This window comes from Neopsephotus bourkii, unplaced genomic scaffold (genome assembly GCF_033783945.1).
Source record: "Neopsephotus bourkii isolate Nb327-2 ecotype Australia unplaced genomic scaffold, CSIRO-AGI_Nbou_v1 NB_580, whole genome shotgun sequence".
Lineage (NCBI taxonomy): Eukaryota > Metazoa > Chordata > Aves > Psittaciformes > Psittacidae > Neopsephotus > Neopsephotus bourkii.
In genome coordinates this window covers 2,389,899-2,447,162 of record NW_026901081.1, presented here as the reverse complement: position 1 = coordinate 2,447,162, position 57,264 = coordinate 2,389,899, and the positions used below count along the sequence as shown (strand labels likewise).

The window sequence follows — 57,264 nt, the reverse complement described above, 5'->3', positions numbered from 1 at the left end:
AAGCTCTCTGCATTGTGGTGATTCTGTGGCATGGGATGCAAAGGGGTGATAGCCAAAGGAGGCCACCCTTCCCCTCCATGCCTGTTCCTACGGAATACGAGTTTAACCTTGCATGAAGCCTTCATGCAGATCACTTTGCTTCGGTCTCGAAGTCCATAGAGAGAAGAACGCGAATGGAGCCCAGTGAACCAGGCAACGGCAAACGGCTCCGCAGAGCCACCTTGCGCCCATCAAAAGCATTCAGGGAGAACACAAGCGCTTTAAAGGCTGGCTAAAATATACACAATTTATTTATAGGAGGTTTACAGCTGTACAACGTTGGCTTCCCGGCTGGACCACGCTCTGACCCTGCGCAGCGCGACACCCCGGTGCCTTTGGGGATGAAGACAAGTCACAGCCTGTTTCAACATGCAGACACCCCAAAGAGATGGATTCCACGGAGTGTAAGGGCAGGCTGCTTGCAACCATTGAAATGATTGACAAAAGACATGGGAAAGAAATCATGGCTATGTCCCGCAGCACCTGGGAGGGACTGGGAAGTGCTTCCTGGACCTGCCCTCCTCTCAGACATAAAGTACATCTCGTTGCTTCATTCAAAGGGAGAAGGCATCAATGTTAGGAATGGCATTTCAATAACTGCCCTCCCTCATCTGCGCTACAAACAAGGAAAGGAAGAAAGCAGCAAAGGCAGTTTTCGTTATTCCATTGGAATGTAAGGGGGTGAAGGCTCCTGCTCTAACTGTCCAAAAGTTTGTGGGGAAAAACAAGTATTACTGATATTAAGACATTTTGGTCCTGATATAGTGTGATTGCTGTTATACATTAGAAGAAGCTGCTAAAAAGCTGCCTTTCCTCTCTTTATGGCTTGATTCTCTGGAGGAAGGAAGGAGGCTGCTCATGGGTACCAAGGCACCACTACTCCTCAGCAAGCTCCAGTGCCGTTCCTTGGGGATAGTGGTGTGGTTTGGCACATGTCAGGGCACCCCTTGCCAAATGGGTCTCCTTCACTGAAGCTATCAGTAGCCTGATTTCCTGAGGAAACAAGGCTAATGCAGGCAGGCTGGTTATCCCCCATCTGCTGCTGATGGCACAAAGCTCCTGTGACGGTGCTGTGATGCTCTCCTTTACCTATTCTCCCTGCCAGAAGAGGTATCTATCCCTGAAGGGTGCCTACAAGGATGCTGGAGAGGGACTCTTCATCAGGGACTGCAGTGATAGGACAAGGGGTGATGGGTTCAGACTGAAACAGGGGAAGTTCAGGTTGGAGATAAGGAAGAAGTTCCTTACTGTGAGGGTGCTGAGGTGCTGGCACAGGGTGCCCAGGGAAGCTGTGGCTGCCCCATCCCTGGCAGTGTTCAAGGCCAGGTTGGACACAGGGGCTTGGAGCAAGCTGCTCCAGTGGAAGTGGTCCCTGTCCATGGCAGGGGTTGGAACTGGATGAGCTTTAAGGTCCCTTCAACCCAAACCAGTCTGGGATTCTGTGATTCTATGAATTAGAATTCAAGGATTTGCTTTGACTTTTGGGTCAAAGTATTCCTTACTAAACTAGGACCATTTGAGCCGATTCTGCAAGATGCTGAACTAAACTAAGTCCCAGCACCAGGAGCTGAAGGATGCTCAGTGCAAGCCTGTAATAACTGAGAGGTGGAAAGAACATCCTTCGGGTCACTGCTTGCCTTTAAGTCCTGGAAAACAAGACCTAAATAGGCAATTTGGTCAAAACCCCAATTATTTACGATAGGAGGCAAACTCTGAAGATGAAGAAAGGGCCTTCAAAGCTCAATGAAGCTCTACCAGCTTGCAGCACAAACATGGGCATTTAGCAGGACAAGCAGAAACCCTACTTGCTATGGCAAAAGAGGGCTTTGCTGCTCACTCACCCTTTTCTTACCAAGATTACACCATATGCATTCCACTTGCATGCAGTGAGTGCTTGATAGAAAATCTGAAATCCCTTAATTTGCCCCATTTTAAAGGCACATAAAGAAAACAAACCCAGCCTGAACAGCATGAGAAGGAACTGCTTTGAAACCTGCCAAGGCTTTGCTGTTGGGCTTATCTGGGATGCTCTATAAGGAGCCGGATTCTGCCACCCAGTGGAAGCAAGATCAACTTCATGGCAGACCACGGCCCTCAGGATGCGTTTGCGTTGTGCTTGTGAGACCGGCTCCAGCACTGTGTAACTCATCCTCCAGGCCAGGAGACTGGAAACGAAAGGTGAGAGATGGCCACTGGTATGAATGAAACATTCCCAGCATTTTCAGGCTGCACTGGGAGCAGCGCTCCTTTAGCACAAGCTAAAATCCCACTGTTTTACAGAGGAATTTGGGAAAGCCAGGCACTGAGAAATGATGCAGCGGTGAAGATGGAGCCCACTGAGTGAAGCTCCCCATCCCTTGGACCTGATGCTTTGGCCTTCAGAGGACTTGATCTCCCCTTATCTAAACACTGAATGGCCCCAGCACACAACCCACCCCAGCTCTTGGGATGGGGACTGCATGAAGACACGGAGACAGCAGGCACCATGGCAGTTCGAGAGGCACACACAGGAGCTGAGACCAGAACGATTCCAGTTGTCCCATTGTGGTTGTTGGCATCTTTGTATCCTTCAGAGTTGCACGGGGTTGAACAATTGGCAAGACTCAAGAGGAGATAGTTTGTCCCTAAGGTGATGGAGCCTTTACTCTTCTTACCCATGTGGATTTGGGATATGGGACTGCCTTGGTACATTCTCCTTCCAGCTGCACTAAGCAAACCCATACCCAGAGAACATCCAAAAGGTCCCAATCTCTTTTTCCACTTCTCCTTCACTGTGGTGCCTCCAAAGACCAGCAATTAAACGGCAGTTTCAGAGGAGATGACAACTCTTAAAGCAAGCAGATACATCCAAGGTGCACTGAAGCAAGTTGTGGGACCCACGGTACACGGTGGCACGCGTGTGCAGCCTGTGTAAACGAACAGGGCGTTGTGCTCTGGCCATCAGGACACACAGCGATCCCATGGGACACACAGAGGCGATGGGGGCTGCAAGAGAGGATGCCAGCAGAAGGATCATTGTGGTTCCCCAAGAAGGCACCATTTGTCAACATTGAAAACACAAGATTGGCTCCTTTGAGTGGAATGCATGCATGGTTCATATACACTTTGCAGATGGTAGGTAGGCTCTGTGTGTGTATATATATATGTATGTGTGCATGTTATATACACATATGTGGCACCAGAAGAAGAGTCCTTGAGTACTCAGACGTTGGTGAGGATGTTACTGCTGAGCAGCCTCACAGCGATGGTTCCAGGGAGATCATTTGATCTCCTGTTCCCCTTGTCCTGGAGGTGCAGTGTGTGCACTGACTGCCGGTCACTGGGGTCCCCCGTGAGCACCACTTGGCCCAAGAACTCGTCACTTATTAAGTTGTGGTTCCAGATCTGGGGAAACAAAGCAGAAATGAGGGCAGGTTTTCAAGGGGTGAAGCCAAGCTTCATGCACTGGAGAGGAGAAGGGTTTATTGGGGACCTGCTTTGAGCTGGAAGCATGGAGGTGGTCAAGGTTTGGGGTTCCCTCTGTAAGTGAGAGGGGTGAAGGATGTGCATTTACCCAATGCACGTGGTGGTGGGAGGTTGAGCTGCATGAAGTGATGATGCTCAGCCTTGGGGAACAAACCCACTGTGGACAGTATGAGAAGAGGGCAGGTAGAGGGGTTCAGAAAGAGGATCTCCATCCTTGGCTCACTGTTACCTGAACAATGATGGGTTGTCCCGGCTTCTTGCGGTAGAAGAGCCCTTTCACGTCAAACTCTGGAGACACCGTGTTCTTCTTCACCGGAGAGCGAACTTTCTGCCCTTCACACTTTATGATCACGTAAGGGTCAGCTCCTGGGGAGAGAAAAGGGAATTTCTGCTTTGTTATAGCTCCTGTAATTCCTCAGAGCCCTTTTCCAGGGTTGTTATACAGCACTTTTCCTCCATAACCCAACAGAGGAGATGGGTATCTGATAAAGAGCTCATCACACCCCAGATGATGTCCATGAAGCTCAGCTGCTGGGCTCAAGCTTACTTCTGTTAGGCAACACAGGACAACAAGTGGTGATGGACTGCTATGAAATAGCCTCTTCCTTGACCCCATATTCTACATAAACACTCTTTCAACACTCCAAACCCTCCTGACCTATGGGATAAATACTGCATGGAAGACATCACCCTGCTCAACACTCTTTCAGCATTTGCCCTGCTGAAGGCAGGCAGAAAGCAAGCCATGGAGAAGAGAAACAGGCTCATAGAGGTTGTGAAAGGGAACATCAGGAAGGCAAGAGCCTTCAAGCTGCAAGAACCCACCTGCAGCACATATACTCCCAAGCCAGCCTAACCTTGGTTTTACTTTGAGGTGATGACTTAGCTACCCCAATAGGACCGTGCTTTTCACTCCGATGCATAAATCATGGGACCATCTTACTCCTAGACTTAGTGAAACTCAAATGCTGCAGGAGCTGTCAGAATGGGTCACTTGGGGGTGCTGGTTGATGAGAGAATGAACATGAGCCGGCTTCAGTGTGCGCTCACAGCTCAGAAAGCAACCGTATCCTGGGCTGCATCAAAAGGAGCGTGACCAGCAGGTCCAAGGAGGTGATCCTGCCCCTCTGCTCTGCTCTCGTGAGACCTCACCTGGAGCACTGTGTGCAGTTCTGATGTCCTCAACATAAAAAGGACATGGAGCTGTTGGAACAAGTCCAGAGGAGGCCACGAGGATGCTCAGGGGCTGGAGCAGCTCCTGTATGGAGCCAGGCTGAGAAAGTTGGGGCTGTTGAGCCTGGAGAAGAGAAGCTGCGTGGAGATCTCAGAGCAGCTTCCAGTGTCTGAAGGGGGCCTATAGGGATGCTGGGGAAGGACTCTTCATTAGGGACTGCAGTGATAGGACAAGGGGTAATGGGTTAAAACTGAAACAGGGGAAGTTTAGATTGGATATAAGGAGGAAATTCTTTCCTGTGAGGGTGCTGAGGCACTGGAATGGGTTGCCCAGGGAGGTTGTGAATGCTCCATCCCTGGCCGTGTTCAAGGTCAGGTTGGACAGAGCCTTGGGTGCCATGGTTTAGTGTGAGGTGTCCCTGCCCATGGCAGAGGGTTGGAACTGGGTGATCTTAAGGTCCTTTCCAACCCAAACCATTCTGTGATTCTCTGATTCTATGTGATGAGAGATGCCACAACGCTGAATCAAAACTGCCAAGATGTGCTCATTTATGAGCAAAATGAGATTATTTGGGCACTGGGAAGGTTTGGTGAGCAACCAGCCAATGGGGAGCCTTAGGATGGAAATGTATTTAAAGAGGTGAAGGTGGTGTTAAGAGTGTTTGCTGTGGGCAAGAATTTGGGGGTTGGAACTGGATGATCTTAAGGTCCTTTCCAACCCAAACTATTCCATGATTCTAATTCAGGGAGAGGATCAAAAGGTCAGAAAGTATCATTGGTGGTAGAGAAATAAATGGGGAGGAGAAAGATTGGGCATTGAGGGGCAACCACGGGACATAGAGTGGGAAACGGATGAGGAAGTGCAAAAGGAATGCTATTGCAATATCCTAGATGGGAAAATACAGTCATAGGGAACAAACAGGCCACAGAGATGGAGAGTAAAGTTGCCAAGTTCACAGATTACCAGACCACAGCTGGATGGTACCTGAGCTTCCAGGAAAGGGAAAGAGCCCCTCACTAGTGAACATTTTCCCCTTAAGAAATGGGCTTGGAATTCCAATAGAGAATGAGCTATTGCTATGGGAATTTAACTCCCAGCATGAGCTATAATGGAAAGCCAAACCAGGTGGATAAGTTCCTCTCCAAGGGAAATGAGGAGGAACAAACCACCCCCTTTGGAGCACCAGGGATTTAAGAACCACATCTCTGATTGCCAGACCACCTCCTTGCTTCCTGTTTGCAAGGACCTGGCTCCCTGGTGAGACACAGCCTTTGTTCCAAACTGGCCTTGTCTTTTGGGATATCCCAGTGAACGCTCATATTCCATCAGCCGGATCCAAATTCCTAACTGGAAATCACTGCTTCCAAGCTAGAGTGGAACGCCTGGGCTGGGAGACTCAAGAGATGCCATTGCACTGGAAAGCACAATGCAGGTTGTTGTTGGTAGGAGATGAACAGCTGGAAAACAGCTGGAAAAAAGCCATTCCCAAGGGCTTCTTGCTGAAAAATACTGTTTTATGGCTCCAGAATCCATCTTTGTCTGCAGGGAAGATATATCTGGTTTCTGTGAACAGTTCAGAGACCTTTAGTTACAGGCTTCCCTTCATTGCTAAGCTACACTGGGATGTTGTGAGTAACCCCAGGGAAAACAACCTCCCCAGGGTCAAATTCCCTTCCTAAGTAGCTGACAGGATAGAAGGGATCCTTTTGTGGCATGTGTTAAATAAGCAAATAGGGCTAATCCTTGCTCTAGGCAAGGATACTGGTCTTTACTTTCAGGGCTCTATTGATGCACAGCCCTTACAACAATGTTTAGATGAAAAAAAGATAACTTTTTAGCTTAGATCTTTTAAATCTTAAGGTTTTGAGTTTTATACTTTAAATTTGGCTTGGAAGTGCCTGGTTAAACCTTGCTGCATCCAACATATGTCCCTGACTTAGGAAATGGAGGAGAAAGGCTTGGATCTGGTCTGTTCCCTTGGTGAAAAGACATCTCTCATCACAACCACTACACCCTTCATCCCTATTTCAACGATCTTCCAGTCCAAGTCTTCACTACCCCTGGGTTTCTTGGTCCCAAGGATGCACTGAGCATGGGGCTCTTGACATGAGTTTCTATGTGGCTGCAGGACATGGTGATACACGATACTGCTGCTGCCTTTCATGCAACAGAAGTGTTGGATGTCAAAACTGCATCTGAGCATCAGAATGAACCTTTAGAGGACCAAGGAGGCAAAATACAGTGCACTGTGTTAGTGGCAATTCATACAATCATAGAATGGTTTGGGTTGGAAAGGACCTTAAGATCATCCAGTTCCAACGCCCTGCCATGGGCAGGGACACCTCACACTAAACCATGGCACCCAAACTAAACCAATTCAGGTCATCTCAGAGGGCTCCTAGGAGCCATGCATGGAGTGGGACTTACTGGAAACAGGAAAAAGTTCTCCATCCATAATATCCCCAAAAGAGCTAAATTTGACCTGCCCTCTACTAATAGACATTTATCCAGCCTCTGGTGATGAATGCTACCCCAACACATCAGCCTGTCCCATTGCTCCTCTGTCCTTCCTACTAAAATGCCTTTAAATATGATTCCTGACTTTTAAAGCTACTTATACTCTGGAAGAAAGCCTGGATTCCTACAGGACCATTGCTACGGGCATTGGAGACGTTTTGGAAGGATCTTCCAAGGATCTTACGTAGCAGCTTAAATATAACAGTTCCCAGATCATGTCCACATTGATTCTCCATTGACTTTCTCCTTGGTGTCTGAATCAGGCCTGGACAGAACAAATCTCAGCAACCTCTCACCTCATGAAACCACCTCCTCCTCTTCCCATTGGAACCACCACCTCCCAGCTCTAGCAGGACTAGACAGGGAAAGACCAGTACCTCCTTGGGAGTCCTGATTCTTGAGCCCGGCTGCAGCAAGGACATGGATCTGGGATACCACTTGTGGGTAACCGCACATCCCACTCCAGCAGGTATGTGGTGGCTCATCCAGCGTCAGCTCTCTGCAAGGAAAGATATGTGCCCTTTGAGAGGTGCCCAGTCTTACCCCATGGGCACACCAGAGTTTGCTCTAGCAGGATGGGAGAACTATGTGCTGTCTCTTCAGTCGGGGTTTGGGATGCTCTCCCATGTCAGTTTGGGATGCTCTCCCATGTCAGTTTGGGATGCTCTCCCATGTCATGTTTAGAGTGGGACCTTCTCTTCCTGTCTCTTGAAAGGAAACCAAACACCATCTCCAGGCAAGGCTATGACCAATTCCAACCAGGAAAACCACATCTCCCAACAGTCAGCTCCTCCCCATCACCTCTCTTTGCTCCTTACCTGCAGTCTGAAGGCACATCTGTGAATACCCTGAGAAGGAACTCGCCTACATGACCGGGATCAAAAGTGGTGGGGATGATGACATAGCGACCTTCCTTCAGGTCTGTCCTCAGGAAGACGCTGCGGGAGTTGATGTAAATGGAGCTGGCCACCTTCTGCTGCAGGGTGTGCATCCGGTAGTTCCTGTTCAGCTCCACCTGGGAAGACACCAGAAGGACAGCACAATGTATGACAGTGGATTTGGATCCACCCTGGGACTGACCCCACAGTGCTGGGAGAGGCAGAGTTGAGGCAACCAACAAAATGGTCCCAACTGGGCTGGATGGAAAACCAGTACGGATGTGGTTCTCCCAACTCAGTTGGCTCAGGAACTTCTTGTCTCTTGTATCCCAGCTTGACACTGGGAGCCCATCAAGCAACACATAAGTGTAACGGATTTCAGCATCTGGAGATAACAGAGCATTGCTTTTAGCAAGGAGCACTTGTCCATGCTGTCGCTGTTCACCCCTGAACTCTCTAGAGGGGAGCACACTGTGCTGAAGCACCCCACAGGCACCCAGATAAAGCTTAAATGAACAATACAAATGGTCATACAGTACAGAGGTACCACTCCACCACTAACAAATGCACCAGGGTATTCAGGCCAAGATGCAGGAACCATGGTCTACCTTATGGATATCAAAACCTATGGCCAAGTTCTCTCCTTTGCCCTCTTTGCGACTGGTCCTTTTTGGTTTCTGCTGGATGGAGATCAGCACTTCATCTTCTGCTTTCTTCACATCAAATACATACTAGGAACAAAAGAAGGAAGGTAAGGGAGGACTTCTACTAAGACAGGATCACTGGGTATGGGTGGGTGACACAGAGTAGATTTAACCACAGCTTCTCCTCACCCACCTCATTGCTTCAGTACCAGCACTGACAGCCTATACCCATTGCTCTTGGGAACTGGAATCATCTTGCCAAGACCTTTTTGGCTCATCTTAGAAAAAGACTGGAAAATGCAGTCTCTCAATGGCTCATCAGTCCAAGGAGTCTAGATGTAGTCCCATACAAGAGACTTTCACCCCTTGCAGTCTGCCACAAGTCCTCCTATGAGGCATGGAAGGAGGAATTTATGCTCACAGACACCTAAGATGAAGACTAACACAGAGCTGGAAGCAGGAAACAACTGTCCCACATCCTTGATGACAACTCCTGCAATGGACCAGACCATCCTTCATCCTTCATTGTTAGATGAAGGACTTACAAGAACTTGACTCATGCTGCTGAGAATCCCAGTTCAGAGCAGTAGAGGATGGAAGAGCTTGTTCCAGGAGATAAACTTCAGAGCAGGACCTTTTTGAAGGGCAAGCTAGAAAGAAATGACCCTATAGACTACACCTGCCCTGGTGAATATAATAGTGCCAAGGTTTGGGCAAAAGAACTGGAATTTGATCATTCAGGCATCCAAACTGTTGAAAATAGCTCTGTTTGACTGGCACCAGCTAACACTGCTACCCTGTGCCACAGCTTGCTGTTTGCTTGTGCCAAGATGCTCTACCCCAGGCACTTGGATGCAGTCTCCCTCATAAGAGGGACAAGGTCAACAGAGTTGGCCTGGAAGCAGGTCATGCTGTGCCAGGGGTCTCAGCCAGAGAATGGTCATGAGCACATTTAATCTACCAGAGGTCTGGTAGCTGTTTTGCCCTTCTAGGTCCCTGTAGGAGATTTAAGCCCTTGGAAACAAGTGTAAAGGCTCCAGAAGTTCCTCTGCTCCCTGACTTACCTGAGGGTTCTGCAAAAAGGTGTCTTTGTGGTTGATGCAGCCTCCACAGCGGTTCTTCAAGGGGTCACTGTTCCTGGTCCATGCCCCGTGTAGCACTGCCTCCTCCCAGGTCTTGTGGATGCTCAGGTAGGACGTGTTGATGAGACGGCACTTGATGATGTCCGTGAAGTACTTGCAGAAATCCTCAAAGGTCATCCTAAGTCAGGAAAGGGCAGAGCTGGGTTATGCTGCTCCATCCCCCTCAATGGTACACTGAAGGATCGTAGAATCATGGAATCAGTTGGGTTGGAAAAGACCTTTAAGATCATCAAGTCCAACCATTACCCCAGCACTGCCAAGGTCACCACTAACCCATGACACTGAGGGCCTTCTCTACACAGTGTATGAACACTTGCAGGGGTGATGATTCCTCCACTGCCCTGAGTAGCCTGCTTCTATACTTGATCACCCTATCATAGACACCCTATCATAGATAGAAACCATGTTTGAGTAGCCTCTGGTGGCTGCTGAATAATGGAAGAGATGGAGATACCTTTCTCCATGTATGCAGTAAATACTTGTTCAGTTTAAACAGTAGTTATGTGTTTTGGAGTGGGAGAAGCAGAGGAGTGGCCCTTCCTACACACATGGGTACCTGTTATATTGAAACGTATCTGGTGAGGATATTAAGTTAATCCATAACAGGTTGCAAGCACCCTGGTGAAATAGCTTGGACCCAGTGTGATAGAGAGCAGCCTGCAATCCTAGGGTCATGGCCATTCAAAGCTAACACCCATGGGCTCAAAGAGGAGGCATCACTAACCATCCTAGAGCTTGGAAGGCTGTTTGTTCTACATAGCTCTATGTATGGAAATGACTCAATGCTTCCCTGGGAGGACTTTGTAGGTATGGCCCATGGCGACAACCCCAGGAGGGACTCACCAGAACTCTCCATCGTCTTCCACCGTCATCCCCATCTTCTCTCTTTCGCTTTTACTCACTTTCTGCCACTCCTCAGAGCTGTGGGAAGAGTTCAGGGTCATTACTGCGAGGGCAAGGGCACACACAGGAATTCAAGGGCCTACTTGGCCTCAGCAGATCTGTCGAGGGCACAAGGTCTATATAAACCAGTTCCCACATGCTCTGTCATCTTTCAAACATGGAGGGAGTGCAGCACAGCTTGGAGATTCCTAACCAGTGGACCTGAATCCAGCTTGGCAAGACTTTGTTGGGCCAGTACAATCACAACCCTATCAATGAAGATAATGACCTGAACTTTAGCCAAAGGCTCTGGTTACACCAGCCCTTGGTTCTTCATCCCATCTACAGACACCACAGCAGTCAGTGGTGGCAGAGATTGATTCTGTTGGGTGCTATTTTTGCTGGAGCAAGACAGGGAGCAGAAAGGTGAGCTATAATCATCCTTCACTAGTGCAAATGTAGAGTACATGATTGCAGTTTCACCACAACACCCACCAGAGCACTAATGAGAAGGTCTGTCAAGCTCAACCACCCTTCTGCTGACCTCCAAGACCCCAAGGCAAAGAATGAATCTACCCTAGTGAAATTATAGGTTTAGGACATGGGTTGAAGCAGTATCCCATACGATGTTATCCTATAGGCGTGGATGTAGTCAAACTGTCTCATGGCACAGCCTTGCTCCCATCCAGCTCCCATCCATCCACTTTTCCCCCCGAACAGAGGTGCTGCTGGTCCCCAGCCTAACTCACGTGTCACTCCAAGGGCCATTCCATTCCCGCTCGCCCCACGGGTTGCGCATGCGGATCATGTCCAGCTTCTCTGACTTGAAGAAGGACAGGAGGCCATGGCCCAGGCGCACCTTCCGCACGTCCGTCACCGCGTACGCGTGGCCCTTCACCAGTCCACAGGCCAGGCGGGCCTCCATGTCTGCTGCTGAGGTGGCCTGGGCAGGGAGATACAGACACTGTACCAGGGGGATGTGAATGCATGGGGCTTGGAGCAAGCTGCTCTAGTGGGAGGTGTCCCTGCCTGTGGCAGGGGTTGGAACTGGGTGAGCTTTAAGGCCCCTTCCAACCCAAACCAGTCTGGGATTCTATAATTTCAGGTGCTAAATCCTTCATGGTTTCCATCTGCTGCATGAGGCCTCTGGGCTCCCATAGTGTCAACCAATAGATTTCATTCTACTGGTTATAATGGGAGGTTTGGCACCCAGTGTTTGTGAAGATGTCCACATGAAGACACCAAAACACCTTCCTCTGGGAGCAAATCCCCTCCTAACGTTTGAAGAGTGATGGAATGAATCTAGGCCTTTCAACACATGAATGAGGGCTGGCATCTAGGCTTGACTCCTTTTGCCATCCATAAGAAGTAGGGACCCTTGGCCATAATTTACTGATCTAATTTAGAAGCCTCCCACAGCATAAGAGCACTCAAATGCTATTCCCATGAGACCCTGACAATACAAATAACTTTGCTTACTTTGATGGAGCAGCTGATGAGGCCTCCCCGGTTGTGCACCTTCAACACGCGCTCAAAGAGGAGGTTTCGCTTGGCTTCATCAGCAATGTAGTCCCCTTCGGTCAGGTCAATAGGTTCAGACACCCCACCAGTGAAGTCCACCAGGGCATCAGCTGTGTTGCCTCCATCCAGGGCTTCGTAACAGCCTGACAACCTGAAAGAGAGTGACAGGGAATGCATGACAACACTGGATTGACATTTGAAGGGGTTTGGGACAGTTCTTGGGGCAGGCTGGAGAAGAGAGATCTGTAATAAAACTTCCAGTGGGTGAAGATAGCAAAGTAGGGTAAAAAAGTAAGACCCATGCTGCATGCAGCACTCTTGCTGTCATGGGACAAAGTAATAGGAACTTGAAATCTCTAGGATAGGTATTACTTAAACCAATGTGGAGTTGGATGATCTTTTTCTACAAGAAGGGTTTTTCCCTCACAATCTTTGTCTGTCTGAGATATGTCCTACTTCCCTCCAGGAAACCTGTTGTTTCTATTGGTGCAAACCAACTGGTGAATGAACAGAGATGAAAACGAGGGTACCCAGGTCCCAGTTTGTCCTGCAACCACCCAGATACCTACTTGGCATAAGCTTTCTCCACCAAGGCACACCAGAACTCGTTCTTGGAGTTGGAGTGGCAGTAGATGAGCTGGTTGTGGAGTGTGGGCAGGCGGTCATCGATCACCACGTCCAGCCACTGACCGAAACGCCAGAACTGGAAGTGGAAGATCCCCACATAGTTCTCAGGTTTCTCAGCATTCCATTCCTGCTCCTTCCAGTCTGGGATGACCTGCAAGAGAGGAGGGATGTGCACCTTGGTGGGTTTGACTCTCATCCTGGAACTAACACAAGCAATATAGAATCGTAGAATAGTTTGGGTTGGAAAGGACCTTAAGATCATCAACTTGCAACCCCCCTGCCATGGGCAGGGACACCTCACACTAAACCATGGCACCCAAGGCTCTGTCCAACCTGGCCTTGAACACTGCCAGGGATGGAGCATTCACAGCTTCCCTCGGCAACCCATTCCAGTGCCTCAGCACCCTCACAGGAAAGAACTTCTTCCTTATATCCAATCTAAACTTCCCCTGTTTCAGTTTGAACCCATCACCCCTTGTCCTACCACTACAGTCCCTGATGAAGGGTCCCTCTCCAGCATCCTTGTAGGCCCCAGTAACAAAGACAAGGAAGAGTATAAGTTGGATGGACTTGCTTACATCTTGTTGGGGACAGGTTTTGGACCTGGTTCCTCCAATGCAGGCTAGATTAACATGTATTGGAATAGCTTAGACTTCATCTCACTTTGGAAGATGGGGGTAAAGATCCTTGCTCCTCTTTCTTACACCTCTACCTTTGGATGTCTGCTGCCATCTACAGCTGCAGACAGGCTATTGGAGCAGAGGGTCCTTGGTCTGACCAGGGATGGTTGTTTTGATGACCACATTTTTGTTAACTATATTGTCAGTAGGGTACCATTAAGTGAAGGCACCTTCTTTGATGCTGTTGCTTGATTCTGGTGTGACTTGCCAGGCCCAAGAGTAAGTGTTGTGTTCATGTACCTGTTGGCAATGAACAGAGACCAGAGACACTGCATACATATACTCTGCTAAAGCGGGAAAAGCAAGATTCTCATCCCCACAACGTCTCCATTCTCCCCTATCAAGGGCTACCATATTCATCCAAGCAAGGACAAGGAAAAGAGAGCCTGGAGGGAAAGAAACCTTAGAGCAGCGGAGGGGCTGAAGGAGTGCAGGTTTGGTGCCATTGCCATCTGCACTGCCAGTGGGACAGGCATGAGCAAGGGATAACAAAGCCCACAGTCTTCCCTGCCTGTAGGCACCACGAGCTTTGCTTTGGATGGAAAATCCACCCAAAAGATGGGACAGAAAAAAGCACAGCCGTGCACAGATGCTCCATATGGAAGGATCAATATTTTACCTAGAACCAGGACATAGAAGCACACAGCCAGGAACTGTCCCACCACAGTTTAGCTCCTGTTGAGGGTGAAGGCAACGTGGCTTCACTTCATGGCTAGGGTGGGCTGTGAGGCTGTGTGCTGATAAGTATAGAGTCATAGCATAGTTAGGGTTGGAAGGGACCTTAAAATCATCCAGTTCCAACCCCCCTGCCATGGGCAGGGACACCTCGCTCTAAACCATATTACCCAAGGCCTCGTCCAACCTGGCCTTGAACACTGCCAGGGATGGAGCATTCACAACCTCCCTGGGCAACCTATTCCAGTGCCTCAGCACCCTCACAGGAAAGAATTTCCTCCTTATATCCAATCTAAACTTCCCCTGTTTAAGTTTTAACCCATTACCCCTTGTCCTACCACTACAGTCCCTAATGAAGAGTCCATCCCCAGCATCCCTATGTGTCCCAATAGCTGACAAGTACTGACCAACTCGGCTGCATTAATGTGACCGACTGTCCACACCTCTGCTTTTTACCTGCTCCCAGAGCATCATCACCTGAGCAAGGAACAATCCCAACGTTCCTAAAAGGAAAATTGTGTTCCAATACACCAAATAATCACTGTCCTGTGGAGACAGCTGTGGGTATTGGGGTGAGACAGGAGAGGACACAGCTACACTGCATGGTAAAAGGCTCTTCAGAAAGCCCTGTGCCATGGTGAGACCCCTTTCATTGTGCCTTGGCCCTTGTCTAGCTGCCAGAGCCTTTGGCTTTTATCTTCTGGCTGCTGTCACAAAGCCTGCAGATGTATTTCCCTCTGGAGAGTCCACTGACTCCTTAACTACCAGCAACGATCCAGCCTGAAGCTTTTAATGCTCCTATGCTGCAATATTAATGACGCCCTCACTCACTGGCACTCCGGAGCTGTCTGGATCAATGGAAGAAGAGCAGACAGAGCCACGGAAAAGAGCTGCTTTTGGAGGGTTTGGTGTTTTCCAGGAGTGCTAACAACCATGTCCCAGACTCCCACTGGGAGAGTGCCAGGCATGGTCAGACAAGCTTCCATCAGTCCCCATCGATTCCCTCCTGACTGGAGCTCATCCTAATGAATTGTCCTAGAGGACCATTGTGCTAATCAATTTGCTATTAATGTGGGCTTAGAAATGATGATGGCATTGATTAGAGGCAGCAGGGCCAGCTTCCAGTTGGCTGGGTCTGAGGCTTGCCACTGCTGTCAGTGGTGGCAGGAGATAGCTGTCCCCATCACCATCCTCTCGAAGGCAGCAAAAGCGGTTGGACCACTAGACCAGGACCCAAGACTGGATGTACTTCCACACCAACCCAAGGGGAATGAGAGGAGCCTGATCTCTAGAGCCCAGTCTGTCCTCAGCATCCCAAAAGGCAACGTGTGAGCTCAAACACCAGGTTTCTCCCCCAGAGCACAGCATCCCACCCAGGCCAAGGATCCCTCCTGTTGCTTACCCTCTGGCCAAGGCATCTGTGACTCCCTTGGCTGTAGGGGAGAGGTGGCAGCGCTGGATGTGGTGCCTTTTGGGACACCACACTTGAAGGCATAGAGCAGAACCCCTGCCTGTGACCTAGCACTGCATGTTACCTGGAGGATTAACATGGGGCACATTCACAAACCCCAGCAGTAGCTGGACCCCTCATGGAGATCATCACGCAACTGAGGTCCACAGCTCCCACCCACTCTCAGGAAACCTCCTCAGGCATCTCCATCCCTCCCCACTGGATGCTGGAGAGCATGCCATGGACCACCCATCCCAGGATCCCACTGAGTCCCAGACTCAACTTGCCTGGGTGACACTGAGGCAGTGGATGTACTGGTCCCCATCATTCTCATTCACCCAACTGTGCTTTTTGCTTAGGGGTTCCCAAAATCTAAAGCTGTGACACCTTTCAGAGGGACAAATTTACAGTGAAAGGGGTCAGAAATAGGTAAGTTGGGAGCCCAGAACCACCTATGATCCTGGGGAAATGTGCCTGCTTAGAAGGAGGAATTGGTAGATGCTGATTTCTCCAAGCAGGGGCTCTTCTGCTGGGAACTTGCCAGCTCAGGAAGAGGACGAAAAGACCCTACTGTGCCCATCTGCTGAACCATGGATGAAATCCCACTGGGAGATGGGACACAGTGGTGTATCTGAAAGCCTTTATGGGATGCTGAAACTGCGTAGGGAGAGTTCCAGTGGCTAGTATAAGAGGCTCATCTTCCCTGCAGCAGAGGGGTGATCATACTGCCCCACTCACCTCCCAGCTCTCATGGAAAGGAGGACCCATCTGAGGATCATTTCCCTTCAAACCCCTCCCAAACCACACAATGCTCCATTAAGCCTCTCACACCAAGAAAAACAGAAGGTAAATGTTCATTTTACTGTTTACAGGAGATGAAAAGGTGCTCAGGAATACCAACAGTGAGTTTGAAATTGGTGGTTGGTGATCTATTGTGTGCAGGATTAGGATAAGAAGACATGCACAGCCTCAGTCCTTAAGGGGAACACTGTCGATTAGGCTTTTATTTACTATGGTACATCAATACCCAGCGAGGGATCTGCAGCAAGAACTCTACCCCAGCCACCAGCAGCTTAGCAATGGCATAGCGAAAGACCTGTAATGCAAAAGCCCCTTGGGATGTTGGAAGTGACTCCTGCTATTGGGTCTAATGTGGTTTGTAGGCTGAGATATACAAGCAAGGTCTCCTATGGGAAAGTCTGCCAGGATCCGAGAAGTGGGTTTGGCCTATAGTGGGTCCAAGCTATGGCCAAGCAGAATCCCAAACTGGTTTGGGTTGGAAGGGACCTTAAAGCTCATCCAGCTCCAACCCCTGCCACGGGCAGGGACCCCTTCCACTGGAGCAGCTTGCTCCAAGCCCCTGTGTCCAACCTGGCCTTGAACATTGCCAGGGATGGGATACATCCATTTTTCTCTCTCCTCACTGAGTTCAGCATTGCTTGGGGTCTAAATGAAGACATTGATTTCTCCAGCAATGTCCATGGCTGTGTGATTCGGTGGTTGCTGAGCTTTGGTTGTGGGTAAGGCCCAAAGCTCCCACCATCTCAGCTAATAACTGATCTTCCTCCTTTCCTTCTCCTCTCTGCCTGGATTAGCTCATGCTCATCATTTTACACCTTATTGCTGTGATGGAGCCTGCATCTCTGGAGGCTTTGAAGAGGTTGGACTCTGTTGGGGATGGTCCACTTAAGTCAGGCCATGGGTACAAAGTCCCATCACTGCCCTCTCTCTACACACCTGAGGACCATCTCAGGCCATACCTTGAGGAGCATTTACCCACACTGGAGTGCAGTCCTAGCAAAGAACCAATTATAGGAACACTTGACTCTTTCAAAGGACATTTCTATCTGTGCATCTCAAGAAGCTTCACCAAAACACCTTCTGCTTATTGCTGGAGGAAAAGGGAATGTCCAAAGCAGTTTATTCACAGTCATGGAACAAGCCAGACACCCTCCTGCTCCTAAACTTGCATCTCCCTTCTCCGCCCCCATGGCCACCCAGACACCATTCCCTGCCTCAGCAGCTGTAGTGGGTAGGAGACAGCAGCAGCAGGCTGCTGCTGTGTGGTTTGCAATGTGCCCTGCAGCCTCCTGGCTCTTTAGATGCTTCAGAATAAACCTGTTCATGGGTGCTTTAAGGCCACAGCAATGCACAGATTGCTTTTGCTGCAGGGCAGTCATTGCGGGCTCAGACCTACAGCCTGCTCTGAGCTGCTGCACACACAGGAATCCCTGCTCCAACCCATCTGAGGACCAACGGTGCCCAGGCAGCCCAAGGTGAGCAGGGTGCTGCAGTACATCTCCCCACAGTGACCCCCAGCCAGAGATGGTGCTGGCTGTCAGAGGAAGGGTGCTCCAGCCCCCCTGCACCGGTTTGCCATCTGTAGAACACAGCGTGTCCAAATGTACTGCAGCTTCACGGCGAGCTGGTCCTCCACGGGACTGGTCTTCAGAGACACCAAGCAGCCTCAGTCGCAGCATTCAGCATCCTAAGCACTGCATCTCAAACAAGCCTTTCCTTTGTAATAGGTAGGATGGAAACTGGAAGCCAGGGCTCTCTCCAGGCTCTCTCCTGTTCCTGGGATGGCAATTTCATGTTTTTCCATCAGGCTTTTGCTGTGCAGTCACCACAGTTGGAGGGTTTAGAGCAGCCTCGTATTTCCAAGCCAGCAAGACCCTGCACCAGTCAGACCTGAAGAATCCATGCTGAATTTACACACACACGGCAAATACAGCAGCAAACTCATGGCCCCTTCCTCCCCATCATCTAAAGGACAGCACGTATGGGAATGTTTCACAGGGCTGAGGGGCTCCAGAAGTGCTGTCCTTCGCTTTTCAGTGATGCCATCCCTCATAGAGAACCACATAAAAATGAACTAAAACCCAAACTAAAAGGAATACAAAGACAAAAGCACAGCTGGAGGAGGAAGGGCAGAGCAGGAGGGGATCAGGCTTTAAAAACAATGGAGCCCTTCAGCTGAGCTGGTTCGAGGCCGTCGGTGAAAGCGAGGAGGAAATACATCACCTTACGGATGCGGGCTAACTCCGCTATCCGCTCCCCAAACTCCTGGGCATCTGCTTCATTGCATTGCACATCCTCAGCCCCTGGCTTCTTCCAGAAGATACCCACCGGCTCCAGCAGCTGCCTGTTCATAAGGTGGGTGAGATCAGGAGTCCAGTGCTGGGAAGTGCCGGTCACAGTGACCTTCCCAGGTCTTTCCAGATGGATATCCCAGCGGAGGAAGTGCAGGTTGTGCTGCCGGGTGAAATCCACTCTGTAGATGTGCTCGTTGGGATGCAGCAGCTTCTCACCATCCTGGGGCCTCCCATTCTTCTGCTGCAGGCTCTGGAATCGCAGCCGCATGCACCGGGTGAGCTGGTCATCACGGATGAAGGGCAGCTCGAGCATCCCTGCCTGCACTGCCATCACCTCGGCTGCTCCGCTGCTATGTTTGGCTCTCCAATAGGACACACAGAGGGAAAAAGCTGCCAAGCCACCTCTTCATGGTCCACTGGTGCTAAGCAACCCGGGCCAGTGACGCAGAACACCCTCCAGGGCTTCCTCTGGGTGTCTCTTTGCAGATTAGGAACTGATGGTGCTACCGTGCATGATAATCTATAGGGAAGGGATGTCTGATGTCAGCCTCCCTGGCAACCTGCCTGACAACCACAGCTCGTTATCCCAAAAATGAAGGCATGCAGCCAGGGATGATGATCTTTAAGGTCTTTTCCAACCTGGTTGATTCTATGTGACCCAACAGGTCTGGGCAGCAGGGCTTTCTCTGAAAGAAGGATAATTGAGGTTGGAAGGAGACTATGGAAGGGTCTGGTCCAATCTGCAGCTCAAAGCAGGACTTACTTCAAGGCTAAATAGGGTTGCTTCGGGCTTTGTGCACTCTACCTTTGAGTATCTCCATGGACGGAGATCCCACAGACTCTCTGGGCCCTTGTTTCACTGTCTGACCATGCTCAGTGCTGAAGATAAGCTACTGCTTGTGCTGTTATCTTCTGTCCCATGAATGTGCAGCCCCAGCAACAGTCTGGCTCCATCCTATCCCATACCCTTCCGTTAGGTATTTGCAGACTGGTTGGATGGGGCATTGAGCAAGCTGCTCTAGTGGAAGGTGTCCCTGCCCGTGGCAGGGGGATGGAACTGGATGAGCTTTAAGATCCCTTCCAACCCAAACCATTCTGTGATTATTTCTGGTGCCTCAGACCTTCAGCAAGGACCAGGCTCTAATCCCAGCAGATCTGGTGTCTCCCTGGACCAAAGGGTTAACTTGTGCACTTGACATCTTCCATTTTGCTTTAAAAGTCGCTGCTGCAGTTCACAGCCACGTTTTCTCCTTCCAATTCATCCTAAGCCCTCAAAGCACCATGCAAAGTGTTAGCAAAGGGCCTAATTCATAGGTCTCCAACACCACAGCAAACTGAACATCACTGGGAGGGAAGGCCTGGGGAGAACTGCAGCTTTGGGCAGGAAACAAGGCTTTCAGTAAGCAAGAGGAGGCAGGCAAAGAAGAGCCTCTGAGGGTTAAGGGATGGAAACTGAGAAGGCACAAACACCCACAGCCAAAATACCAAGGGAGGAAAAGCAATGCTGGGGGCAAACTGAAATAACAAGGCGTCCCAAGGGACCCAGCTTCTGTTTGCTTGGTGTTTCCCAAGGCAGGGCTGGAAGTGAATGGTGAGGAGGGAAGAAAATGTGCCTGCTCCCCCTTGGGAGATGCCGATGTGGAGGAAGAAGCTAAACAACCCCTTGTACCACAACAGTCACCACTGCCACGATGGGAGGACACGTTACTGCTTATCCAGAACCCAACAACAGCTATCCTGTTCCCATATGAAGAAAAACCTCGAGTTAAATAAAGAATGGGGATGCTCCAACAAACACAAACTCATGAACTTCATGTTCAGCATCCTAAAACCACACACAACAGAGACTGCAGGTACCGCAGCACATAGAGCAGATGCAAAGGTGTAGGGTGGAGGGCTCCTTTTAGGTCCATTGCCACTGCACCAGGAGGCTGTGTGTGAAGCAGTGATGCTGTCTGCACACACTGATGGGCTTTGGTATGGAAAGGTGCTTGCAACTTGCTGGGCTCTTGTCCTATAAGGAGGCATGCCTGCACCATGGTCTGAGGCCCTCCTGGTTTTGCTTTCATAGGACTGAGTTCTATAGCAGTGGACACTGTATTCAGGCACAGACAGTCCAAGGTCATGGCACTGAGCACCTCCTTCCCTGTACATTCCCTGCTCCCTGGGTCTGCAGCCCCTTGCTCTAGTGCAGCTCTTTGGTGGCTTTCTGGCCCCTAACACAATCCCTTTGGACACCACACTGAAGGATCACTGCTACAAGGTGCAACCCGACCATGGGGCACGCCAGGGATGGATGCTTTAGGGAAGCAGTGCCTTGGGAAAGATGCTAAGATCCTCAAATCACTCTGCCTGCTCCAGTGCAAGGTATTTCATTGCCAAGGTGGGCACACACTGAGAAGCCAAAGAAAGGTAACCCCATGGGAATTAAGGAAACAGGGCCAAATGCTGCAGTGGAGCATCCCGAGTTGTGCTCTTCTTGTCTTTTAGGTGATTTTGGAGTGGCAAGGATCAGATTTGGGATCTGGAGGAGAAGATGGGACTTGATCTACCTGGTTAAAGAGAAAGCGTCCAAGGGTTTGTCTTGAGTGTGAGGTGACTGCAGTGATGATGACTAGTTCCCCTTGATGGATAGACCTTTATGGGAGGTTTGTGCACATGAACCATTCTGGGGACCTCATGCATCCCTGAAGAACCAGCTAAACACAATGCAAATCCAAGGTGTTAAAGACAGGCATTCCCCTGCCATGGGGAATCTCTTACCTTCTGCCACAGAGACTCCCGGGATGCCAGGGAGGAGCAGGCAGCCACGAACCAGCAGTTCCCAACCTGGCCTTGGTGTAAGTCATGGGAGCTGATCCCATCCACAAAGAGGTGTGGATCATTGCAGATTTCCTGTGGGACAGAACAGAAACAGGCACAGAGTAAGGGAGGAGGCAGGGAAACCAGGATCCAGGCTTCTTGGCAAAGGAAGATCTATTCCTCTCTTCCTCAGGCTCCATTTAAACCTGCAGCTTTCTGCTGGCCTCTCTCATCACGCTTGGTGGCAGGAGGACCTTGTCCTGCCTTCTGCTCTCACCAGGACATGGGCAGCATCACTGCTGGAGTGACACCAGACCTATTCCCTGCTCTGTTCCAGCATCAGCACAGCTTTGCTATAACTATCCCTGGTGAAATGGTACATCTCCAAACCATTCCAGCCCCTCTTCTAAATCCACTCTGTTATTTATTATAAGCCCCTCAGCTCTTCTATCCCATGACTGTTTTACACGCTTTTCCCTCTCTTATTTTACTCTGGAGAGCTTCACTCAAACCCACCATCTCCCCTATTGGAACTTGTGGATCCATCTGAAACTAAAACCATGCAGAAGGGCAGAGCCAGGCATTCAGATGAGGAATCACAGTGCCTAAATCAGTGCACCCAGGAAAGCTCAACACACATTGAGGGCTCAGGCTTGGTTGCAAGAAGACAAGTATCCTCACCCACGACCTTCCATGTCTTAGCACAGCAGATGGGGAGAATCTGGTGAGCTAAAAGCTTTGTAGCTGGGCCAGGATGGTTAAATGCTCATTGTGACCCCAAAAGCAGGATGGTGGATAACGCATGGGCACCATGAACGGGAAGTTTGGGGAGGAGGTAGCTAAGAGCTGGGTTCATCCCTCCAACCATTAAGGCACCAACCACATCCCTGTTACTCCACTCAGCTCCTGCTAGGCTGCCCTCTCTTCCCACTCCCACTTAGAGCTTGGCCAAGAAAGCATTAAGATAACAGAGGGTATTGAGCAAGCTTCATGTGAAACACTGCTTCTTTCAACCTTTTCTGCTCATCAGCCCAGGTTGGAAGGTCCTGTACAGCTGGAAGCTGGGAGCAGATGGGCCCAAGAGCTGCAGGAATTGTTTCCCCTTTGTTATCCCATTTAATTGGATGGGGGGGAAAGGGAAAGGAGGTTTCCCTTCTGCTGCCAGGTTTTCAGGCTGCTTGCACATAGAATAACATGTTCCCCCAGACTGCGCACATGGGGATTTGTATTGCCACTGCCCATCACGGGGAGGATCAGGAACTGCTGCTTCATAAGCACCTCCTGCTATTCCCACCTAACCCAGCCAGCAGCATAAATAACCAGAGCCCCATCCGGACACAGACAGGGAAGGGATGAAACCCAAGGGAGAGGAGTAACCCCCTCGCAGCTGCAGGAGGTTGGGATCAGCACTAGAGGGAGGTAAGCTGACAGCCACCAAAGGCGAGAGCTGCCTGCGCTTCCCAGCATCCGAGTGCACACAGGGATGGGAGAGCAGCAGTGGGGTTTAGCTCCTGCTTCACATCACCGAGGAAGCTCTCAGCAGCAGGGGATGCATCCCTCCTGTGTGTTGGTGATGGGGATGTCTGCAAGATCAGTGCTCAGTGATCCTGGCAGAGGCACTGGGTTTGCCCCATCTAAGGACCATGGCTGCCCCTTTTTACCTTTAGCTGAATCTGCAGTGTAGGAAAAGGATGTTGCTTGGTATTAGATCAACAGGGGAGAACATGAAAGCATGAAAAACACATCCTGCTTGTCAGAAATCAGCACAGGGTAAAGCATGTCAGACGTTCAGGGCCCTTCTCCCAGAGCAGAGCTGCAGTTAGCTGTGATTTCCCCATCACCAGGACAGACTTTGCAAACTAAAATCCTCTGATTGCTCATTTAATAGAGGAAGCCCTTTGTAATCATCAAAAGAGCAGCCTGCATTGACAGACATGGGGTAGAACCATTAGAACCTACTCTAGCACCCATGGCAGCAACGAAGGTGCTATGGCTGGAAACACTCATCGGGGCAGGCTCCCTCTGCAAATCACAGCTCTCAGTTCCCTCAGCTCCTCTTCTCAGTACCCCAAATGGGTCCCTAAGGGCATATTGCTCTTGAAGGATTCACTCAGGCAGCTCTTCAGATGCTGCAGTAGGTGCTTCCCATTCAGGTACACACTTGGATGTGGCATTTTAAAGTGCTTTTGGTCCAGTACAGCCCCTACAGAGCAAGGGACCAAGGCACTGCTTCAGTAAGGCTGCAGTGCCCACAGGACTGCACGCAGTACATTGAGCCTTGATTCAGCACCTTCAGAGAAGCTGTGGCTGCCCCATCCCTGGCAGTGCTCAAGGCCAGGTTGGACACAGGGGCTTGGAGCAAGCTGCTCCAGTGGAAGGGGTCCCTGCCCATGGCAAGGGTTGGAGCTGGATGAGCTTTAAGGTCCCTTCAACCCAAACCATTCTGGGATTCTAATAACAGCACTGAACTAAGTTTTCCTTTTCCTCTGGACAGAGATGTCTCACAAAGATAAAGAGCTTGCTCTGCAGCCAGACTGAATTAGTTTTGTATGTGCAAGGGAAGGGTGAAGCAGAGATGCTCTGATCACAGAAGGTCACCACCTTGGCTCCCTCCCCGCCCTCCTGTGCAGCAGACAGAAACCAGGTGAGCAATGAAGTTTACCCATGCAGGTGCTTCTCCAACAAGCAAACACCACGTCACCCTCCCAGCACCATGACCACGAGAGGAAAGGGCAGCGTGAGCACAAACACACACCCCAAAAGGGGGCCTTTGGGGTTCAGCTATCAGCCACCACAGAACCAGTTCAAACTGCCCCTGGCACCTGAGGCTTCAGCAAGCAGTGAGTCCATAGAATCCCAGAGTGGTTTGGGTTGAAGGGACCTTAAAGCTCATCCAGTTCCAACCCCCTGAACAGCAAAGAATAGTAGGGGAAAGCCAAAAGCCATCGCACCACCTTGGCTATGGGAGCCATCCATGCCTCTTTACCCTCAAGCAGAACCTCTCTTGGAGGACCCCAAGGATCCTGAGCACCATCAGAGATGATTTTCTCTCCCTGAAATGGCTGCTGAGCAACAGGCAGCAAAATAGAGCTTAGAGGAAGCCTGTGTGGATGGTCCTATCAAACAATACAGACTGATAACACAGGGAGAGACAACCCCATGATTCATGTATTCCTTCCCACATCCTTCCTCCTGCAAGGGATGTGGGACAGAGGTGGAAATCAGAGCCAGGGCTGGGAGAGCACTGTGAGATGCCTGTTGATGAGAGGCTGATACAGAGGTACCAGGTCTGGCTCATGGGAGCCCAGAACAGGCCAGTTTGGCTTTGGGTTATTGAAGTCCATTAAAGGGAAGAAAAAGACTCAGTGCAATTATCTTGCACTTGGTGTGCTTTTGCTTCCCACCAAATAGCCTGTGGGTTCCTCCCCTTTGCTACTCTCTGCCCTCAACACACACAAATGCATTTAAACCTGAAAACATCACCCTCATCTCCTGATTGTCCAAGTCCACCTGGGGTAGTAATGAGCAAATCGCCCTTTAATTGCCTTTATAAGTGGGGGCTTGCTCATCATAAAGGTTTCTCAGTGCAGAACTGAGCTTTAGAGCCACCAGGGATCTGGATCGTGTCAAGCAGCTGCAGGGAGGGAAAGAGCTAAGAGGGGAAAATAACCATGTGAGAGACAACATCTGCTGCATGCCAGGACCGCTTTCTGCTAACAAGACTAACAAGGAGCAGACGGGTGTAATTGCACTGCAGAGCCTGATGATTCAGGAGCAGCGATTTCACTCAGCCTTGCAGCATCAGCAATACAATCTATTGGTGTGGCTGTGCTTCCCCCAGCCTGGGCAATGGGCAGCTGGAAGGATGCTGGGTTTTAAATGTCATTCACACGAGCCAGAGAGCAGGAGGTATCCAAGCACAGTGAGCAAGGGTGATGGTGCTGACACGAAGGTCTTTTTTTTTACTGCTGGGATGGACTCTTCATTAGGGACTGTAGTGATAGGACAAGGGGTAATGGGTTAAAACTGAAACAGGGGAAGTTTAGATTGGATATAAGGAGGAAGTTCTTTACTGTGAGGGTGCTGAGGCACTGGAATGGGTTGCCCAAGGAGGTTGTGAATGCTCCATCCCTGGCAGTGTTCAAGGCCAGGTTGGACGAGGCCTTGGGAAATATGGTTTAGAGCGAGGTGTCCCTGCCCATGGCAGGGGGGTTGGAACTTGATCTTAAGGTCCTTTCCAACCCAAACTATTCTATGATTCTATGATTTTGCACCAGGGTGATAGGGAAGGGAAATAGGGTGAGGTTAGAAAACCAGGGGTCTGTGTTTAAGGGGGGGTTATTACAGAACCATAGAATCATGGAATGGTGGGAAGGGACTCTAAAGCCCATCCAGCTCCAGCCCTCATACCACGGGCAGGGACCCCTTCCACTGGAGCAGCTTGCTCCAAGCCCCTGTGTCCAACCTGGCCTTGAACACTGCCAGGGATGGGGCAGCCACAGCTTCTCTGGGCACCCTGTGCCAGCGCCTCAGCACCCTCAGAGGGAAGAGCTTCTGCCTAAGAGCTCAGCTCAGTCTCCCCTCTTTCAGTTTAAAACCATTCCCCTTTGTCCTATTGCGACAGCCCCGACTAAAAACGACACACATGGAAGGGTAGGTTTGGTTGGTAATACTTGCACCCTGTACAACTGAGATGGTTTCTATTGCCTCAGTCAGACATCCTTCCTGCTAATGCACCCATTGTATCTCAATGTACACACGTGTATCTGTTATCAGCTCCCACACCATGCACAGGGCGTTGGACACTCCACCCACAGCAAACAGAACTCGCCTTCTTTAAGGCATCACATAACTACCCTCCCCAGCAACCCCATGACTCTGCCTGTGTAGCTCAGCACTACGCTGTGCCGTTTGGTTTGGCACCAGGAAGAGCGGGGGACGGTGGCAAACAAGATCTAAAGGTCAATTTGCAGGCTTAGCAGCCTTGAGAGGTCCCTCTGCGGCTTTACCTTCTGCATAGCCAAGGTACAGAGGCAGCAAAGAGGTCTATGTTAAAGCAATGAGATGTGAACAGACACAACTTGCTGTGAGCACTGCGCCTTGCCAGGAGCAGATGGAGAGGGAGGATGGGGAGGAGGAACAAGTGCAGAGACCTTGGACCCGCTGTTCCCGTTCCTCCTGCCCGCATTCCCCAGGGATGCACTCTTGGAAAGCCTCATCATTACTCAGCCCAGGACTTCTTCAGTCTCTACCCAGCCAAGACTGATGCAGAGGCCACCAGAGCATCTCCACGCATTCAGACGCAGCCCTCCCCACATTGCCTCTCCCACTGAGTTGTTTTGATGTGTTTGGTTGCAGAGCTGCTAAGGAAAAACATTCCCTGGATCCTGACAGATCTGCAGATCTCAGTGCCCAAGCAGGGAAACCTTCACATGCCTTGCTGACAAACTGGGGGTGAGATGCTCAGAGCAGTGTGATGATGGGCACCAGGTTATCCCATCCATAGGCAGAAGTGGTCCCTCTCGGTTTCAAGTCCCAGCACAGTCTGATCACCACTCAAAACATCATTCCTTTAGGGAAACAATGCCACCTGGCTCTTCTTCATGCTGCATCATCTGAATGAACCTGACCCTTCAGGTGCACACAACCACAGCCTTGAGATGGGAAGGAGAGCAAACCCATCAGCTCTCAGAGAGAGATCCACCTGGATCTCCTTCCCTTAAATCATATTGATGGAAGCATGGACTCGAGGGAGCCACACCAAAACCAAGCTCTCATGGCTGTTTAACACCCTACAACAGATACACCCCTATGATTCACTACAGTGCTGCTGGCCACCTTCTCCCAAGTCCTCCATCTTCCATCATGTCCTGGTCTTGAGCTCTCCTAGGCATTTCCTTTGACCAAGCTCCCTTGGGATGATGCTAAGGACTTGCAGGGTGAGAAACAACCCTGGTTTAGTAGCATCATGGGTTCAAAATACACCCACCCTCCAAAGCCCATCCTCTTACCATGGCACGCTGCACCCTCAGTTGCACCAGCACTTGTAGCTGTTGGGTCTAACCTCAACCAGAGGAACTGCTTTGGCCTGAAACCATCAGGCCCCAGCCTTGTTCATAGGGTTCACATTGGTACAAGTGAGGGACTACAAACCACAGGCATGAGCCATGAGGCTGCTCCACAGCTTGTACCACTTTGGAGCCATCAGTCCCCATCCTGGAGGACATAGTGGTGGAGATGCATTGGTGGAAAGGAAGGAACCTATTCAAGTAAGCCCTGCTGTGAGAAACCACTGTATTTGGGAAGGAATGGTCCAACCCCCCCCTCTCATCACAGAGCTATTGTTACATCCCAGAGCGAAATGATGTGGCCACAATCTCAGCTGCATCATTTCTGCCTCCATGCAACATAATACAGGTTTGGCACTTGTGCCGGCTGAACGCTGCCCTGCCTGCATCCCAATTCCTGTGTCTCCCTGAAAGCCAAGCTTTTAAAACAGGGTTTAGGAATCCACATCATGTGGGGTTTTGTTTTGGTTTTTAATTATCCTAAAAGCCAAGTTACTGATGGGAAAACAAAGAACCTGAAGCTGCAAAGGAAAACTACCTATACTTTCCACGTGCGTATCGCAGATGAAAACTTCCTAACTACTTTTCCATGGGGATACCTCCTATACCCTCTAAAGCAAGGAGGAATTGCCCTTTGGTTTGCCATTGTGTCACATTTATAGCACAACAGAACCTCAACCCAAGACCAGGGCTTGCCCCCATCACAGTCCCAGTTAATCTCTGACTATGCAATGACAATGAAGAGGTTATCATGAGTTCAAGCCACTGAAAGAAACGACTCCCAGCCCACACCTATTCTGGTTATCCCAACCCTGGGAAACCACCCTCTAGAAATATGGGCTCAGCAGCTTTCGTTAGCTGGGAGAAGGAGCAAAAAGGAGCCTTATATAGAATGATCCAACAGGCAGCCAGCAGGAAAAGGCTGAGCTCTGCTGTTGTTAAGAGAAGGAAGTGGAGAGGAACTTGGCAGCAGGGTTGGCCATTAGCATCCAGCCACCTCCAATGGAGTGCTCAGCAAAAAGGATGAAGCCTGATTTAACAACAAACAGGGATCTCCCAAGGAACCCACAGGCTCCAGACATGAAACTGCAGCAAGGAAAGGACAAGCCCTTCCCCTTGATGTGTTTATAAAGACAGATAAGACCATCCCTGGTCAAGCCATTGATGGTCCTGGAGAGGAGTTCAGGCTCTGCTAAGTGAGGCAAGAAGGAAAGATGATGGAAAGAGGGTTTGTCCTTGTTTCTTTGTGGGTGTTGGCATCCCAGAGCCATCAGATCCAAGCAAGCTTCATCTCTCCTTGAGAACATCACTTCCCCTTACGGTGATTTCCTCCTGACCTGCTTGACATTCCCAATAACAGGCAATCCACAGCATTTCCAGATGAGACTCTGAAGCCTTCAACTCATGCTCAGTTTGCTGCCAATCGACTGAGAGACACAACAATGCAGATACAGCAGCTCCAAGACAGGAACGTGCGCCAGCTCTCCCAGCAGTAGGTAGCACAAGGTCTCCACACAAACTCACTACACGGTTTACATGGGCTGTATACAACCTAAACATCTATGGTTAGGCTTTTAGCCAGTTTCTCCAGTTATTAAGCACTCTGTTTAAGCTTTCCATCATTAATTCCTCCACAACTCTATTAGTGGTATTTGTCTCGGACCACAGTCAAGCTTTAACCATCCATCACCACTCTCCATGAAGATGGTTTGTCCACCCTTTTCCTTCTTGGAGGGGAACTGGGAGGAATGCATCACTGAGCGGTGGCTTCTTCCCAAAGATCCAGAAACACCAGAGATATGGGATGCTTCATTTCATCTCTATGTGAGCACACAGGTCATCCCTCCCATGTTGCAGTCTCTTGCCTTGTTGGTCAATGCAGCTCCTGCTGGCCTCAGCTATTACCAAAAGGGTGATTGCTTCAGCTTGTCTTTGCTGACCTGAGTTCTTGTGGGATCTAAGCAAGACACTACAAGGCCCAGGGGCTGGAGAAGGGGTGCCAGCTTGTCTCTGCCTCACAGGGACCAGGAACAGTGGCTGAAGCACTGATCTTTAGGGCACTTGGGAAGCCAGAGCATTTATTAAACTCCCAAAGGAGCATCACCCTGGGGTGCTGGTTTTGGCTGTAGTTTCTATGCTCAAGGATAGTCTAAAAGAGACGTGTTGGTGAGCTCATAGAAATGAGCATCCAGATGCTCATGTGAGGGGTCAACGGATCACACAAGTTAGCACCCCACTATGAAGGCTTGGTCCTGTTGAGCTCAACTACCAAGGACCAAGCGCTGTGCTCCAGGACAGTGCCAGCACCTAAAGACGTTCTCAAGGATGCTTTGCATTGGAAGGGGAATGGACAAGATGACCTCTGAAGGTCTCTTCCAACCCAAACCATTCAATGATTCTCCTTCACTTCTCCCTGTGCCCCAGTTCAGGACTATCTTGCCCATAGGGGTGCCTGGGGCATGGCAGGAAGCTATGCGCTGGATGTCTACTACCATACGTGGCACCAAGACAGCATGCAGGTTGGGAACAGATGGCCGTGAGCCTCTGTGTTATATATATATAATACATATCTATATATCTTTCAGAGGAGAACCAGTGCCATTGCACTCCCTCTCAAATTGCATTGGGGTTTTATTTTAAACAAGGACGGCTTGAAGAATTCATTGTTCTGTACAAATAATTCAGGTGGTGTCAAGTGCTTTGGCAGCAAGGAAAGGACAAGCCCTTGCCCTGGAGGATTTATAAAGGCAGACATGAGCTGCATTGATTCATCCCCGGTCAAGCCATTGATGGTCCTGGACTGAACAGGAGTGAGGCAAGAGGGAAAGATGATGGAGAAAAGGTTTGTCCCTGTTTCTTTACAGGTGTAGGTATCCCTCAGCCTCAACCACATATGCATTACGGGGTTACCATATAGTTAGGGGGAACAGAAATGCAGAAGCAATGAGTGTGCACACAGCAGCCACGGAATGTATGCCAAAACGAAGCAAATTCACACCAAAAACCACCTGAAACCCTAATAAAAGCACATCCTGAGGCAGCGACCTGTCTTTAGAGCAAGTGATCCGGAGATGCAGTCAGTTGTTCTCTCCTGGAAGAACAGAACTGGATGGTGCTTGGAGGAAGAGGGTCAGGATTAGTTCAATGGGGAGTTAATGCAAGGAAGTGACCTCTTGTTACACAGAAACCAGCTGACACATCAACAGTGCTGTTTGCCAGACCAAGGAAACAACTCCCTTTCTGCTCCAGCTGCAGGGCTCCGGCTTTTGTCCTCCCACCAACGCTTCCTCCTATTTGTTCCTTCCTCTTAACCACTTCTTGCAGCAGCCGCACTCAGCCCCTGGTTTAACCAAACCTCATGTTTTATTTTCATGCAATCACAGAATCAGACTGGTTTGGGTTGAAGGGACCTTAAAGCTCATCCAGCTCCAACCCCTGCCACGGGCAGGGACCCCTTCCACTAGAGCAGCTTGCTCCAAGTCCCCGTGTCCAACCTGGCCTTCAACACTGCCAGGGATGGGGCAGCCACAGCTTCTCTGGGCACCCTGTGCCAGCGCCTCAGCACCCTCACAGTAAGGAACTCCTTCCTTATATCCAATCTAAAGTTCCCCTTTTTCAGTTTGAACCCATCATCCCTTGTCCTATCCCTACAGTCCCTGATGAAGAGTCCCTCTCCAGCATCCTTGTAGCCCCTTCAGATATCTGGGAAGACCTGCACCATTCCCTCCCTTGGAGCTCAGAGGGCAGTGGATGCTCAAGGCTCCTTTCTGCAACACCCTCTGCTATCATTATGCTATGCCCTGTTCCCAGAACAGTAATTTCTAGATGTCGACACGCAGTTGCATTAAGAAGCAGCAATGAATCTAATTCACTGATTTTAATGATGCTTTTGCATTTAAGGCTGTGTCCTTCTAATGCTGAGGACAGAGCAGACTGATGAATAAGTTCTCATCAAAGGCTGGATGTATGTGAGCCATACTCACACCGGGCAGCTTATTATCCCCTATCCTCATCCAGGCAGAACAGGAGTATCCAGTGAGATCTGCCAGAATGCAGCCAGCATCAGCATCACATTTAGTAAGAAAAGACACCTTTTACAATAAGCATAGAATCACAGAATGGTTTGGGTTGGAAAGGGCCTTAAGATCATCCAGTTCCAACCCCCTGCCATAGGCAGGGACACCTCACACTAAACCACGGCACCCAAGGCTCTGTCCAACCTGGCCTTGAACACCGCCAGAGATGGAGCACTCACAACTTCCTTGGGCAACCCATTCCAGTGCATCAGCACCCTCACAGTAAAGAACTTCTTCCTTATATCCAATCTAAACTTCCCCTGTTTCATTCTGAACCCATCACCCCTTGTCCTATCACTGCAGTCCCTGATGAAGAGTCCCCATCCAGCATCCTTGTAGCCCCTTCAGATAAACGATAACAAAACCTTCTCTTGTCCATCCTTGAGGGGAAGGGAATGGCTTAGAAACATACAAACAAGGTCAGTTCAGAGCTTGCATTAAGTGGAGGCCAAACCCCTTCTTGGCAAGGAGCGACCAGACTGGCAAGCAGCTCCAGGCTGTCCTGCAAGCGGCAGATAAATTAACAGGAGAGAGGCTCATAAATTCCTAAGCTGAGAAACACAAAGGTCTGGAAGGACTCCGGCTCCTGTGATGGATCACAGGCAGACTGCTCAGGAGATGATCCCTCGGTCCATCCAGCAGCACAGAGGAGCCGCAGCATCAGTGTAACCATGAGCATCCTTTGGACCAAAACCGAGCGAGACACACCAAAAACCTGAGCAAAGACATCTTGTAGCCAAGGGCCAGAGGTTCTTATCACTGGCAGAAGCTCCAAGCAGGGCACCATAAGGTTCTTGTCTCCCCATGACTATTACCACCCTAATTGCCTCCATGTGCCTGCTTCAGCTGAGCCCTCAGAGCAAAGAACCACAAGGACTTGACCTCTGTCTTCCCCATTATCTTCAGCCTTGTGTTCTTGCCAGCTTCCAGCCTGTGCTATGCACTGAGGAAAAGACCTTTTAATGCAGAATCTTAGAGGCTGGTCTTGCTTTTAGTGAATTAGTTCATTGACTCCTTTCCCCTTCCAGGAAAACCCCCTGGGGAATGCTTGTATAACCCTCACTCTGCAAGTGGAAGGAACTAAGTGCTTAATAACGCAAGGGAAAGAGGATCTGAGAGATGCTCCCATCCTGCAACACCTCCTCATCCTCCAAACACAACAGCATAGGATTCAGGAGACAACAGATATAATGGACAAAAATGCTATAGAGGTCAGGTTAGATCTATGTCAGGCTGACAGGGAAGTGGCTACTGGAAAATAGTGTTTTCTCCATATCTAAAGCAAGATTCCTCTTGTCTGGCTGGATAAAACCCCCAAGACTGGGCTGTGAATGAGAGCATCAATCCCCAGTGCCGTGGCCCTGCTGCCCTAAGTCCTCCTGCTTCCCACAACCCTTCCCAAAACACCTGACTTCTCTTTCTTCCCCAGAACTCCTCTATCACTTTCCCCTCCAAATGGCATTGCCTTCACCCACATAAAGTAACATTGCCATTTAGCAAGAACCTATCTTTACGCTGTTTAATCCCCACCTTTGGTGCAGCTCATCACTGAATTGCCACCTGGTGCCTTCCAAGCATCTTTGTCCCAACCACTCTGCACCTTAGGGAACACCGTAAGTTGCTTCTGCAAGGTCCTGTTTCACACTGCTATGCACAGGGAAACACTCAGCACACAACAGCCCCATCTGCCTTGTGGGACAGGGAGTAAAACCCTGCTCCAGGCTCAACCTTGCTCCCTAGGAAGAGCTGAAGGACCAGAGCATGCAGTTCACATGGTTCAACATACACTGTGCATGGAGTAAGCCTCCATCCAGGCTTCATTTGCTTCCCATGGGTGCATAGTGATGCCCAAATTTCTCTTGGCTGTTAAACCAGTCTCAGCAGCAGGTCATCACTTGGTGGACTGAACCTGAACCACATGCCCTGTCCCTTCCTGCAGAGGGAAAACAAGCCCCACTAATATTAATAGGGATATTAATGACCCTAATTTAACCCTGTACCGATCCCACAGCACCATTGGAAGCAGTCTGTACCCAAGAAGAGGGTTTGGGACAGTGATGATTAGAAGACATGAGCTGTTTTCCCACAGGGTAGATGAATAATACTGGGCCATCACTGTTTTCACCCCAGGGCATCAACAGCCACAACTGAGTGTACCAAACCCTCCCATCTCTGCCACCCAGCCTGCACCTCATCCATCCCCTTCCCCTCTTCTCAGTGCCACCCCTTCCCATTTACCCAGCTCCTAAAAGCCCAAACCAGCTCACCTAAGGCACAGACTAAAGCTCCATCTCCTGTGCTGCACTGACATGACTTCTGTCTCAAAAAGGGAGGGTTGTGAGGTTCAGGCTAAGACTTTCTCTATGCTTGAATGCAGAGATCTCCCTCTCCTTTGTATGATACCAAGGGAAAGGAGTTTCAAGCAAGGTACTGGGATCTGGGCTTAGCCCAAAAAGCCAGGTTTAATTTCTAATGCAATAGCCAAGCGCTGCTGCCAGAAAGAGATGCTGATGCTGCTCTCACCAGCTCCAAAACCTGCTTTGGCTCAGCAGGGAGCAGCCAGATCTCTTAAGTGGATGCACTAAACCAGTGCTCTTCAGGACTCACTTCCCAGCTCAGGCTGATGCTCTGGTGATGCTGCACCTTGAATCCTGTGCTCAGTTCTGGGCCCCTCACTGCAAGAGAGACATTGAGGGGCTGGAGTGGGGCCAGAGAAGGGAATGGGGCTGGAGCAGGGCCTGGAGCCCAAGTGTGATGGGGAAGGGCTGAGGGACCTGGGGGGTTCAGATGGAGAAGAGAAGGCTCAGGGGGGACCTCATGGCTGCCTCCAAGTGCCTGAGAGGAGGATGGAGCCAGGAGGGGCTGGGCTCTGCTCCCAAGGAACAAGGGATGGGACAAGAGGAACCGGCCTCAAGCTGCACCAGGGCAGGTTTAGATGGAGCTGAGGAGCAATTCCTGCCCCAGAGGGTGCTCAGGCATTGGAACAGGCTGCCCAGGGCAGGGCTGCAGGCACCGGCCCTGCAAGGGTTCACACCCCGTGGAGATGAGGCCTTAGTGCCATGGGGCAGTGGTGGCCTTGGCAATGCTGGGAATGGTTGGACTGGATGAGCTTAAAGGGCTTTTCCAACCCAGTTTATTCTATAACTCTGTACTATGGTTTCCCTCCCTCCAATGCACTCAGACATCAGCCCACTGGCTTCCCTGTGCTGCACGACGAAGGCAAACAACCACTGCAGCCAAAGCCCCATGAGAGGGCTCAAACAGCTGCTGCCTCTGCAAAGCTCTGGCATCCAGAGCAGGGCTGGAGGCCAGGGGACAGCAGGGAGGAAGGGAGGGAAGGAAGGAGGGAGGACACCCACCAGAGAGAATACGGCTGAGCCCATTCCAGGAAGGGCTGCAACACCAGAGGCTGAAGAAAACAGCCTAGGAAGGGTTGTCCATGGGCTGTCCCAACAAACCCCTTCAGCATCCCCTTTGCCCCCTGCCCAGAAGAACCTTAAGCAAGAGGAGGAGCACTGCAGAAGTTGCTTTTCTTATTCCCAAAGCAGTCCCAGTTTTTGGACCCTCATGGAAAAGCAGGAAGGATGAGGGCAGGTCCTGGTTGAGAAGGAAGGGATGCACACACGAGGGATGGGCTCTTTAGGTCTGTACTAGTGCCACGTAAATACATGGGAATGAGATCCTGCCTCTGCCAAAGCTCATTCCCAGCACACCAGTGAGTTCACCACATTCACTTCCCACATGCAACTGCTTTGACTGAAGAACTTAGCTCCGACGTTCTACTTCTCTGCATGGATCATTGACAACAGCAAACAGTGCTTCTAATAGCTGACAGCTTTGACTTCCAATCTCACAGCAAAGCTGAGGCATGGGGAGCTCGTGTGTTTTATCACACACTGTCAGCTGAAACTGCTATTCTATGACTCTCCAAAACAAACCATGGCCACGGCCCTGAGATAAGAACACGTGTACACCCCATCCCCTCCTTGCAGACAGAGTCCCTGGGGCTGACACACTCCATTTCTGGGTCAGGAAGTCCCAAAGCACACGTTCCAAAAGCTGGGAGCATCACTCCGTTTGGCTTTCCTAAGCAAGAACAAAACGGGATTGCCTAAGGAATGATTTGCTGGTTGTGATAGGAGGAGGATGCTGTAGGGACCTAAATGTGGCTTAATAACTGCATCACCCAGTTACTACATAAGAGAGAAGCTGATTGGAATTTCATGGACCCTTTGGATCCTACGGGAGAAGCTGATGGTGTTTCCCATCATATATATATGATAAATATAGATATGATGGGAATATCATATATATATGATATATATATCTCACCTACATCCCTATATACATATCCGTATATAGGGATATAAATCAAAATCCCTAACACCCAGATGCACCACAGTTGCATTCTGGCAGAAGATGCTGGGACCTTTTGCTGGGCTTTCTCCTTTGGAGAGCTGGTATGAATTCAGACAGAATCGGGTCCAGCCACTAAAACCATCACTTTGCATTGGCTGGTCGGCACAAAGCAGTTCTTCCCCCATGAAATTCAGTCACTTTTGCCAAAATGAACAACTGAAACCTGGAGAAATCCTGTAGGGAAAGAGGCTTCTGGAACGTTCAGCTGTAACCAGGGCTGATGTGAGCTCACATTCCGGTTTTTATGGTGATTCTGGGGTCAAGGGATCTAGATAGCTTTGATCAAATGATCTGACCAGACAGCATCAAGGAGTCTGCTGCTGCTCAGCATAAACTCCTTCTGGTGCCAGGACTGGTGGCAGAGTTCCCATTGTCTGGTGCAGAAGAAGGACCATCTCCATGCCTAGCCAAGCGCACAGGACCATGTTTGTATGTAGGACTGACTTCCAGCACCCATTCCTACTACCAGCCTATGCCAGAAGCAGCCTGTATTCAACCATCCTGTAATTGCTTTAAAGGTGCCTTCCAACCCAAACTGTTCTATGAGCCTATGAAACAGCAGAGCAGGCTGGCTGGAAAGAGCTTGAATTCACTCCATGCTTCAGCAGGGATGGGTTTGGATTAGATGAGCACGACACCATTCAAGTGAAGACCAGGAGGTCAGAAAGCTTTCTTATAAAGACCTCATACTGATGGTACCTTGCTGTCCGACCCATGTCCTCTTAAGCACGAGTGGATGCTACAGGCCTGAACACCAAGCGAGCTGAAAGCCAGAAAAGCAGATGGAGAACAGCTCTGAGCCACTGATGCTCAGCAGAAGATGAGCAAACTTTGCCCCTCCACAACTGAACCAAACTCCCTGTCATTAGACATAGCTCTGAATGTGTGTCTGAATGCAAACCCCAGCAAGGGGGTGTCAAACACATCCCTACCCTTTAGTCCCAAAGATGTTTAGAAAGCATCGCCTATGTGCTGTATAAATGGGATGTAAAGTGTGCTGATGCTGCCTCCCACAGTGAGACCAAACCATGGTGGGCCCTGCCTTCAGCAGGCAGCAGCGCACGGAGCATCCTCACCCAGCGGATGAGGGTAATAAACTAAAACCCACAGAGAGCTTTGCACAAAGCCTGTGTCCACACGGACCTGGTGTGGAAGAGCCCAAGGCAGAGCAGAGGGAAGCGCGACCTCCTCCCACCAGGATGCTGCAGGGCTCGGCCACACAGAAACTCAGTTCAGCTCCATCCCTCCCTTCACACAAAGGCTTTTTGTCCTCGGCCCCAGACTGCCCTCAACCACACAGACCCAGCTCTGTCCTGCAAGAGGGCAGATGCTTTCCAGTGCTGCCAGAGGGGATGAGGATGACGAGAGCAGCTCACGCGACCCTGCCGAGCTGAGATGCCACCAAGCTCCATGTAAAACAGCACGGGCTGGGCAGAGAGATCTGCTTTCAAGAAGGAAACCCCACTGTGCTCGATGCAGTGATACTGCCTCTCTCCAACCACAGTTATCATTGCCATCTGGGACTCCTTGTACTTCATGGCAGTCAGAGAAGTGGCCTCATGGTCTTGGCAGTGCTGGGGAATGGTCGGATTTGGTGATCTTGAAGGTCTTTTCCAACCTGGTTGATTCCATGGTTCTAGGATCAACCCCAAGCAGATGGCCATGCTAGGACATGCACATTCCCCACACTGCCCTCCAGACTTGATTGTGCATCTTTTGGGCAGGCACTGAGACAGCAGAAGGGGCACAGGCAGCACTGGGGACAGGCAAAGTTATCCCCAGGCTCCCAGAACCTGCCTCCATGACAGACACAGCAGCGTGGAGGACATGAGGAGTGTTCGTCCTCCATGGACAAGGAGGGGAAGGATGGGTTAAGAACACTCAGCTCCCAAAGACCCACAAACCACCTCACTGAGAATCACAGACTGGTTTGTGCTGGAACGGAGCTTAAAGCTCATCCAGCTCCAACCCCTACCACAGGCAGGGACCCCTTCCACTGGAGCAGCTTGCTCCAAGCCCCTGTGTCCAACCTGGCCTTGAACACTGCCAGGGATGGGGCAGCCACAGCTTCTCTGGGCACCCTGTGCCAGCGCCTCAGCACCCTCACAAGGAAGATCTTTATATCTAACCTTATATCTGACTTTCTTTATGTCTAACTCACCCAAAGCTTATCTGCTTTTCCCTTTCAAATAGACCATCAAGAGTATTCATAGATAACGCTTTGCTCTGCTGGACCCATCAAGCTTAACAAGAGTACCCAACACCAACCTGGCTGCAAACCATCTCTCTGTTTTATGCATGGGGAAACTGAGTCACAGAGAAGCCTCCCTTCCTCTTGGCTCTCACTGGGGGTAAAGCAGACTGACCCAGGTGCATCAGGTCTGACTGGCATCCCAGAGGCTCACACCACCAAGCCTGAGCAAATAAACCCTGGTGGGGAGAGGAAACGTTGGCTGAGGCTTGGAGCCCTTGGTGAAGGATGAATGTGAATGGTGAAGGATGCACTGAGCATTTGGGGATGCTGGAGAGCAGCGATGGCAGAAGGCTGCGTTGGGATGGGTGCACTTACTTTGGGTCGCTTCCACTGGATGCCCTGGATCCTTGACTTGTAGAACAGTGAATCATCGTTGGCAGGGAAAAGCGGGTCCTCGAAGAGCTGCTTCCGCCGCTGACATTCCTTCTTCAGGGAGGCGTAGCGCTGGTTCTCGTAGGGCTTCACCGAGGAGAACATCCTTCCCACCGGCCCTGGAGGACAGGGAGAGTGGGAATGAGATGGGGCAGGGTCTGCCCACGGACACTCAGTCCTTCCCTGCAGCATCTGAGTGGCAGGACCAAGACATTGCGGCTCACCTACATCAATAAACTCCACTTCTGAAGTCCCATGAGCACCCCTGGCTCACTCCTGGAGGTACCATAGAATCATGGAATCAATTGGTTGGAAAAGCCCTTTCAGCTCATCCAGCCCAACCATTCCCAGCACTGCCAAGGCCACCACTGCCCCATGGCACTGAGGCCTCGTCACCACGGGGTGTGAACCCTTGCAGGGCCAGTGCCTGCAGCCCTGCCCTGGGCAGCCTGTTCCAATGCCTGAGCACCCTCTGGGGCAGGAATTGGTCCTCAGCTCCATCTAAACCTGCCCTGGTGCAGCTTGAGGCCGGTTCCTCTTGTCCCATCCCTTGTTCCTTGGGAGCAGAGCCCAGCCCCTCCTGGCTCCATCCTCCTCTCAGGCAGTTGGAGGCAGCCATCAGGACCCTCCTGAGCCTTCTCTTTTCCATCTGAACCCCCCAGGTCCCTCAGCCCTTCCCCATCACACTTGGGCTCCAGGCCCTGCACCAGCTCCACTGCCCTCCTCTGGCCCTGCTCCATCTCCTCAGTGTCTCTCTTGTAGTGAGGGGACCAGAACTGAACACAAGATTTGAGGTGCAGCCTCACCAGTGCTTCATCACCAATTTAAGCATGCAGGGAAAGTCCTACATACTAATGAAGAGGGACCAATGTCTCCTCTAAGCCTAAGCGTACCTTGTTGGTCCCCTGGATACAGGATTCCCATTTCACCCCGAAGTTGGACATACACCATCAAGACATGCACAGTAGATGATAGCCAGTGACCTGTCTCTTAGTGAATTTGTAACTCCTTTGGGAAAAACAGAGATCCCAGAGGCAAAGGAGGAGAAGACATCCCCTGCAAGACAGGTTTCATGGGGCTGAGCCCAACCCAGAGAACCCCCTCCATGCAGCCTCGAATCAGAGGATGATCTGGGTTGGAAGAGACCTTAAAGCTCATCCAGCTCCAACCCCTGCCACGAGCAGGGACCCCTTCCACTGGAGCAGCTTGCTCCAAGCCCCGGTGTCCAACCTGGCCTTGAGCACTGCCAGGGATGGGGCAGCCACAGCTTCTCTGGGCACCCTGTGCCAGCGCCTCAGCACCCTCACAGGGAAGAGCTTCTGCCTAAGAGCTCAGCTCAGTCTCCCCTCTTCCACTCATGGACACACATTCCATGATCTCATCAGACACAGCCTCTCAGCAGACTTTAGCGGATCTGGGTTTAATTAAAAGAAGGCCTCCTGGCAGCCTGCCGCGTGTTTCTGGATTAATTATTGTGTCCTGACAGTGCCTGGGCAGAGATGTAAATTTAGCAATCCAGAAAACAGCAGGAAACCTCTGCCCAAACGCCTCCCGGAGAGAGAGCAGCGCCTCTCCATCACCACTCCATCGCCGCTGCCTTTAGGCCACTGGGTACCAAGCCCTTTGCTCAGGTCCCCACCTCTTCACCCTGCAGGTCAAGTCACCTTGTCCCCACAGTGGGCACAAGGAAAAGGGATGCTCTACAGTGAGGCACTGGAATGGGTTGCCCAGGGAGGTTGTGAATGCTCCATCCCTGGCAGTGTTTAAGGCCAGGTTGGACAGAGCCTTGGGTGATACGGTTTAGTGTGAGGTGTCCCTGCGCATGGCAGGCGTTGGAAGTGGATGATCTTAAGGTCCTTTCCAACCCTAACCATTCTATGATTCTACTAAATCGTAGACCTTTTTCCAAAGCTCTTTCCCTAAAGTTTTTCCATATTTATAACAGCCATGTACAATCCTTCCCTCTCCCCAAAATGGGATGTCCTTTCCAAAATGCTGACCATCAGTGACTCTAGTTGGGAATCTTTGAGTCTGGTTTCCTAAAGAAGTGGAGGTCTGTGCCACATAATCCCAGAGCTGTGGTCTCCAACATCATTCATGGTATAACAAGATGCCCCAGATGCATCCACCAAGCTGACCTCTCATTGCTCCCAAAGAGACATAGAGAAACCATATGCTTATTGTCCCATCGCATATGGTGGGACATGGAAGCTGCACTAAAGGCTAATTGGAAGCAGCTAATCTGTAAAGATCCCAAATCCCTGGGATTATATGATCACTTACAGTTGGGCATCAATGTGGGAGCAGTCAGATCCCTGTTAATGAATCACTGGGTTTAGCTGAAGGGAAGAAGTTGTTTGAGTGCTCAACCAATGCTTGCGCTTATCAGAGTGATGCTCCAAGAGCACCATCCAGCCTCCTGTCCTCTGGGAGGGATGAAAACACTTCACTTCTGCAAAGCAGAAGAGCAAAGCACAGGTTTTAATTGATGCAGTTTATCAGCCTGATTAGCAGCACAAGCGCTCATCACTCAGAGCTTAAGTGAACCCAAAATAACCCCCTTGTTGCCTGCTCCACAGGTATCAGTAGCTGTGGGATGCTCTCTGCCAGGAAGCCACCTTTATCCAAATCATATAATCAACCAGGTTGGAAAAAACCTTTAAGAGCATCCAGTCCAACCATTACAGCACTGCCAAGGCCACCACTAACCCATGGCACTGAGGGCCTCACCTACATGGTTCTTCAGCACTTCCAGGGATGGTGATTCCATCACTTCCCGAATCACACAGTGTGTCCCAGCCTCATGCCCCGGGTTGCAATGACTGGTAATGACTGTGCAAAGGGGCAATTAGGCCTTTAATTAAACATGATCTGAACTGCGTGGACCTCATAGTATGGACTGGGACAACAGGTAGATGCATCTCCCACAAGGAGACCATTGGCACTGGATGGCCAACAACCCACTGACCCCAATGTCTCCCTAATCCCATATCCCCAGTGTGGAGGAAGAGAATTTAGTGATCCTCCAGGATGAATGTTTTGAGACTTTATAGTTTATAACATCTTAGCTCGCAGGATAAATCCAGGGAGAGCATCTCTGCCTTCAGTGTACTGTATAACCAACCCTATTAGGAAACCAAGGCTAGGACCTTTCCTGCATAGGGCCAGATACACAAGCATGAATACACACAGGAGCCTTTGAAGGCAGCTCAGAATATGGAGGTGCCGTGGTACAAAGTGATGCTCATAGGATTTTCTCCTTGGCATCAGGACCAGCTCCCAGATGCTGCAGAGAGGCCCAAGTGCACCACCTGCCCTTGGAAAAGCCTTAAATATAAATGGCCTGATATAAAAACCTGAACAAAACACCAGATTTACTCCTTGTAGAAGAGCAGACAGCCTCATTGAGCAGCCAGGGAATGCAGCCAGTCATCAAAACACACATCCACCCTGCTACGAGGGCAAAGGAGGAGCTAGCCTCTGGACCTTCAGCAGAGAAAGGGGGTGAAGGACAAGGGACACGTCCCCAAGGAGGTCTTGGGGACACCTTAGCAGTGAATGAGCTCCTTCTGAGTGACCACCAGGCAGGACTCACAGTGACAGCACCCACTGCTACAGAGACACAGGCAGTGATGGGAAGGGGCTGTTCTCAGCTGCCTTCTGCATGAATACCACAGGCTGAGAGAGAAGGATGCTGCTGTTCACTGAGATGGGAGGTGAATGGCTTGGACTTGTGCATGAGCTGGGCCAACAGATGGGAAAGGACATTTCCATGGGAGGTTGTGCAGGAAGAACCAGTGAGATTCAGGGGAAAAGCCTGGAGAGGAGGAGAGAGAATCATGGAATGGTTTGGGTTGGAAGGGCCCTTAAAGCTCATCCAGCTCCAACCCCTGCCACGGGCAGGGACCCCTTCCACTAGAGCAGCTTGCTCCAAGCCCCTGTGTCCAACCTGGCCTTGAGCACTGCCAGGGATGGGGCAGGTGCCTTTCTAAAGGCCACGGTTGAGTTAAGGCAGGAGTTATGGCTTTGATGCAGGAGATGCTGCACCCTGCTCCCAACCTGTCCCATGGCCAAGGGCTGGCACTTGGCTGCTCATTCATAAAGTGACTGCTCCTCCCCAGCCAGCTCTGCAACGACAGCTTGGAGCTCTGTTTTCCTATGTCCCTCCCAACACTGACACCCATGAGACACCCAAAACGTCCATCCCTATGAGAACAGGACCACGGTTATTCCCAAGCAGCTCCAGCTTAATTTGCCTAAGGGAAAAGGATCAGCTCCTCACTGTGCTATCCCACTGTACAGTGACTATCACCTCGAGAGCCATCTGTCCTTGCTGCGGGGCTGCTCTCACATGATGGAGGTGGATTTGAGCTGGAGAGGGAATGCCAAGCAGAAGGAGGGGGGATAACGTTCAGGATCATTTAAAGGCAGAAATTAATTGGGAAATAATTAAAAGGAAGGGGCCGTGGGGAGCGCAGTGTTAGAATTCATTACTCTCTCTAATTTGCAGCATTTCATGCTTACCGGGCTGAACATCAGGTCTGCCACATTAAAATGCTCAAGGGCTAATGACTCTTTGCCTTCTTGCAGCCAGCCAGGATGCTTCAGGAGGACGAGAAGCTGGTGTTTTCATGCCTGGTTGGAATGAATAACCCTCCACGTGCATTGAGCAAGGAGGGGAATCTGCACTCACACCTCTTAGAGCCGAATGACTGGGAACAGAGGTTTGAGCCCAACCTTAATCCAGCCATAAAGCAGTTAAATAGGAAAGCATTTATATGAGGACTGAGCCACAGTTATGACTCAGGGTGTTGTGGACTCCCCTGTTTCCCTCCAGCACCATCCAGCTCCTGCCAGCTGGTAATGATCATAATTCCAAGCACTGCAATGGGAACAAAGATTGGAAGTGCTTGTGTTGGCCAGGACCAAATACTTGCTGAAAGGCTCTTCCTTGCTCCCCACAAACCGCTTCCTCTCCTTCCCTTCCAGCCAGGAGGATCCTGTACCAATGGAGCTGGCATGGGATCACTGTGCACCCCAGCCAGGAGCAAATGGCTCCTTGCTTGTGGATCCTATAGGACAGACAAAACGCCTCTTAACCAACATCTCCGTGGACAAAAACAGCCTCAAGTCACAGGCTATAGGGTGATAATCCCATTGAAAGGCCATCAGGACCATGGTCCACAGCAGGTCTGAGCTGCATTCCCAAAGCCCTTTCCCACTTCCAGCTGTGCATCAACCATAGTTGTGCTTTGGACTCAAAAGTGGCACGGGCCAGAGCCAGCAGCACCACGCAGCATCCTGCGTTAGCACCGTGCACAGGGACTGGAAGTTGAAGCTACACTGATGGAACATAGAAAACGAGGCATCATTTCTACTCAAAACTGACTGTGGTTAACAGGGGAGCCAGCTCCTATGGGAAGTTACAGGTAGTTCATCTCCAGATGCATCTGAACAGAGCTGGAGACCCTTCCAGAGTAGCTGCTTTGGCCAAAATGCAGGTTAAAGAGCATTAACAGTGGTTACTTGCTGAAACAAAGGAACGGAAGGCTGAGTGCCCCTTTCCTGCCTTTATCTCTTCCCCTCATCCGATGGCATCTCTGTTCTCATCTAAGCTACAAACTCTGCTAGGCTGAAGGTGGAACAACCATCTTCACTCAATTATATCTACACCAAGCTCTGATTTTCGCCAGGGATTTGCTGCAGCACAGGTAGGACCCGAATCCAGACACCTGAACACAGCCTTGGGTGACACGGTCTAGTGTGAAGCATCCCTGCCCATGGCAGGGGATTGGAACTGGATGACCTTAAGCTCCTTGCCAACCCAATCTACTCTATGACTCCATGATCTTTTAGCTAAAGGGTTAATTTTGCATGTGTGCACATGGGGACACGCCACCAAAACCTCAGTGTAGTGGATTTAGTCTCCAAAACAACCCTGATGGGGTTAGGGGCTGTTTGTTCTGAGTGAGCAAACCCACTGCATTCATAGGGCTTTTTGCAAGCACTTAAGTACAGCAAATGCTCCCTGTGGATGCATCCTGCTTTAGAGTGGGAAACAGCATCACTGTCGACCTGCAGGGATCCTGGTCCCTTCCCCAAAGCACTCTGAGACCTACAGAGGAAGGTGCTGTCTGAGAGCAGGCTGTTACTGCTAACACCTCCAGACATCAAGTACTCTGTCATTAAAAAGGTGCATTCACAGCAGTGGCAAGGAAGGGGCCAGGGTCACTCATCCCAGTGCAAGTGATTCCCTATCACTAAAGCCTGCCTGCAGCATCTGCACAACATCAGCCCCAGAGAGGATGTCACGTTTGGATCTTGTTTTCATCGATGCTCAGTGATTTTTATCATGTTTGCTTTATTTCCTCTGCTTTTTTACCCTCGAGAGCATTGCTCTTTCATTGCTTAACAGCTACAAGACAGCACAGGGAAAGACAGAGATGGCCAGAGGGTCTGCATGGAAGGGCAGTGTTTGGTTATGTTGGGGTTAATGGGAGGGTTTAGGCATCCTTGGATACCCCCCTCCTGCAGGAGCCATGGGGGAGTGATAGCCAGGAGCTCCCTTTCGCTTGGATAACTCACCCCTTTCGCTTGGATAACTCCCACAGGGAGGCCTTTGGCCTGGGGAGTTCCTCATTCCTTGCAGATATGAGTCACCATGTGCAAACAGAGCCCACGGTGGAGCTGCAGGAAGGAAGGGCAGCCCTGCACCACAACCCATAATAACCCTGCGCTGGCAGCAAGCTCTGCCTGGCAAGAGCACTGCAGCACCAGCCAGACTGCTCAGCACAGCCCTTAAGGTCATATGGGACCGGGACATAGTCTGGTGGCATCTTGGCACAATGGGAAGTACCAAGCTCAGAGCAAAGCTGGTGGCAGCATCCCTCCCCCTGGACCAGCCAATGCAGGAGGTGGGGAGATGCAGGACTAGCAGGGACAGGGGTGGAAGGAGAGCAAAAGGAGGTGGCAGAAGGACAGACCCAAAAGCACTGGGAAGAGGAACATGCCACCCAGCAACCAGCATTGGCCAAGGGGACACAGAGGAGATGGAGATGCTCATCATTCATCATGGTCCAGCTCATCCCAACCCACCGATGGCTTGGGAAGAACAGAGATGCTCAGTTTTGGGTACCACCAACATATCCCCAGGTGCTTTTCACCATCCTTACCACGGCACACACACATTACATCAGGCTTGCTCATCAGGCCACAGCAGGGTTAAACCCCTCGTAGCTCAGCAGGGCAAGCATGGGAAGGTGAATGAATGGGCTTGGCCAATGCCCAGCCCCTGGAGACAGCCACCACGTCACTAACCCTCCCCGTCCCAGCACCCCAGCCATGACCCTGGTTAATGATTGCAAGGGGCAGCACAAAGCACCAGCACCAGTGAACACTCCTGAGCTCACCCAGGGGTGAAGCCTCCAAAACCAAGAAGAAACCATTCCTGATGGCTGGAACCATGTCCAGGGCTCCCCCAGGTTTATATATGGCAGCTTGAACTGGGATGGAGCAGCCCAGGGACGTGGGGCTGGTCTCACTGAGCAAGGTCTAGGTTCAAACGTGGCATTGATCACACAGAGCAGGTTTTCAGGCACTGCAGAAATACAGCCTAGGAAGAGCAAATCATGCACACAGAATAGACACACCTCCATCCTTAGCTGGCCACATGGCTATTGCTTATGGAATGGTTTGATTAGGGCAACTAAGATGATTAAGGGAGTGGAGCATCTCCCTTATGAGGAAAGACTGAGGGAGCTGGGTCTCTATAGTTTGGAGAAGAGGAGATTGAGGGGTGACCTTATTAGTGTATATAAATATATAAAGGGGGAGTGTCACGAGGATGGAGCCAGGTCTTCTCAGTGGCAAACAATGATAGGACAAGGGGAATGGGTCAAACTGGACACAAGAGGTTCCACTTAAACCTGAGAAGAAACTTCTTCTCAGTGAGGGTGACGGAACACTGGAACAGGCTGCCCAGGGAGGTTGTGGAGTCTCCTTCTTTGGAGACATTCAAAACCCGCCTGGACATGTTCCTGTGTAACCTTATCTAGGTGTTCCTGCTCCGGCAGGGGGATTGGACTAGATGATCTTTTGAGGTCCCTTCCAATCTCTAACATACTGTGATACTGTGTGATACTGTGTTGGAAGGGACCTTAAAGCTCATCCAGTTCCAACCCTCATACCACGGGCAGGGACCCCTTCCACTGGAGCAGCTTGCTCCAAGCCCCTGTGTCCAACCTGGCCTTGAACACTGCCAGGGATGGAGCATTCACAACCTCCCTGCACAACCCATTCCAGTGCCTCAGCACCCTCACAGTAAAGGGCTTCCTCCTTATCTCCAACCTGAACTTCCCCTGTTTCAGTCTGAACCCATCACCCCTTGTCCTATCACTGCAGTCCCTGATGAAGAGTCCCTCCTCAGCATCCCTATAGGCCCCCTTCAGACACTGGAAGCTGCTCTGAGGTCTCCACGCAGCTTCTCTTCTCCAGGCTCAACAGCCCCAATGTTCTCAGCCTGTCTTCCCAATAGGGCAGTCACCCCACATCTGCATCACACTGAACCCACCCCACGATGCTACCAGACCGCTGTGCCCTTCTCAGCACCCATTTTGACCACCACTGGCTAAAAAGGAAGGGAAAACCAGGATGCTCCCTGCGCAGGAGTGAACTGAACATCCATTTCTATTACTTATTCAGGGCTTCTAATTGAACGTCTGGACCAGCTCCTTTTAAACCCAGTCACACGGACTCCACTGGGTGCTTTGCCCTCCATCAAGACACTGGCACTGGGAAAACAAACCATGGAGCGATGACAGACCTGTACCTCTGTGACACAGCGAGGGGGAAGGAGAGCAGAGTCACAGGGGGAGCCCTCGGAGCCTTTCTCCTGGGTCATGGAGGTGCTGAATCAAGAGGTCTGAATCCATTCACAAAACCCCTGATGAGCACAGCAAAGGCAGCACGTCCCCATGCAAACGCTGCTTCAAGAGCTCCTGCAGCCTCTGGGATAATTAAAGCAATTGAACTTGAAGAGATGCGGAGACGAGCACCCGAGAAGCAGAAGAGATAACGGGGCTGCAGATGCCCTGTGGGGAACTGAACCGAGGCAGCTGGGGCTACAGGATCATCCCTCCCAGACTGACTGCGCTGTTTGCTCCTCTGGCTGGTCCAGAGCATCCCTCCTGCGGCTCCAGCTCACATCGCACCAACACCACCGGCCCCAGGGTTAGGGGTTTCTTCTCTCTCCTTCATCCTCACCCCCTGGTGCAGGCAGAGCTCAACATTAGGGCCCATCAGAGACTGGAGTGAATCCAGAGGAGGCCATGGAGCTGCTGCGAGGGCTGGAGCAGCTCTGCTCTGGAGCCAGGCTGAGAGAGCTGGGCTGGGGCAGCCTGGAGAAGAGAAGGCTCCTGAAGGGGAGACCTTAGAGCAGCTCCAGTGCCTAAAGGGGCTGCAGGAAAGCTGGAGAGGGCCTTGGGACAAGGGCCTGTAGGGACAGGCCAAGGGGAATGGCTTGAACCTGCCCGAGGGGAGACTGAGCTGAGCTCTTAGGCAGAAGCTCTTCCCTGTGAGGGTGCTGAGGCGCTGGCACAGGGTGCCCAGAGAAGCTGTGGCTGCCCCATCCCTGGCAGTGTTCAAGGCCAGGTTGGACACAGGGGCTTGGAGCAAGCTGCTCCAGTGGAAGGGGTCCCTGCCCATGGCAGGGGTTGGAGCTGGATGAGCTTTAAGGTCCCTTCAACCCAAACCAAGCTGGGGTTCATTCTGTGTAACCCTGCCTGAAGCCGAAGCGAGCAGCAGCTTGTCTGCAGGAGGTGGCTCAGGGCTCGTGATTACCACACAGTTAACAACAAGCAGGGGATCAGGGGCTGAGCACCAGGCTCTGGGATGGGGATTAAGCCCCTGCCTCCTCTCCCATCACATGTCCTGCTGGAGGCCCTCGCTCCGTATCTCTTTAGATACCCTCTCGCTGCAGCAGCCCTGAGCTGGAGCACTGAACCCCAGGGTACGTGTGAGATGCACCCTGTGCTGTGGGCAACTTTCACTCCACAGGACAGAATCGTGCTGCAGCCCTGGCCACAGCCCCGTGTGGGATGCAATAAATCACTGCTCTCCTGCTCCCGCATGAAGACCTGCGGGCAAGCAGCCAGTGGGCAGCATCCCCATCCAACACGCACCAGCAGTGGGTGGCCTGGCTCTGCAACAGCAGGCTTGCAGCAGCAGCTTTTACCAGTGCAAGACTCTGCTTGGCAGAGAAATCACCTCCCTCAATCATCCCGGAGCAGCCCTTAAGAGCATTTACCCGTGCTCAAACCGGTAGGACCAGCTCCGCAAGGCTTTGGGAGCTCCAACCCTGCAAACACCTTATAGGAAGCTCTTGCTTACTGGGGTGTGGCTTGCAAAGGGTAAACCAAAGCAGCCACAAACACTGAGCAGCAAACAGGGAGTGCTTCCTTCTTCTCTACATGGGGAATGGGGAACTGGTGGAACAGCTCCGGATGGGCTGGGAAGGGATGGAGGCAAGCAGAGCCACCTGCATCCTGCACCAAGGAGGGACAGGGAGCCTCAAACAAGTGGAAATGGAATGGAGGGATGCTCGACGCAAGGCAGGGATGCGTTTGCCCATCCAGGGAATTCAATGTATGAATGAGCTGGAGATAGAACAAGATAAAGCAGCAACAACACAAACATAGTGTGGGGGGGTGGCACCTTGGTTTCAGGGAAGGCCAGGCAGGACCTGTTTGGGGACCTGTTGGGGAGGGTCCAGAGGAGGGCCACAGATACAGTCAGAATGGGACAGCTCTCTCTATAGAGACAGGCTGAGCTGGGGGTGGTCAGCCTGGAGACCTTAGAGCAACCTTTCAGTACTTAAAAGGGACCCATAAGAAAGATGGGGAGAGACTTTTAAGCAGTGCCTGTTGTGACAGGACAAGGGGTGATGGGTTTAAACTAAAAGAGGGAGATTCAGGCTTGATGTGAGGAGGGAATTGTTTACAATGAGGGTGGCAAAACACTGGCACAGAGAGGTGATGGATGCCCCAGCCCTGGAGACATTCCAGGCCAGGCTGGATGTGGCTCTGGGCAGCCTGGTCTAGTTGAGGATGTCCCTGCTCAATGCAGGGGGCTGGAACTGGATGAGCTTTAAGGTCCCTCCCAACCCAAGCCATTCTATGATGATTCTGTGCCCTTTTCACCCCCTGACCACAGAGACCTGCTGCCTGTCATGCTGTAACTCCATAGAAAGCATTACCGCATGTCCCCTTCCCTGCTGGTAAAAGCACAGCCCGGCCCTGTGCTGCCACAGTCCTGTTGGGTTAGTTATGGCCAGATGACAGGATGAACCTTGAAGGAACAAACCAGGGCTGCAGCATCCCTCAGCTGAGGAGGAGCTGCAGCCAGCCAAGGAGAAGTCAGTATGGGAAGGAGGTGCCTGCATGGTGGGGAGAAGCAGCCCTGGCCCATGTACCATTTCAGACCCATGTACCATTGCACATCCCACGTACCATTTCACATCCCATGTACCACTGCACATCCCATGTACCATTGCACATCCCATGTACCATTGCACATCCCACGTACCATTTCACATCCCATGTACCACTGCACATCCCATGTACCATTGTACATCCCATGTACCATTGCACATCCCATGTACCATTGTACATCCCATGTACCATTGCACATCCCATGTACCATTGCACATCCCATGTACCATTGCACATCCCACGTACCATTGCACATCCCATGTACCATTGCACATCCCATGTACCATTGCACATCCCATGTACCATTGTACATCCCATGTACCATTGTACATCCCATGTACCATTTCACATCCCATGCACCATTTCACATCCCATGTACCATTGTACATCCCATGTACCATTTCAGACCCATGTACCATTTCACATCCCATGTACCATTTCACATCCCATGTACCATTTCACATCCCATGTACCATTTCACATCCCATGTACCATTTCACATCCCATGTACCATTTCACATCCCATGTACCATTTCAGACCCATGTACCATTTCAGACCCATTAAGGTCAGCCTCCTAATGTGGGGCAGAGTCAAAGTGGTTGGATGCTTTTCCGTCCCGTCTCCCCTTAACCTACATTGATGTCCGATTGAAGCCACAGCACGTGAGAGAGCAGAGATGATGCTTGGCTGGATGGTGGGAGGACTAAAACCGGTTCTTTTTGCACAAGGGCAAACCAGGGGACAAGGAGCACTTTTCAGTGCCAGAAGAGTATTTTAAGGTAAAACACATCAAAGTGTTATTGAAGCGGGATGTGAAAGCTGCCTGTGGGATGCAGGAGCAGGTAGAGGATGAGGAGCTCAATCCATCCCCCTCTGAAGGGCTGGATCAGGCCCAAAGGAGCTGGTTCTCTGACCTACATGCTGCAAGCTCCCAGCACGGCTTTGCAGGGGTATCATCTGTCACGTCTCCAGCACAGGAGGATCCCCAAAGCAGGAGCATCTGCAATATGGGCTGGAAATGAACGCATCATGCAGAAAGGCAAAAGCTGCTGAAGCTTCCCTGGTCCCAGAAGGGAAAACTCCACGGCAATTGTTCCTATATACACCATGACCTCAAGAAGTTACCCCTATGTTTAGGCATCAAAATGGGAGTCTCTCTTACAGCATAAGCTTATATAGTAGGAATAACCTATGGATTTTCATCCATGGTGCAAAGGGAAGAGCTAAAAGCAGGGTAAGGGTTAACGCTGCAGCCACAGAGATGCTCCACTGCATCTCCCATGAAACCAATGGGTCCATTCTCTGCAGTGCCCAGCACCTGGCCCTTTCTCCCTGGGTAATCAGCTGGAAGGGAGCAGAGCCAGAGCAATCACTGCACCTCATTCCCCATCCACAATGGTGCCCGCAGGGCCAGGGGATGGAGGAGCACAGCCTGGCCCAAAGCAGGTCAATGCAAGCCCATCCTTGAGCCTTTGTGCTCTATAAGCAGCTCAGAAGAGGAAGTGGAGGCAAATAAATGGTACCCAAGTGTGCCCCACGACACCAGGGGATGAGCAGAGGGTGATGGGTGCCTCTGTATGGGCTGAAAGCCTCCTGTAGGTATGGAAGAGGTTTTGGACATCTGTAGGTATCTCTGGAGACCAGTGAGGATGAGGAGGGATTGCTCCCAATCCCAGCCTTTAAGACTCAGCCTCATCCTTCTCATTCTCCATCTATTAACCTGCTGCTGCCCTGCTTGGATGCAGGGTTAGGAGAGGGGACGTGGCACCTCTGCAGGGTGGGATTTAGACCCCACAACCAGCTCCTAAGGATCCCTGAGGGTCTCTCAAAGAGCATCCTTGGGGTTTACAACCCAGTGGACCAGCTCATGGGCTGGAGCTGAGCCCAGGCAATTCACATGGAGGAATTACCTAAGAAGGAGGCAGCTGCTGTTGCTGGGAAGGGCAGGAGGGGAAGAGGTTGCACCAGGACAGATGTGCCTGTAGCAAGATGCTGCACCGAGCAGGAGGTAATGAATGCACAAGCGGGATGCGCCCGTTCTTAGCATCATCATCATACCCCAGCACAAACGCTGCCTAAATCTCCCCTTGGGATCACATCCAAAGCCTTCTTACAGCATCAGTGCTTTGTTACTAATCTGTGCAGCGAGCAGGGAGGGGAGAGATGGATCATTTATTTGTATAGGGGGGGTTTAAGGCATAATCAAAGGCAAAAAATCATCTTGGTGACGTGGCCGGGCTTCATCTGCTTCAAGCCATGCCCTGCATTAGGAGGATGCTGAGACCTGCTTGGCTAACACAGCCCTTCCCAAAGGAGATACCAGTTCAGGCCGTTTGGACCAGAGAATCCCAACCTCCTGCACCAACAAGCCCCACATCCTCCTTGCATCACCTTAGACGAGAGGTGCTGTGCCCTAGTTCCCCATCTCCTCCCCTCCTCCGATGGGATGCAGCTAAGCCTCTGAAACTGAATTAATTCACACCCATTTGTCCCCACACCAACACTGTCCTCCACTTTAAATAGCAATTCTGCCTCCCTGGTGCTCACCCCTTGGATGTATTTATAGGCAGCGAGCACATCCCCTCTCCGCCTTTGTTTCGCTGGGCTTTTATAGCCTCCCATAATAGCTCTCCATCCCTCTGATCAGCCTCAGAGCCCTGTTTCCTGCACCTGCTCCAGGCTGAGTTAATCCGTCTCAAGCACCAGATCTCAGAGCCTGGTCCTTCTACATTAACTCTTCCATATCCTTATCCCACAAGCACCCTTTGCCTGGTTCCTTTCCAACAGGACCAAAACCACCCCAACGTGATCCAACCTCCAAACAGAGCACAAAGCCCCACTCTATGGCCTGATGTATGTCCTAGGGGACATCCCTACACCCTGCATCTCACCCTCAGGGCCAGCCCATTCCAGAGCAGAGCATCTCATCCACCCCATGCAGATGGTGCCTCTCAGCTTGGCATGCAATGGGCTCAGATCTTCCCTCAGAGGCTTTAAGCTGTTCTGCATGGGGTTAATCTGTGCAGCAGTGCCCTTTGCCACCTCCCTTAGCCCTCCAACAGAAGTCTTCTCCATTGCTACACTCCCATAGGCACTAAGTATGAAGCCCCATCAAGTCCAGGAGACCTGAAGCCCTTTGCCTACAGGTTGGTCCAGCACAGACCCCTTTGGTAACAGCCCTGGCTTTCCACCTCCCTCCACCCCGGGAGCCTGAGGATGCTCTCCATGGTTTTGAGATGGATGCTCTCCATGTGGACATGGTTTAGTGGGGTAAAGGTTGGATGTTAAAGGGTGATGATGTTGAAGACCTTGATGATGTTAAAGGTCTTTTCCAACCTGGTTGATTCTATGGGCATCCATCACCAGCTAAAAGAGCACCCTTGAACAGACAAGAGAAGGGATTTTGCTGTGCTCAGGGCCAGGTCAAAGCCCCACTTAAGCCACAAGAGGCAATGATGTGGGGCTGGTGGCAGAAAACAGGGTTGGACTTCACCCTCCCACTTTGATCGTGTCACTTTGCCCCTTTCCTATGTGTCATCGCTCTGCACAGAGGATTACTGCTCCTGTGTGGCACACGGGGCGTCCCTAAGCGATGACAAAGGGGATTTCGGCTCCTGCCACAGCCAAGCCCTGCTGCCTTCCTCAAAACCTGCTTTCCCTTCCGCTAATGCCTTGATCCTCAGCTCCGCTGCCAACGAGAAAGCTTTTCCCAACCAGTTCTGGCACATGGCTCCTGGCACGCACCCGGCGCTGAGCAAGGCAGTCCCCATGCACGCAGCATCTGTACACAGGTACCCACTGCAGGGGGAAGTCAGACCTCACAACCAGCTCCAAAGGATGTCTCCTTGGGTGCTGTAACCCCGTGGACCAGCTCAGGGGCTGAAGCTGAGCCCCAGGAGGTTCACATTAGAGAATGACTCCCTGATGGCCTCAGGAAGGGCAGGAGGGGAACAGATGGCACCAGGGCAGATCTGCTTGGTGCAGCGTCTTGCTACAGGCAGGAGGTAAGGGATGCTCCTCCATCCATGCCTGGCTTTGCTACTTCTCATCCTCCCTGGATCTTGCAGCCCCAAGGATGCTCCCAACACGTGACACCTGCGCCGCCTGCATCCATAAGCTCGTCCCTCCTCAATTCATGGGATCATGGAATCAACCAGGTTGGAAAAGCCCTTTAAGCTCATCCAGTCCAACCATTCCCAGCACTGCCAAGGCCACCACTGCCCCATGGCACTGAGGCCTCGTCTCCATGGGGTGTGAACCCTTGCAGGGCCGGTGCCTGCAGCCCTGCCCTGGGCAGCCTGTTCCAATGCCTGAGCACCCTCTGGGGCAGGAATTGGTCCTCAGCTCCATCTAAACCTGCCCTGGTGCAGCTTGAGGCCGGTTCCTCTTGTCCCATCCCTTGTTCCTTGGGAGCAGAGCCCAGCCCCTCCTGGCTCCATCCTCCTCTCAGGCAGTTGGAGGCAGCCATCAGGTCCCCCCCTGAGCCTTCTCCGGACTGAACCCCCCAGTTAACTCACTGCTACCCCGAGCAGCGTGGCCATCCAGGCTCTCTGCATCTGCCTCGGGCTGCCCACCACCCATGTACAATGTGGGGTGGGAGATGCGCCCGCAGGGACCCTGTGTGTGAGCCCTGTGGGATGTGAGAGTGGATGGAGATGAAAGGAGGGGGAAGTCTGCAGCAGAACCCTCGCTGGATGCAGTTAAAAGCAGCTGAGGGTTTAACAGCATCCTCCGTGCTCCTGCCCTGCTTTCACCCCCATTTCTCTGCCCCTTTCTTCCCACCAAGCCTGGAGCGAACGCAGCATCCAAGCAGGAACAGGATGGGAACTGGGAATAAATACCTGGTGTCAAATCCAAGCATCACACGCAGGTGGATCCGCAGAGCCAGGCGAGCAGCCTGCGCTCACCCAGCAGCTACCTGAGTGCGAGGTGAGGGATGGAGCCGCTTCCCATGGGACGCCATCCATTGGGAAGCACCGGGTTGGGTTCTCAGGTCCAAAATGACATTTCTCAGGGTGGGAAGAAAGGGGACGGTGCCTTCCACCCCCGGGATATGGGAAATCCAGATCCATTTATCCACTTGGAAACCATTAAAGCCACCAGCCCTGCGCCCCAGCAGCATCCCCAGCGGCAGGAGCTCTCTCTTGCCTTAACTTTCCATGGGACTTTCTATAAGCCCTCTGGGTTTGTCCCAAAGACGCGGATTAAGGAACAACACCGAAACCTCAGGCTCCTTTCCCGGTGCAGAAATCCCACTTCCCAGCCAGCGCCGAGGCCTCGCTGCTCAAAGTTCCCATCCAGCTTGGCTCCACCATCAGGAACCGGCCACACTGGGAACAGCCATGGGGCTTTAACCACCCGGGATACAACTTCCACATCCAGCAGCCCCAAGCACCCCCAATTCCAGCATCCCCCCCCCACTCACCCCAGCGCTCGCTGCAGGCAGAGCACACCCCACACTCGGCACTGCAAGGATGGATGCTGGTGACCGGTTATGGGGTGTTCACCACCCCCCCCCCCACACACACACACAAACAGCCCCGGTCCCACAGGTGCCCCGCGCATCCCCCTTGTGGGGCTGCACCCCTCGGGCCGGGCACGGAGCTGCCCCCCATGGATGGGGCAGTGATGGGGGGCCGGGGATGAGCCCCTGTCCCGTCCCCCCCCAGCCTCCAGCCTCTGCTCTCACCTGCCCGCTGCCGGTCCCGGTACCGGTGCCGCCGCTCCGGGCGCGCCGCTGCCCGCAGCGCTTCGCCTCCCGCAAGCACCGCCCCGACGGGGCGGGCAGCGGCAGCCGCGCCTGCGCCGGGGACGGCAGCGGGATGGGGATGGGAATGGGGATGGGAGCGGGAGCCGGAGCCGGGAATGGGAACGGGAACGGGAATGGGAATGGGAATGGGAACCGGGAATGGGAATGGGAACGGGAACCGGCAATGGGAATGGGAATGGGAACCGGGAATGAGAACAGGGAATGGGAATGGGAACGGGAACGGGAATGGGAGCGGGAGCCGGGAATGGGAACGGGAACCGGGAATGAGAATGGGAGCGGGAGCCGGGAATGGGAATGGGAGCGGGAACGGGAATGGGAGCGGGAACGGGAATGGGAATGGGAACCAGGACCGGCAACAGGCACTAGGACCCGACCGCAGGAACGGGATCCGGCTCCGGGAATGGGGACCGGAACCGGCACCGGGAATAGGAACCAGGAGCTGGAATCGGAACTGGGAATGGGAACCGGGGCCCCGGTCGAGATCTGGCACCGGGAATAGGAACCAGAAGCGGGAATGGGAACCAGAACCAGGACCGGACCAGGAACTGGCACTGGGAGTGGGAACCGGGGGCAGGAATGGGAACCGGGACTAGAATAGGGAATGGGAACCAGCACCGGGAACGGGAACCGTGACCGGCTCCGGAATGAGGCTCCGGGAAGCGGCGCTCCCAGCCCTGGGAACTGGGACTGGCACCTCCCGGTGGTGGGAACTGGGAGCGGCAGCGGTGGGCGCCGGGGAACTGGGAAAACCCCATTGGGAACCGGGACCTGGGTCCAGCATCGCCCAGGCACCATCGTGGGAATGGGGGACTGGCACCACCATAATGGGAACAGGGAACGGGGGCTTCCCAGGCACCAGCACCAGCAGTTGGGTACCGGGAACTGGGAACAGCCACTGGGACCAGCATCACCTGGGCACTGGGACAAGGTCCCACTGGCTCTGCCTAGGACCTTGCACCAGGATGGGAACGGGGCAAACTGGGATCTTGGCATGCCAGGGCCACTGGGCAGCCGGGGTGCATGAGGACATCAGCCATGGAGGGTGCATCAGGGCCTGCAGGGTTGGGGTGCAAAAGGGACATCCCCCAGTCAAGCACACTCCCAGCCCACAAATACACATCCAAAGAGGTCAAAGTGAACAAAACCAACCCAAAAGTGCATCCCCCAGGGCAAGAAGGAGCCAGTGGTGTGTTAGACCCTCTGAGACGGGTAATGGATGTGATGCAC

The 57,264-nt window shown here is 51.6% G+C and overlaps 2 protein-coding genes across 2 annotated transcripts; both read right to left on the bottom strand.

Annotated features, from left to right (window-relative positions):
* Window positions 1-272: 272 nt before the first annotated feature.
* CAPN5 (calpain 5) lies at window positions 273-39,015 on the bottom strand. Its single transcript, XM_061351371.1, has 12 exons — window positions 38,724-39,015; window positions 21,553-21,684; window positions 12,832-13,040; window positions 12,221-12,413; window positions 11,491-11,684; window positions 10,703-10,780; window positions 9,782-9,977; window positions 8,682-8,804; window positions 8,014-8,210; window positions 7,573-7,694; window positions 3,734-3,870; window positions 273-3,423 (listed from the first exon to the last, which is right to left on the bottom strand). Exons 1-12 carry the CDS (start codon window positions 38,970-38,972, stop codon window positions 3,241-3,243), a joined length of 2,013 nt encoding a protein of 670 aa, XP_061207355.1. The 5' UTR covers window positions 38,973-39,015; the 3' UTR covers window positions 273-3,240.
* On the bottom strand, window positions 18,220-19,886 carry OMP (olfactory marker protein). Its single transcript, XM_061351372.1, has one exon. The coding sequence runs from the start codon at window positions 19,118-19,120 to the stop codon at window positions 18,641-18,643; it is 480 nt and encodes a 159-aa protein (XP_061207356.1). The 5' UTR covers window positions 19,121-19,886; the 3' UTR covers window positions 18,220-18,640.
* Window positions 39,016-57,264: the final 18,249 nt, after the last annotated feature.

Coding starts and splice junctions, on each gene's coding strand:
- CAPN5 (XM_061351371.1), bottom strand. CDS start 38,972: ATGCTGCAGGGAAGGACTGAGTGTCCGTGGGCAGACCCTGCCCCATCT. Junction 21,685..38,723: donor TCCAGTGGAAGCGACCCAAA/GTAAGTGCACCC, acceptor TCTGTCCCACAG/GAAATCTGCAATGATCCACA. Junction 7,695..8,013: donor GATGTGCCTTCAGACTGCAG/GTAAGGAGCAAA, acceptor CTTTCCTTGCAG/AGAGCTGACGCTGGATGAGC.
- OMP (XM_061351372.1), bottom strand. CDS start 19,120: ATGGCAGTGCAGGCAGGGATGCTCGAGCTGCCCTTCATCCGTGATGAC.